General features: G+C 41.6%; 1 protein-coding gene across 1 annotated transcript; it reads right to left on the bottom strand.

Moving 5' to 3' along the window:
- Positions 1–24,466: 24,466 nt before the first annotated feature.
- Positions 24,467–57,857, bottom strand: LOC147624355 (uncharacterized). The gene is made up of 2 exons (XM_086819336.1): positions 57,214–57,857; positions 24,467–25,567 (listed from the first exon to the last, which is right to left on the bottom strand). Exons 1-2 carry the CDS (start codon positions 57,802–57,804, stop codon positions 25,193–25,195), a joined length of 966 nt encoding a protein of 321 aa, XP_086675462.1. The 5' UTR covers positions 57,805–57,857; the 3' UTR covers positions 24,467–25,192.
- Positions 57,858–72,089: the final 14,232 nt, after the last annotated feature.

Raw genomic sequence — 72,089 nt, 5'->3', positions numbered from 1 at the left:
CCACTCATGTGTGGATGATGATCCATCTCATCAAAGTGATGTCCACTCATCTATGGCTGATGATCCATCTCATCAAAGTGCTGTCCACTCATGTGTGGACGATTCCAACTTCCATCTCGTCAAAGTGCTGTCCACTCATGTGTGGATGATTCCAACTTCCATCTACTATTGACTCTTCCTCCAAAACAATGCCTTTGCTTTTGTCCATATTTCTCCCTTGCATTGAAGACATCCCATTCATAGGACCATGCATAGGCATCCCATAACCATCTTGTTGCATCAGCATTCCAAACGTGATTGTTCCACCTTGGTAAAAATTCTAGGAAGTCCATGACTTGATTCAAGTTGATCAGGACTAACTTGATGTAGATGTGTAGCATTTTCATTCAAAGTCCATGACTTGATTCAAGTTGATCAGGACTAACTTGATGTAGATGTGTAGCATTTTCATTCAAAGTGCCCACGGTAGATCCAAGAGGTTGGGGTCCCAATGCTTGAGATCTCAAAATGATTATTCAATGCATGCAAACTCCATGTAAGTTGTGCAATCCATGTGACATGCACAAAACCATGTGATCAAGTGGTTAGCTATTTTCATGTGCCTGCTAACCTATGTGTTCCATAACTGTTTTTAAGGATTTTAAAAATTTTCAATCACCATACACAAATAATTTTTTCTCCAATGAGCTATGCAACACGGTGGGAGAATCCTTACATTCCGTCAAGCACAAACCATGGAGGGTAGCATTCCGGCCCCCAGACTATGTTAGAGAACTCTTGTTTCACATTGAATGCATACAAGGATAAATCTTTTCCGTGTTGACCAAAATTCCAACATATGGTATTAATAGGTGCCATGAATTGCTATGTATATTGTGTAGTGACTAGGACCCCCTTGATAATGGTAGCTTGAAATAATCCAAGTAACATACTCATGCTTAAAATATACTATATAAAATTTGGCATCATGCACATATAAGGCTAAATCCCAGCATAAGGAATTCCATGGAAAGTTATTAAGTTCCTAAATAATAGTTATTACATATAGAGAGTTAATTTCAAGAGGTAATCATGGTACCATGAAGTCAAAATATTTCACATAGACATGCCTTGGCTATATCTAATGCTATAAAGGTCTTCTTTACTAGAATCAAATGTGTGACCTTAGTTAACCTATCGACCACTACAAACATACAATCATAGAGCGAGCACTTAATGGTAGACCAGTAATAAAATCCATACTTATGCATTCCCATTTCAATTATGGAATGTTAAGGGAATTTAACTTTCTAGGCATTTTCACTCTTTCAGCTTTAATCTTTTAACATATAAGGCATTACCATAGACGATTTATTCCTTTTTAATCCAAACAAAACTTAGCGCCCCTTAATCCCATGAATGTCTTGATAGATCTAGGATGTCCAATAATAAGGCTAACATGAGCTTCCACTAAAATCCTTCTTTTAAAATCACCCTTTTGAGGAATACACACACAATTGTTAAAATATAATTAATTGTCTTCAACCTTGTATCCTTGAACTTTCCTTAACTCTTGAGGCGTCTTGATTTCCTGCTTTAGCAAAGTTATAATTGGGGTGAAGAACTCATTTGTACTGATTCCTCTTTCATGTTAGTAAGAAAAGGGTTGCGGAGCATAGTTATTGCTAATAAAGAAACTTTTTGAATAAGAGCATCAGCAACAACTGTTTTATGAGAATATATTTTAAGCTCGCTTAAAATATTATTCTACCCTCTTAGATAATTCGCGGATGCTTGGATTATCTTTGCATCATGCCAAACCATGTTAATATCATGGGTGATGCCATTTTAAATATTAATACATTTGGTATACATTGACGTATCATTAAGGCCTCCAATGTTTGTTACAGTTGGTTTGTATGGAAGGGTGATTCATGGGTTACTTATGCCTGGTGGCAAACAGTGTGTGGTGATGGTTTGTTTATTTATGGAATATTTGTTTATCAATTTATTGTTGGTTATTTTATAGGTGAAGAGGATTCAAAAAATTAAGGAGAATGCGCAAAATATTACTTGTTGGCACACATTTTTGTAAACAAGCTTTGTATATAAATGTGCTAGCTTGTGGACTTTTGATTTATTTTGAAAGCTTTTATTTATCAAGGTTAGACTTGAACTTTAATACTTTTGTAAAGTGTGATATGCTTTAATGCTAGCCTCAATTTATGGACATTCTATTTTGAGTATAAGAGATTACCATGTAAGTAAAAGCACTTTTTTGTATTTTTGGAGGCTATGGCCTATTTAGGAATGAAAGAATTATGTAAATACTCATGTGTGGGGAGAGGCCACACACATCAGGGAGGAAAGATTGCACCTAATGTTGAGTCGTTATCCTGAGGTAAGTATTTTACATGTTATTCTTGAATATGTTGAGCTTGTGGTTTTTGTCGATGAGTTGATTGGGTTGAATAATCTTTTTTCTTGCAAGTCTCTATTTTCTCTATTTTCCTAGAAGTGGATCCATGTCAGTGGTATCGGAGCTATGGGTCTAGAAAGATGGAGGCAAGGTTTAAAAACTTGAAAGCATAAATCAAAATTTTCAAGACTTGCAGGCTTTTATCCAAAGACCAAAAGAAAAAGGAGGTGATAAACCACTCTGCATAAACCACAAAACCATCCTTTTTCTTAAAAATTTTGGTTTTCAGATTTTCTTTACCTCTTGTTGATTAGTATGTATGGATGAAATCGGCATGTATGGGAGGAATTGGCTCCATTCTTAGATTGCTAAACCACTGCCTTTGATTGAATTCCATAATGGATGGTGGATACTTTTCCATACTTCAATTTGATTGACAGTTTATAGTTTGATTAATTTTTGGATTAAGAAGCTTAACCAAGTGGAGAAATTCAAGCTTTTAAAGAGTCAATTAATATTTTTAGATTTTTCCTCTTTCTCTTCCATGCAGGGGTGGCGAAACCATGTGGTATTGGCTTCTCTTTCACAGACGCGCTGTGCCGCGCCGAGAAGGACAAAGTTTGTTCATTTTCATTTTAAAGCTTAGGCTTTAAGCTTTGAGGGCCTTAAAGCTTGTTATAAATATAAGCTTTTTAAAATCTTATAACCTTCTAAAGTTTTGCCTTATAAAAATTTTCAAAGCCTATATTTCTTAAAGCTCAAAAACCCTTCATAGTCAAACGAGAGGGAGCCAAAAAGGGAAATTCTGGCTTGCTGAATATTTGTAGGAAATCACATAAAATTTTATATTTCCTCTCGAAAAATTGGAGGGCCTCTTGTAACCGAAAAATTTGGGCATTACCAACAAGGGGGATCAAAAACCAAAAAAATGGAAGCGTTTTTTTTTTAAAACACCGGTTTCTTCATCACATCAAGCTTTTGGCAAGATTTTTGGATACTCAATGAATTTGAAGTGGCTTTAAAAATCTTGCCAAAGTCAACCGAACTCAAGCTTCTTGCCCCCTCTCAGGATTCATGCAAAATTGGAGTAAAGGACGGTGCTAAAGATCAACCTTTTGACAAATTTCAAACTCGAATTCAACACAGTTCAAGAGCTAGGTTTCTTATTCTTATTTATTTATCCGCATTATAAAGTTGCACTTTATTTATTTATTTATTTGCAATGGCCAATTTACCTCCACAACCCACTATGCAAGGGCAAAGTTTTGCACTTCAAGGGCAAATTGCAAGTGAGCATGAACTCCAACGCAAGATAAAGCGACATATGAAGCGTTCTAAGCGCAAGCATGACTCTTCTGACTATAACGAGGAGGAAAGTGATCATTAGGCACACTGTTAAAGCTACTTTATGTGCTTAGAGTTCTGGGAAAGATTCACGGATTAGCCAAAAGGCATTCACTTTCCAGAACTATGATGGTAAGAAAGACACACGAGTACTCATTGCATGGCTTGATCAACTGTAAAGTTGATTGGTATATCAGTAATAAAATCCATACTTATGCATTCCCATCTCAATTGTGGAATGTCAAGGGGATTTAACTTTCCATGCATTTTCACTCTTTCAACTTTAATCTTTTAACATATAAGGCATTACCATACATGATTTATTCCTTTTCAATCCAAGCCAAAAGTAGCTCCTCTTAGCCCCACGAATGTCTTGATAGATCTAGGATGTCCAACAATAAGGCTAACATGAGCTTCCACTAAAATCCTTCTTTTAAAATCACCCTTTTGAGGAATACACACACGATTGTGAAAATATAATTAATCGTCTTCAACCTTGCATCCTTGAACTTTCCTTACCTCTTGAGGAGTCTTGCTTTCTTGATTTAGCAAAGCTATAATTGGGGTGAAGAGCTCATTTGATCTCCTCTTTTATCTTAGTAAGAAAAGGGTTGCAGAGCATAGTTATTGCCAATAAAGAAACTTTTCGACTAAGAGCATCAGCAACAACTGTTACGAGAATATATTTTAAGCTCTCTTAAAATATTATTCCACCCGCTTAGGTAATTCGAGGATGCTTGGATTATCTTTGCGTCATGCCAAATCATGTTAATATCATGGGTGATGCCATTATAAATATTAATACATTTGATATACATTGACGTATCATTAAGGCCTCCAATGTTTGTACGGAAGGGTGATTCCTGGGTTACTTACGCCTGGCAAATATGTATGTGGTGATGGTTTGTGTATTTATGGAATATTTGTTTATCAATTTATTGTTGGTTATTTTATAGCTGAAGAGGATTTAGAAGATTGAGGAGAATACGCAAAATATTACTTGTTGTTGGCACATGTTTTATAAACAAGCTTTGTATATAAATGTGCTAGCTTGTGTACATTTTGATTTATTTTGAAAGCTTTTATTTATCAAGCTTAGACTTGAACTTTAATATTGTTGTAAAGTGTGATATGATTTAACCCTAGCCTCAATTTCTGGACATTCTATTTTGAGCATAAGAGATTACCATGTAAGTAAAAGCATCTTTTTGTATTTTTGGAGGCTATGGCCTATTTTGGAATGAAAGAATTATGTAAATACTCATGTGTGGGGAGAGGCCACACACATAAAGATTGCACCTAATGTTGAGTCGTTATCTTGAGTTGAGTATTTTACATGTTATTCTTGAATATGTTGAGCTTTTTGATGAGTTGATTGGGTTGAATAATCTTTTTTCTTGCAAGTCTCTATTTTCTCTATTTTCTTAGAACATGTCAGTGGTATCAAAGCTATGGGTCTAGAAAGATGGAGGTAAGTTTTAAAAGCTTGAAAGCATAAATCAAAGGTTTCAAGACTTGGAGGCTTTTATCCAAAGGGCAAAGACCAAAAGACAAAGGAGGTGGTAAACCACTCTGTGTAAACCACAAAACCACCCTTTTTCTTGAAAAGTGGTTTTTAGATTTTCTCTACCTCTTGTTGATCCTTGTGTATAGATGAAATTGGCATATAAGGGAGGAATTGGCTCCATTGTTAGATTACTAAACCATTGCCTTTGATTGAATTCCATAATGGACGGTGGATACTTTTCCATAATTCAATTTATGAAAGAAAGCACTAATTGAAAGTTTATAGTTTGATTTATTTTTAGATTAAGAAGCTTAACCAAGTGGAGAAATTCAAGATTTTAAAGAGTCAATTAAGATTTTTCCTCTTTCTCTTCCATCCATGGGCGGCAAACGGTAGCGAAAACGTGTAGTATTGGCTTCTCTTTCACAAACGCATTGTGTGGAAACTCAGCCAAGAAGGATAACGTTTGTTTATTCGCATTTTAAAGCTTAGGCTTTAAGCTTTGAGGGCCTAAATCTTGTTATAAATATAAGCTTTTTAAAAGCTTATAACCTTCAAAATTTTTGCCTTATAAAAACTTTCAAAACCTATATTTCTTAAAGCTCAAAAACCCTTCATAGTCAAAAGAGAGGGAGCCAAAAAGGGAAATTCTGGCTTGCTGAATATTTGCAGGAAATTACTGAAAAGTCTATATTTCCCCTTCGAAAAATTGGAGGGCCACTTGCAACCAAAAAATTTGAGCATTACTAAAGGGGATCAAAAAGCAAGAAAAAAATTGGAGGGCTTTTTTAAACACTAGTTTCTTCATCACATCAAGCTTTTGGCAAGATTTTTGGATACTCAATGAATTTGAAGTGGCTTAAAAAATCTTGCCAAAGTCAAGCGACTTGCCCCCTCTTGGGATTCATTAAAAATTGGAGTAAATGACGGTGCTAAGATTAACCTTTCGACAAATTTCAAACCCGAATTCAACATGGTTCAAAAGTTAAGTTTCTTATTCTCATTTATTTATCCATATCATAAAGTTACACTTTCTTTATTTCTTTATTTGCAATGGCCAATTTACCTTCACAACCCACTATGCAAGAGCAAATTTTTACACTTTAAGAGCAAATTGCAAGTGAGCGTGAACTCCAACGCAAGCTAGAGAGTCATATGAAGCGGTTTAAGCGCAAGCGTGGCTCTTCTGACTCTGAATGGGAAGAAAGTGATCATGTTAGGCACATTGTTAAAGTTACTTTACGTGCTCAGAGTTCCCAGAAAGATTCACAAATTAGCTGAAAGGCGTTCACTTTCCAGAACTATGATGGTAAGAAAGACACACAAGTACTCATTGCGTGGCTCGATCAACTGGATGACTATTTTTCGGGTGAAATTGTAATCATTTTATTGAAAGTGCTGCTTTATGGTGGTGAAATGTGATCAAGCAGGGTAAATATCGACCTATGACATGGAAGGAGTTTCAGAAACTTTTAAAGAAGCACTTTCTACCTTCTCAATACAAGGCTAAAGCTCCTCAACGATGAGATACTTTACGCCAAGTCGAGAAAGAGAATGTCCAAGCCTACATCGACAAATTATGGGACATTCTATTTCAGGTTCAAGTGATCGAGAAGGTCAAAGAAAGAGAGCAAAGAAGAAAGTTCATTGCTGGTCTTAAGCGTACTATTAGGGCTGATGTTAATATGTTTCATCCTCATAGTCTTAGTTCTGCTATATATCATGCTCTAAATTTTGAATGCAAAACTTATATTTCTAGAGATTCCAGAATACAGGAAAAGTCCTTTATGGAGTCTTATAAGCCATCTTTTTCTTTGAGTAATTTTGATAAATCTAGGATGCGTAAGGATAAAGATGTAGCCAAAGGAGATGTATGGAACAATAAACCCTCAAATGGTCAGCTGAAGAATTGTATCGTCAAGTGTTTCAAATGTCACAAGGAGGGTCATCTTGCACCAGACTATCTAGGGAAGAAAAAGAACTCCACACATGTGGCTCCACTCAACATTATTGAGGAGGAGGATGACAATTCTTTCAAGCAAGAGGGTAATTCCGATCTTGATTATTCAGATGAAGGTAAGATTCCAATTCAAACCAATTTCTATTTTGCATTATGATGGTAGTTCACATGACTTCATTTTTGAAAAGGCATTGAAAGTACTTAGCCTAGATGCATCGTACTCTAGTTATAAAGTGAAAGCTGCATTTCAAGGAACTAAGTACAATTGCACTAAAAAGGTTAAGAACCTAGAACTAGAAATAGATTCATTGAAAGAAAAGAGAAAATTTCTAGTTGCTCCTTTGCAAGGTGTTGATGTTATCTTAAGAATGCCATAGAGACATGAATATAATCTTTAGATTAATTATGACACGCATACAATATGGTTAATGAAACGAGACAAAGAAATTTGTCTCCAAGGTCAGACTAAGGGTTACTTAGGTCCACTTTTAACTCATACCGAAGCTAAAAGAGCTGTAAGGATAAAGGAGAAGACATTTTTTATTCTTGTCAACAACTAGCTTAGTGCTCAAGCTGACTCTAAACCAAACGTGCCTTATAATCCTTTCATTTCTAAGTTCTCTAACTGCTTTATAGATTACCTACCTCTTGGCTTACCCAAATCTCATCTAGAAGATCATAAAATTGAAATAATCCTTGGAATCTCTTTGCCATGTAAAGATCCTCATTAAGTTAACATGCTTGAGCAGAAAGAGATTCAGAGACAAGTTGAAGAATTGTTAGAGAAAGGGTTGATTGGACCCAGCAGTTCTCCATTTGGTGCTCGAGTTCTTCTTATTAAAAATAAGAATGGGACATATCGAATGTGTATCTATTATCGTGCTTCAAACAAGATTATTGTTAAAAACCGATATCCGATACCACGAATGGATGACTTGCTAGACAAGCTCATAGAAGCACAAGTTTTTAGTAAAATAGACCTCAAGTCTGGTTACCATCAAATTCGAATGGATGAAGGAGATATTTTTAAGAATAACAAATAGAATATTCTTGAAATATCAAAATTTTGTTGTAATGTTTTTTTGATGATATTCTAGTTTTCAGTAAGAATCGTCAAGAGTACAAACAACATTTAGAAAAAGTGTTCTCACTTCTTCAAGAGAATCAACTCTATGTCAATTCTAGAAAGAGCAAATTCTTTCCAAAGAAGAAATTGAAAACTTAGGACATCTTGTTTCTATTGTTGATGGTATTTGAGTAGAGCCCAAAAAGATCAAAATTATTGCTAACTGGCCTAAACCGTGTGATATTCATGAACTCTGATCTTTTTTTTGGATTGTGTAGCTATTATAGGAAGTTTGTTAGAAATTTTACATATATTGCACATCCTTTAACCAAACTTCTTAAGAAAGCTAGACATTTTGATAGGACTATAAGGCCATTCCTTCTCTGAGCTTAAGAAAGCACTGACTTATGCACCAGTACTTACACTACCACATTTTCAACGACCATTCTTTGTTGTAGCTACTAATGCAAATGGACATGGTTTTGGTGTTGTTCTCATGCAAGATGGTTATCCCATTGCTTATGAAAGTCATTTAAGCAAGTGGACATGGTTTTGGTCTTGTTCTTATGCACGATGGGCATCCTATGTCTTATGAAAGTCTTAAGCTTAAACTATCAGAAAGAAATTATAGTATATATGACAAGGAATTAGCTGTTGTTGTACATGCCTTTAGACTTTGGAAACATTATTTAATGGGATCTGAATTTTTAATCAAGATAAATAAAAAGAGCATTCGTCATTTGTTGACCCAACCATTGATTTTTGACCCGGCATATCATACGGGCTCCATTTATCCAGAGTTTCCAACCCACAATTCAATATCAACTAGGCAAAGAAAACATTGTGGGCAAATGCTTTAAGTAGATGTCCTAGTGTTTACAACATTTCTGTCATTCAGAAGTGAACCTTTGAGTCCTATGAGAGAATTTTATGAGAATGATTAGAATTTCTTTGAAGTTTGGACTAGGATTAAATACAATAATTGGAACCCTATTGGTGACTACTCATGCCATGATGGTTACCTTTTCTTTCAAAAGAGATTATGTATTATATAACCTCTTAGAAAATTTATTTGGAGTTAATGCATCGACCGCTGCTATACATGGGTCATCAAGCTGTTTTTGCTACTTTAAAATTAGTCTCTAGAGAATTCTTTGGGATTATCTTAAACAAGATGTGGCAAAATTTGTGGTGGCTGAATGTTCTATTTTAAAAGCTACAAAGGTAAGACCCAAGGACTTCTTACACCTCTACCAATCCCTAACGATACTTGGAAACAAATATCAATGGACTTCATTATAGGTTTGCCTACTACATCCGGTCATAATGACATGATTTGGACTATACTGGACTATTTAAGCAAGCTTATTTCTTATCTTGTAAGAAAACATTAATTTCTCAACAAGTTGTAACTATGTTTATCAACGCAAATCTTTGTACATCACGGATTGCTAAAAGTCGTTGTTTCTGACAGAGAGTATAGATTCTATAGTAACTTTTGGATCACTCCTTTCTCCAACTTAGGCACTAAGATAGATTTTTCCATAGCTGTCCATCCGAAAATGAATGGACAAATTGAGGTTACTAAAGCACTATCTTGGATCTACTCATAGCCCATTTTTCCCAACAACCTAATTCATGAGATAAGTACATTCATCTTCTCCAATTTGCTTACAATAATACTCCTCATTCAGCTACTGCTTGAGCATCTTTCAAAATTGTGTACGGACAACCTTTGCCTATTTCGACTACTAGACTTTCCCATAAAATCAAAGCTACTAATCAATTCACTATTGATTTTAGTAGCATTTTGAATGATGTAAAACATTTTATTGCACATGCTCAAGAGCAATATATTAAGAAAGCAAACTGTAAATGTAAATCTATCTCTTTTGAAATTGAGGATCATGTACTCTTGAGAACTAAGAAACACAGACTTAAGGGTGTTGAAAATTCCCAGCTGTTATGCTCGCCCCAAGATTTTATGGACCTTTGCAAAATTAATGATGTTGCTTATAGACTTGAATTACCTTCTCATTGGTAGATTCGTAACTCATTTCATGTGAGTTTGTTAAAACCTTTCATGGATCACTTCCCACTCATCTTGTGTATGAGGAAACACCTCTTATTGAGGGTGAGTAAGAAGTTTTGATTCTAGAAACTATCATCATTGATCATGAGATTACATCAACTCATACTGAGAAATACTTTTGTGCCTTGAAAATATTTTAAGCTCTTAAAAATATTATTCTACCATCTTAGATAATTCGGGATGCCTGGATTATCTTTGTGTCATACCAAATCATGTTAATATCATGGGTGATGCCATTATAAATATTAATATGTCTGGTATACATTGACGTATGATTAGGGTCGCCAATGTTTGTTATAGTTGGATTGTATGAAAGGGTGATTCCTACGTTACTTACACATGGCAAACATGAGTGTGGTCATGGTTTGTATACTTATGGAATATTTGTTTGTTGGTTATTTTATAGGTGAAGAGGATTTAGAAGATTGAGGAGAATGCACACAATATTACTTGTTGGCGCACATTTTTGTAAACAAGCTTTGTATACAAATGTGCTAGCTTGTGCACATTTAAATTTATTTTAAAAGTATGATATGCTTTAACCTTAGCCTCAATTTATGGACACTCTATTTTAAGAATAAGAGAGTGCCGTGCCAGTAAATACACCTTTTTGTATTTTTGAAGGCTATGGCCTGTTTTGGAATAGAATTACATAAATACTCATGTGGGGAGAGGCCACACACATGAGGGGGGTAAGATTGTACCCAATGTTGAGTCGTTATCTTGAGCTAAGTATTTTACATGTTATTTATTAAATTCTTGAATATGTTGAACTTGTTTGACGGGTTGAATAATCTATTTTCTTGCAAGTCTCTATTTTCTCTATTTTCCTAGGCGTGGATCTGTGTCAGCAATTATATTCTCCATCCTAGATTTATACTTTATCTCAAAGTCAAACTCTTACAAATTTTGCATCCATCTTCTTTGACGTAGGTTGAGATCCTTGTGGGTAAATATCCATTTTAGACTTTTTATGGTTACCATAGTGAATCTTTGACCAAGTAAGTAATCCCTCCATAATTTCAATGAATAAGTAATAGTTAGAAGTTCCAGGTCATGTACTACATAATGTCTCGCATGAGCCTTCAACTTTTGAGACTCATAAGAGCTATAAGTTGACTGTCTTAGATAAGAATTCCCCCAATTGCAAATCCACTTTCATCTATAAACAACCTCAAAGGGTTTGCCAAACTCAGGCAATTTTAGTGTGGGGTTAGTTATTACTACAAAGGTAACCTTGAGCTTTTCAAAAGCACTTTGACACATTGAATTCCATTTAAAGGGCACATCCTTCTTGAGAAGTGATGTTAGAGGAGAAGCGATCTTGGTATAAATATGTAGTATTAACCTAACAAATAAAGAAATCCATGAACTTTCTTCATAGACTTAAAATTTGGCCAATCAATGACATAGCTTTTACTTGAGCTAAATCAATTGAGATTCCATCCTTTGAAACAATGAATCCCAGATATTTATGCAACCAGTAAAGAAAGTGTATTTGCTTTAGCTAGATCAATTGAGATTCTATCCTTTGAAATAATGAATCCCAAATATTTAATGTAATTAGTAAAGAAAGTGCATTTGCTCTTTTTGTCAAAGAGTTTATGCCTTCTCATGATCCCCCAAAAATTTATGAACATGCTTCTCATGTTTGGCTACATTCTTCAAATAAACCAAAATGTCAACAAAGAACATAAGAACAAAATCCTCTAAATTCTCCCTAAAGATTTCTTGCATCAGTTGATTAAAAGTTGCAAGAACATTAGTAAGACTAAAGGGAATTACTATGAATTCATAATGTTCATATCTTGTATTGAGCACGGTCTTTGGAATATCTTGCTCCTTAATTTTGATTTGATAATATCTAGATCAATCTTTGTGAATATCTAGATCAATCTTTGTGAATATCTGAGCACCATAAAGACATTCCAAAAGCTCCTTGGGATCGAATATTTATTTTTGATTGTTAGCTGATTCAATAATCAATGCATAATCTTTATGAATATCTAAGCACCATAAAGACAGTCCAAAAGCTCCTTGGGATCGAATATTTATTTTTTATTGTTCTTATTCAATAATCAATGCATAATCTTAAGGTACCGTCTTTCTTCTTCTGAAAAAGCAAATAAGCACCCTAAGGAGATACACTGGGATGGATAAACTTTTATTCTAAGAGATGTCTTAATTGTTGCTACTCGAGCTCAACGGCTTCGAGAACAGGCATCTTATAGGCCCTCTTTGCAGTAGGTTGCGTACCTAGTATCAACTCAATTTTGTGATCCACTTCATAAACTAGAGCATCTATGTTAGATTCACTGGAAATATATCAACATATTCACTCAACCACTCAGGTTCTTTAGAATTTAATTGCTTTTGCCAACTAGATTATGTTGAAAATGTAAATTGCTCTTTCTTAAGCCCTTAAGCATTCTAGATGCCTTCACAAGTTATAAGGTAGGAGTTCTTATCACTTTGTTCCCTTATACCTTGTTTCGATGAATGTCCATAAAGGTCATGGTCCCTTTGTGATAATGAATATCGGCATTATTTTGGGTGAGCCAATACATTCCTAGAATATTATCATATAATCCAAGAGGCAAGACTTTGAATCTATATTTGGCTGTATTTCCACCTAAAGAAAATTGAATATCATCTCATGGTGGATGAGAAGCATCTTCCCCACTAGCCAATTCAACTTGCATTGGTTTACCACTTCTCTAATCTAGATTCAACCTTTGTAAACATCGAGGTGATATTAACAAAGAAGTACTACCAGAATAAGTAAGAAGCTTAAATTATTTATGTTGGTAGTCTACTGGTGCTTGGATAATGGAGAGTTATTGCTTTCGACCCTGATGCTCAATAGCTACATGAATTCTTCATACTTCTTCATCTTCCAAGTCTGTAAACAGTTAACGACTTTATACATAGTAGACTAAGTTTGGAAGTTCCTTATGTGGTTTCCCTAGTTTAGGGGCGAGGGTTCTTTGATTACTTTGTGCTAAGCTGATGGTCTCTGGAAGTAGGATCCTATGGTATTTTGAGTAGGATGGGCTAAAACTGGTGCATTAGGACACTTACTCATAATATGTCTAGGCTACTCGCTGTTAACCCATTCCTAGGGTTAACAAAAGAACTACCACCTTTATCTTACATCAAGGAGTCAAGGTAGACACATCAAAGGATCTTACATTCAAGATATAAAGCAATGGTGTCCAAAGCTACAACTTGGCCCGTAATGGTGTGATGGAGTATTTATGGCAATTCCAGCTTTAAGAGCATGTGGTAGCATGTAGGATTAAGTTCCAAGTGATGTGCTTCATGGATATATTATGAGAGTAGTCATTGTAATAGCATTAGGCCTCTTATGAGCCTAAAGTGCATGGCCAGCCACCACAGTTTAAGTGAGTGTGAACACTTATGGCCATGTATATAATTGAATATCTCTCATAATAGTGATGTGAGGTGAGGTGAGGTGAGAGGAGGGACGAGTACCCATAGTGCAACGCGCGATGTGACAACGCTCGTGGGAGGCACGGTGGAATTGCTTCACAAGGAGTTGTAGAACTTGGAGACCTTAAGGGTTACGAGCTCGGCCATTGGAAAGATCCTCACGACAGTTACGGTTCACCAGGTAATCTCTTGTTGGATGTGTTTCAAGGGCGGTTAGGGTGAGCCATAACATTTTTGGCACCACTATCGGGGAGCCATCCCTTGGCTTTTTCCATCGTTGTTCCTCTAATCTATGTATTACCCATTGCCCATTATCTTGATCAATGGTTTCCCATAAAAAAGATGTGGATTTGATGGTGATTTGTGTGTGATTTGGTGTAGAATAGCTCTTTGTTTTTGTTTTTGTAAAGATTGCTTTTTGCTTAATTTATTATTTTTGTTATTCTTATTATGGTTTTTCATGTTCTTAGGGCTTGCACATAGTTTGTATTAGGCTTAGTTTGCCAGTGCATCAAACAATGCAATAGAATATAATTTTTAGTGAATGTTAGCTCTCTTTAGTATTAAACATAGAACTAAAATCATTAATTTTAGCTTAATTATATGTTTGTTGTTGAAATTGTTTGCATTAGAGTGTTAGCAAGCATTAGGAGTAGCTTAATCCTTCAAAAAATTTATTAAAATTTCTTAAAACCATCAAATTTCTTAATAGAATGGTTTTTATCATTAAGGGTAATTAATCTTGTTCAAGGAGGTAAAAAATTTAGAAAATGTGTTGATTGGGGTCTAAATATTGATCATGTGAGTAATAGAAATTAGTATTTTTGAGTGTTTGAGAGCATCGAGATACATCAAAACACCTAATTACATCAATTTCTTCATCAATTGGAGGAATTTGACTCTCTTTGCTTAATTTTATCTTAAAAGAGAAGACCAAAATTAAGAGTTTAATTATATCTCCTATTTTAGATTAATTTACACATTTGTTGATGCACATAGATTAGCATTTCCCTGCTCTATCCAATGATGTTCTCAATTATGTGAATTAATTAGGGACTAGTGGTGGTTAATTAGAGTCCTTGATTAGAGTAAAAGAGGAAAAGATTAGTGAAAGAATTAATCTTTGATTAATTATTAATCACTTTTTTTACATAACTCATTATGGCTAAATGAGCATTCAATGAGTACATGCTCATGAGTTGTCAGATTGTGCATTTTGGGGATCATTTATGAAGGGTGTAAGGGGTGCATAAAAAGGTTGACTTTTTAATTCCCACTTACCTTTTTAGAAAAATGCCCATATCTCCTTAATTTTAAATTGAAAAAATATTCCCCCAAACAAGGAAATTCGTATTTTCCACCAAAATAAGAAAAATCAAATTTAATTTTCTATGAAGTCCGATTCACGGCGTGAAACAAGGTTCACACCAAAAAAAAAATCAAATTTCATTTTTCTGTGAAGTCCGGTTCACAGCGTGAAATAAGGTTCACAAAAAAAAAACAAATTTAATTTTTTTGTGAAGTCCGGTTCACGGCGTGAAACAAGCTTCACGCCAAAAAAAAAAAATCAAATTTGATTTTTCTGTGAAATCGGTTCATAGCGTAAAACCCTTAGTGTTTCATGGCGTAAAACAAGGTTCACGAATTCAAATTTAATTTTTCGTGAACTCTCGGAGTTCATAGCGTGAAAGAATAAATAAATAAATAAAATTAATAAAATTTGTGAAGTCCGCTTCACTCTGTGAACTGCACCCTGCTAGTTCATGATGTGAAAGGGGGTCCGTTGGTTTTTTAAAAAAAAATCTCTGTTTGGAGGGTCGTATCTCCTAAATCGTAAATCCGATGAAGGCGCTCTAGGGCTCATCGAAAAGCTGACATCAAGCTCTTGAACTTGGCCTCTGACAAGCAGCCTCAAAATTTGACCTGAAAATCGAGGCAAAAAACATCACGAAAACGACGTCGAACCATATTCGGGCTACTTTTTGAGGGTCTACACGACAAAATCATAAACGACTCAGGGAGACAAAGTTGTAGTACTCCAAAAATGCTACAACTCTCTCATACAAAGTTTTTCAAAATTCCTTTTGGAATATCCTCAAAAACGTGCTGCGAAACATGGAAAAATTTCTTGAAACTTTTTTTCATCTTGATACAATGATGCAAAATAGGTTTTAGGACCTCCTCTTCCATATAGGAAGTTACTAGCATGCACTTTTTCTAGAAAAATATCTAAGGTCGTTCACGTGCGTAGAGCGTCTGCTAATTAGGGTGAACGGACACTGGTTTGACCCAACAAAGAGAACGCCAGGTCTCTTGAGGCTGCAATGGGATGTGAGAATATATAAAAAGCAAAAAAAAAAAAATTGTGCTTGCTCATTAAGGAGCATTCATGCAATCAAACATGGCAACAACGATAGAGTGATTGCTAGGGATCACACAAGGACTGAACCCACTGGCTGAGATCTTCGAGCCATCAAGATCTATGCCCTAAATGTACCTCCGAATACCATTGGCCATGCATATAACAAGCCTGTCATCGGGTTTTACATCCCCTGGTCACTTCGACCCCACCGGGTTTTGGTCTCTTACCTAACATTCCCACCAATCTTATAGGTACCAACCCTTTTCAACCTTGGATGCCCACACCTTATATATATTGACTAGTCTAGGAAGGGGGGCTGCCCACACCTTATATATATTGACTAGTCTAGGAAGGGGGGTTGCCCAAGGACTCAGTGAGTCTCTCCCAACAACAAGAGCACTCACATACGGCCTTAGTGACTCATGCAAAAATACGGCCGTACAGATTTTCACAATTATGGGCAAATACGACAGCACAACAGATCCTGTTCAATTTATTTAAATGTTTGAACAGAGATGTGAAGCCTTTGGAAATCCCAACTGCCCACCAAGGTACATGCGTTAAACTTATGCTTAGAGGGAAAGGCTAGTCAATGGTTCATCACATTGATGCCGGCAATCAAGTCCAACTTCATAACCTTGAAAACAGCCTTTATCCATGGCTTTTCGAGATAAGGTGATCGATGGAGGAGTGCAGCAAAAGAACTCTATTCAATTGAACGTAAACCAAATGAATCCATTAGAGACTTTATCCTTCGAATAAAACTCTTGGACTCGCGATGTGAGCCATGGGAGAAATTAAACGATTCTCAATTGAAGAGATGTTTCATAATGGGCTTGAAGAAAAACAGCTTACACAACTTGATCATTGTATCCAACCCGAAAACATTCGATCAATGTTGTAAAGAAGCAGTATGTTTAGATGACAACATGCTAGAAGATGATCATGCTACGAGGTGTCCCTCATCTAAACAACCAAGTGAAGCAATGGCAAAAGAAAGATTTATGTCGGAATTGTCATTCCCCAAATTCTATGATGCAGCTTTTCTTAAAAGCTTTCAATCGATATCTCTACTTCAAAACCAACCATCCTTAATGCCTCTACAAGTGAGGAGCAAAATGCCTTGTGTTCATTGCAATCACTACTACGATCATCCCAATCCCCATTATGCATGCAAGGCACCTATTTTTTTGTACTACATATATTGTAAATCCTTTGATCATGATACTAAAAAGTGTCCCAATTCATCAACAATTGACTCAAAACCCCCATCTCACGTGCACCAAACAGAAAAAGTCCAAAGAGTAGAAACCACTCAGGAAGCAGTTAATTGAATACTTCAGTGTTTCTATTGTTGTGGATCTTACAAAGTGGTAGACTGCAGAGTTTGGAATACTTCCATGCCCAAAGTCATTGACAATTTGCAACCCGTGTGAACGATGTAGCATTGATCACATGTTTCAAGATTGCCAAAGACGAGTTGCTTCGATGCAACTTGTCTCACAAAATACAACTCTTAATATCTTAAGTATACAAAACGAGTAATTGTCCACGGTACCCTTGAATGTGCTTACACGCTTACCAGCCAAGGCATGAGAAACGGTAAAAAAGAACACAAAAGGCAATACCTCAACATGGGTAGAAGAACATGCTTTAAAGCAGAACCCAAAAGAGAAAACAAAACCTTCTAAACCTAAGAAAAACAAGGGACAACAAACTATCGAAACCAAGGTTGAAAAAAAGGACAAGGAAAAGGAACTTGTGGAGGACATAAACCCAAAAGGGGCATAAACCCAAAAGAGCCAAAAGCTACACATGATGCAGAAGCATTCACCTCAAAAGCCACGACACAAACCACAAAACCCACATGTGCGACACAGGATACAAAAGCCCAAAAGATAATTCAATCTCATTGCATAGGCAAACGTAATAAAAACCTAACAATCCAAATAAAGTCAAAAGATGAAACAAGTTCTAGTACGTCACTTAGTGAGGATGAAACAAGTTCTGATTCGTCACTCAGTGCACTTAATAGATCAATGAAGAAACTAGAATCCACCCAACCACCCCAAATTGAAAATCATGATCATATGCAGAACGTAAAAGGCAAGATCAGGAGAGCATGCTTAGCTTGGCTGAGTGTCTTACAGGATCACCGGTTGTGATTGAGCCTAATAATGCCAAACCTAAAAAAGCAACCAAAATTCAAAGCCCAAAGGAATAACGCTTCGCCTTTAAAGAGGAAGACATACTCTCTACAGAAGATTCATTCGAGACAGATTGCACGAATTATGCAATTGAGAAAGCACATGAGGAATTCAATAATTCCCTTACAAAATTAAAGCAGTCTCTCAAAACCTCATTTGGAGGAATGCTCTTCTCTCATGGTGAAGCCAGGCATAACATCAGTACTTGCACCTTTAAGGGCTCAACATGGGTTATACCAAGACATAAAGAGCTCCATAGAACAAGACTGTGAGGATTCACAAGCTTCTAAACAGATCTCATTTAGAATTATTAGAGGACCAAGTGTGCCAGTGTACACATTGGGTACTCTTGAAAAAGCTAAGAGCCAAAAAGAGGATGAAAGTGAATGGGAATATGAAACCGAAACGGGATCTGAAGCTGAAACAAATACTAGAACATCCATGGTTTCTCTTGAAGATTCTATGGTTAGATTTCCCTACAAGCAATGACGTTAAGCGCAAACGCGCATTGATTAGCCCTCGAGCTAGTCATAACATCATGACAATAGACACTTGGGTGTCATTGGGACAACCTAAACTCATCCCTATTGACAATGGTCTTGCAAGAGGAGCCAATGGACAAAACATTGAAGTTCCCGGTTTTACATTGGTGGAGATGTGGAATTTACATTCCATGTTACCCTAGATTCCCTTGAGTATGATGTCATCCTTGGTGGAACTTGGATATGTGACTCGTTGTATTCAATAGATGAATCCATGCAAACACTCACCTTGAACACTCATGTAGGCAATGTACAATTGCTATTATGGGAGAAAGAGACCTTGGTGGAGGAGCTGGAACCTCCAACATATCTTACTAAAAATATCCCTAGGATTTTGGTTGGATTGAAACTTTCAAATAAAATCACCACAGCTCAAGCACAACTTTATCCAACACACGAGAACACAATCTCATGACCCTCGAGTTATGGGATTTGTTAGGTCAACCAACACTCACGGCTCATCCTTACTTTGCATATACAATGTATATTGAAACTAACCCCCTTACTTGCAAGTTTTTTGTGGTTGATTATGTGTTGGGAAGCAGATTTGATCTTGGGGCATAAATGGACTATTGCTGGCCAAGCACCAATGTGCTGTGCTAGTGATAGAGTCATCATGATGGTCAACAACAAAAAGTTAACAATACCATACTATAAAAGGAAGGGGATCCAACTTTAATAGATTCCTATGATACTGAACACGCAAAAGGTTGCAAGCCTCTTCCACGATGCAAAGCTTCCTGAATATTATTGTCTACTAATTCCAATAACATGCACCACATTATGTGCACATTTCCCTGATCGACTCTCTGAAGAAAAACTTAAATTTTTCTCAAAATTTTTGCAACCATTTTAAAGCTTTTGAAAATTTAACAACTTAATGATGGAAATTACATGTTTATTTCATTTAAAAAAAATTTATTACATTATTGAGGTATTTCTCAACCTCTAAACAAACTAAAATATCTAGTTGATCCCACAATTACAAAGTACATACTCAGATGATTCAACCTAGATAAAGGTATAATGGCTTCTACCAAGAATCTTATATTCCCTTATTAAATTTATCCTTTCCATGATCATGGCTAGATATAGGTTCAAAGCATAATAGGGTAAATAATCAATATCAATTTCTATACTGAACTTCGCTTCACTTTGAGCCCAACTATACCTCCACATGAAAAGACGTAGATATATGGTCGGCCAAAATAATGCTCTCTATAGCTATAATAAAAAGCCTATGGAGCCAGTGTAAACTCACACACCAGTAGTTGGAATCCCCTTTTTTCTTTACATGCACACACTTAAGCAAAAAATAGAGCTCATAATGTACTCCACGGCAATATTTATTTTCAACATAAAAATTAATGGAAAGACTTATCACGTGTCTAGCCTTCACGACTCAGGTTTCTAGGCTCACGTCTATAAGCTCATTTGTTTATACTCATGTCTATTTATGAGAGATTGTGTGCTTATATTCCCTACACAAGAGCTGGTTTGGCCTGATTTTTTAGATTTTTTAGACTTGATGCGATGTGATTAATGGTCCAAATCTTAATTAAATATTTTTTATTAGATTTTTTAGACTTGATGCGATGTGATTAATGGTCCAAATCTTAATTAAGATCCGATGGGTTAGCCTACCACCCTCCACTAGGCCTATGGAATCAGTGTGAACTCTTACACCCGTAATTGAAATTACCTTTTTTTATTACGCACACACACTCAAACAAAAAATAGAGTTCACACATGCCTCCAGGATAAAAATTTATTTTTGAGATAAAATTACTGGAAAAACTCAACGTGAGGCTGAAAAATACGTCCAATACATCATCATAAAATATTGCAGCACTCTATAAAATATCCATCATCATCTCCACACACCAAAACCATGATCCTCAAACTAGGAAGGCGTGTACTTACTGAGCCTGATCACTCCACGACCATTATGCTGACCACTCCAGGACCATTATGCTAACCAGAAGAGCCCCATATGTCCCACATACAAATCAAACAATTGTGCCACAATCCATGGTGTGACAACCATGCCACTCCCAATGTAAGAATACTCCAGCTAACCAGTCTCATAAGAGCCACATGAGATTGACGTGCATGTCTAGCAACCTCCAGACCTGCCTTACTGCCCAGTACAACTGGACTTGCTTCTTGTCCATCACACCAATTGTGTCGGGAGTACCCCCACGTCCGACCAAGACGGTTCTTATCCTTTATTTTCCACTTGTCATTTGACTTTATCTCTCCTAATCCTTCACCTAAGAAAGGGATTCCAAGACTTCTTTATAAATCTATTCAAGTAGAGATTCTAAGAACTTGAGCCACAATCCTTGTACATTCATACCCTACGATCTCCTAATTTCGGTTTCAAAATCAAGATTAAAGTTTACCCTTTTTAATCCTAATCTTTTTAGAGAAATAATGAGGTACTAAGGGTCTTCTCTCTCTAAAACCCTATAGAGAATCTAATCATTAATTATTAATTAATCTTTAACTCTAATCCAAGGAATTTTTAAGGATTAGACATATGACACTAATCTATATTTTGGCTCATCTTTCTAGAGAGATAAGAGAACATTAAATTCTTCTCTCTCTAGATTCCTTTCACTTGGACTTAAATTCTTAAGGGTCAATCCTTTGGAATCTACATGTTCTATGGAATAAGATGGGAGTTCTAAAAGCTTAACAACGTCATCCTTGAGTACACTGTTCTATGCACCTAAAATTTGCACATTTTGTGCACTCTAGAGGGGGGTACACATGTTCTTTTGGAAATTATCCTTTTTTAATTCTAATATTTTAAATTATTACTCAAGGATATCCTATGGTAAAAATCTCACACATTCATATGAAATCATTACTTCAAAATAACTCCTCAATTTACCATCATATACAAGGGGGTGCACCTTAGAGGTAATAATTATATACATTAATCCCTCCCAACAAATCATGATAATTTATCGTAATAGAATAATTATACAAATTAACACCAAGGGATTGGGCCAAAAAGGCATAGGCCCAATTCTTCTAGACTATGCCCCAACAATTTGTGTAACCTTTTATCCTATGCTAGCTCTAATTTAATTAATTGCAACATAAAAATATAAAGGCCTAAGGTAAATTGAATGAAATTGACTAAGGCATACATTCTTAATCCTATTTTCCAATTTATGAATGGTCAAATGATAAAAATCAATATTAAATGAATGATTCTACCTTACTAGTTAATTTACATAAAATTAATGAGTAGCAATAAATCCATATCTATCATTAAATTGAAAAGTATTGAATTAAAATCAAGAAAAGTATTTATTATTCTTTCAACAAATATTTAAATTTGAATTAACATAAATGAACTTACATGTAAGAGGGGTTGAGAGAGATATCTGGGTACAACCAAGATGAAGAAAGCTCCCTCATGTGAAGTCCGTGAGTTTTTTGGCTAGGAGTTTGTGCCCACAATTGTCTACTTTGTGAAGTACTATGATAATTCCATAAGAGTTGTGCTTCACTTTGTAGACCCACTTACATCCAATACACTTTTTACCCTCAGGCAAAGATAAGGGGATATTATGACACTGTAAGAGTTGATTGGTACTGTTGTAAGGTAGTTAATGAAAATTTACAAGTATTTAGGCTTCCAATAAGAAGGCATGGGAACTTGTTTCCACTCATCTTAGCTCTCCTAAGTCCTAATTGTTGAATGTTGCATAAAGTTGTGCTTTTAAGTTTACATTCTCTTCTTCATCATTTCCTATCAAAATAATATCATCCATATAAAGTACCAAAATTATAATATTTCTTCCTTTTATCTTCACAAAGAGTGAAGGATCTACATAGCTATTGTCAGATCTCGTCTAATTGACTGCCTAAAAATTAGGGCTTTTTTACATTGAGCCCATTTTTGGAGCATTCACCCAATTTACTTTTTATTTTGCCAAGATTTGCACACTTGCAGCTTTTACAAGTGTCAGCTGATTGTGTTTTTCACGGCACATGTATACATTTGTGGTTTGTTGCGGTATATGTATACCATTGTGGACACTTTGACGGATTTGCATCATCGTGCAACACACTTACAGATTTGGGACATGCATATGTATTTCTTTTGGTGAAGGAGTTTCCTTTCAGTCCATTGGTTATCCTGCTATTTATCTATTTGTTGTTCTATCATGACCTACAGTAATAATGACCTCTTTGAAATGCTATCTCAAGTGTAGCTAATATTTCTCAAATAATTTGAGAATCTTTCAAATCATGCCAAGGTGCTTACTTTAATCCATATAAAGCTTTCTTTAACTTGCAACATGTGTTGGATAATGAGAGAGGGAGAGTGTGTGTGTGTGTGTGTGCATGCGCACGTGTGTGAGATAGAGAGAGAGAGATGTATAATTTCTAAATGTGAGACAGTGTTTATACAACGGTTGTTCTATCACGCAGGGAATGTTATGACCCCTCTTTTTGTTAAGTAGTGCATGCAACCCCTATCTACAAAGAAGACACGCTAATAAGCTCAAGCAATTCAATGTTTGTTCTTTACCCACCATCCCACCACCTAGAGCGTAATAGCTTCCTTTTGTGTGCTTTTTTGCACTCTTGCTTTCTATGCTTTCCGAGGTGGCTTTTCTCAAGATAGATTATGAAGTTTAAGTATTACCCCTCTTTGCATACAAAGGACATCAATGGAAAGACTCCATGACTCAAGGAGGAGAGTAAGGGGTTTGTTGTTAACTCTAAGAAATTTACAAAAGCTTGGTTGCTGTGGGCATGTTTTTTTTGCAAATGAAAGTTGAGTACCATGGTCTCTAAATGTAAGTCCGGAAAAACCACTATGTGGAAGAGGACAGTTTTGTATCACTCCAATGCCACTACTAAGCATCTTTGAAACACTCTGAGTTTAAACAAAACATTCAAAGATGAGTTTAGACAGCACTAGGAGTTAAGGCATCCATCTCCAATTGCTACCTATTGGCACCATGTCAATTGGTTTCTTGAAGTCTACAATATAATTGTATAACCCATTGTCTTTAATCTCCTCCATGAGCACTCTCAAGGCTACCAAAATGATCAATAGCACTCTCGAGCATACTAAACCAAGCAAGGTTGGCTTGTTAAGTGTGTGTGCATGTGTGAATACACACACACACACCACATACTGTACATGCACACACACACACATGTACAATAATCTTTGTTTGCTATTTGTTGCACCAAAACCACCATAACCTGTGAATACAAGAGAAAATCTCACTAACACACGGAAATGGTTAATTGACATGCGAAAGGACAGATAACATGAGAAATAAGTTGATGCCATGCCATAGCTGCCGCCTCAACGAAGGTCGCTCCACAGTCCCCTTTGACTGGCACAGAGCCCACTCATGCTCCTTCCATGACTGCACATACAGATATTTAACTACACTCAACCTACCTTTTGCAGAAGAAGGCCAAAAAAGAGAGACTTTTGTCCAGCTAAGTTCACCAGCTCTTCTACTAGTTGTTTGTAAAAGCATTGGAAACTTTTGAGGCAATTATAACATACTTTTCATTGCAGAAAATTCATATACATGATAACAAACTAGACATACCTATCATACATCAACGAAAAGTGATTAAGGTCCAAGTCCAGTAGCATGATGCAAAACCAATTCAAGTAACTCCAGGTGGAGAACAACTCCACCTGAAAAAAAACTCATTCAAACCATGTATTGGGCAAGGTGTGGTAAAGGGCATGCTTTCTGCTAGTCTTGCCTGTGGGCACATATATATTCACACGTACTTTGAATGAAGCATTACTAACAGAACATGTCAAATATTGAACATGTCAGATTAAGTTGAAGTTAGCTTTAGATGAAACAATCAGGAAGTAACCTGTCCCTCAAAAGGGAATTGTCTGAGGTTAGACTGGTTGAGCTGCAGGACTAGACAGGGTTGCCATTGGTGAAGCTACCCTTGGTGAGTCCTCCTAGCATATTGAGAGGTCAAGCAATCAACGGCTGCCTTTTATTGATAATAATTGGTAGAAATAAATCATCAAATAATCAATATTAGACATGGGTGCTGTTTGACCACCATATCCTGTTTAAAGACCTTGGGGCCACCAAGGTGCATACTGGAATATATATATATAGAGGGTAAATAACTGGCCTTTCTAGCCAACACACCACCATTCCACATGGACCTAAACCTCCACATTTCATTCGCCTGAATTGCGTCCTCTCTTTTTTGAGCTGTAGATTTTATTAGCTAGGATTCCTGGCGCAGTGTTAATGCCACCGCATGAGCCCACAACTTCAGATGCTCTTTCATGTCCACCTGTTCATTGGGTGCTGAAACCCGCAGATTTGGAAGGGCAGACAATATTGACCAGGCCTCTGTGTGAAATGGTGCACATGAAAGTGTCAAGCTTTTATGACATCCATCATCCTTAGACACATCTAACATATTAGCAACACGAGGTTTCGTTTCTACAGTATCAAACTCTCTCAAGCCCTTGACTTTGCTGGAGTTCAATTTTGTGTTGATATTTTGGCTCTCTTGTCTATCTTCTCTAAGCTCCCTTCTTGACATGGGCTGAAGCTCCAGTGTAGCACTTAGCCCACCTTGTCTTCTTATAAGGTGCTGCTTGACACAATCACAAGAACACAAAATTAGCTTTAACAATAAGCATTTGTAAATATCAGATCTGCTGAAAGCAATTTTTATAAAAAACATGTATTTTATCAAGTGTATTGATATCCAAGCTTACAAACTGAAAGAATCTTGAACTCAGTATTGACCCCTCTTTGGGTATGCAACCACTTGTGAATGAGAGGGATTCATCGAACAAATAAAACATCTAGAAGCAACTGCTAAGTTGGTTTGGACAACATTGCACCTAAAGAAGTGCCATGTAATGCCAGCATCATATACACCATTCAATTACGTAGCAATATGCAAACACCAGGACACACATTCAAGGTCTGCCTACAATAATTCTATCAACCATACAAAGCATCTCAACTTGATTACCGAAAACAACAAGAGAAGTGTTCTCGTTAGGTCTGTGCTAAAGAAAACGACCACTTTTTTTTAACAGCATTATTAAAAAAATGCAATTAGTATCATTCTTTTTAAAACTAAAACAAAATAGGCCCACCCTCTCTGTACATGCACGTGCGTGCGTGTGTGTGTGTATGTGTGTGTGTGTGTGTGTGTGTGAGAGAGAGAGAGAGAGAGAGAGAGAGGGAGAAAAAGAGAGATATACCTAGATGAATCCAAGAACATGCCCAAATTTACCTTATAAGAAAGTGCAATTTATAACCTCATGGTAGTCATCCACAACAATAAACCATCAACTCCATCATGCATAGTATGGACTAGATACTACGACATCCCCACTAACGTTGTCAAGTAAAAATCTGAGAAGTGTTTTGAGTCTGTGTACATATGGGATGCATGGTTTGCGAATAAACTTTGCCCTGAATGCCCTGGCAAATGTACAGAGTAGGTGGTTTTATGTTTTTTTTTATGAGCTCTTGATGATGCCTGCACGTGAAAGTATTACGGGAACCCCGAATGTGATGATGGTTGGTCAATATGGGCTGATTCTCGACGCAGAGATGGTACTCTATTTTTAGCATGCATGTGATGATGATCGGCGGAGCATGGGGCTCTCTGGTGGTTCTGCTGACAGGCACGAAGAGAGGGCTGTAGAGGACGTCGACGACGTCAACGAAGAGTGAAGCCGTTTTAGCGTGGAGTGGAGCCGCCTCTGAAGGATGGCGCCGACCATGGGGTGAAAGTGCAGGCGCAAGGACAGGGAGGCCCTCTGGCGAGCGTGGAGAGCAAACGGGAAGTGTGGAGTTGCCGTCTGTGTGAAGAGACAGGCTGGGGTTGTTTGAGGTCGCGGGTAGTGGCCGCTTTGTTAGAGCCGGGCGGGTATTGTTGCAGCAGAACAGAGGCGAGGAAAGGAAGTTGGCCGCTTTTTGCAAGAGGGCTCTCGGGGGTGTGAGAGAGAGAGGCCCGCTGCATGTAGCTGCCTTGTGCAAAAAGGCTTTGGGTGCGCAGGTGTGGCTGGCGACAGAGAAGAGTCACCCTCTGGGAGAAGAGGCTCTCAGGTGAGAGTGGCTGAAGCGTAGTCGTAGGTGCAGAGAGAAGAGCTGCAGCAAGTGGAGTTGCCGCCTGGTGCTGGGGGTCACGCTGGAGTCATCGTGCAGAGGCTGGTGAGCAAGAAGAGTTGCAGGCGAAGGAAGTGGCCGCCTTGCAGGAAAGAGACTTCTTGGAAAAAGGCGCTGCAGAGAGATGACAGCGACCAGAGAAGAGCTAGATGTGAGAGTAGCAGGGACAACTGGCTGGCGAAGGACTGTGAGGAAGCCGTCTCAAGTGTCAATGGCACGTAAAGCAGTTGCAGCGGTGGCTGGTAGTGCTGAAGACAGGTGCGAAGGGCTGGTGAGGACTGTCGTCGGATGCAAGGTCCCTGGTGTTGAGTTGGTGTATGGTTGCTGTTTCTGAGAAGCAGAGAGTGGAGGGTTGCTGGTGGGGCGCCCTCTAAAGAGAAGCAGAGACTGGGAGACAGAGGCTTGGTTGTCAGACGCAAGGGTGAATTCCCTTGGTAGTAAATCTTGGCCAGAGTCCTGGTTTTTGGTGTAACTGCTGAGTTTGTTTGAAGTGTAGTGAAGATGGGACTGAATTTCCCAAAGTTGTATGGTGTGGATGGTGCTGTGTATGTTTTCGCTGGATAATCATTTATCTATCGTGGTTTTGAGCTGTCTTTCTGGTGTGGGTGGTGTGGTGAACTGAGAGAAGTGTTCCAACCGATGGCTGGTGGTGCCCCCGTTCGTGTTAGTATTTCAAAGTTTGGGAGGTGAAGGGCTATAGAGGCGTGGTCTTTTTTTCTTTTTTTCACCTCACATGCTTTCTGGCGCCCCCACTGAGGAGAGCTCAAGTATATTTCTCTTGCCTACGAGGGTGTATGCCCCAGAGTAAGAGATTGAAGGAAGGTGTTTCCAGTTTTTTTCTTTGGTTTGAAGGTGAAGCTTGGGGATAAAAATGATGTCGTATCCAGAGTTTTTTGGTGGTCCTAATGAAGTTGTAGCAGATTTTCTTGAAAGCATGGAGGTTGCATGCATAAGCAATCACATCAATGAGCCAGCACAGGTATTGCGGTTGCTGGATATATGTTTGAAGGGGGATGCGAGAGCATGGTCCAGAACTTTTGAAGAGTCGTTAAAGGATGCTGAGCCACGCATTCCAATGACTGAGGATGGATTGAAGACTGCACTTTTGAACAGGTTTAAGAAGATTGAGGATCCGGATAGAGTTTGGCATGAAGTGCAAGGGTTGATACAGGGTGAATTGGAGCCAATTGATGATTATGTGAAGAAATTCTCTTTGTTGTGGGAGACTTTGTGCAGGGCTTTGGGGGAAGATCAAGTACCTCCGGACATGATGAAGAAGGATCGTTTTATTGCAGGATTGAAGGAGGCATTCGCTGGAAGGTGGAATTAAAGAAGCCCAGATCTTATGAGGATGCGGTGGAGATTGCCAAATCAAAGGATTGGAAATTGCAACGGATGAACCAGCTGGGGATGGTTCCAGTGGCAATGAGGCCTGAAATGGGAAGGGTAGAAGCAGTACCGATGAGAACCGTGCTAGAAAGAGTGCAACCGACAAAAGTTCAGGTGAATAATGCCATACCACAGGGGACAAAGGTAGCACCCACAGCTGTTACAGCTTCTGATGAAAGGCTTCAACAGGACATGAGGCAAATGGTGGATTGTATGAAGAATCTGAGTTTGAAAATGATGGAGAACACAGGTGGTGGACGTGGCCGAGGCAGAGGCTATAATCAAGAAGGGGTTGAAGGTCAGACAGCAGGCTATGGAAGTGGCCGTGGTTTTGGCAGGGATAGACGGTTTATTCCTACATGCTGGAATTGTGGTGAACTTGGACATCTAAGTACAGATTGTGATAAGCCTCAGCGAATGGGGGGTGATATGTATCCCTTACCCTCTCAGATTCCCAATAGGGCAAATGATTATGGAATTGAAATTAGAGGTGAAGCAGGGACTAGTGGGTTGACAAATGAGGAGAAAGGTAAAACTAAGGTAATAGATGTGGTCACCCTTGAGAAGACGAAGGAGACAGAAGCTGATGTGATGCCTTTGGGAAAACGGATGCCACAGGGAAGGGAAAGCAGGGATGCTGCAGGGCCTAGCAAGAAGAAAGGTAAAGTGAGGGAAGGAGGGGATGTAAAGGTCAAGCAGAAGAGAAAGTCTCGTAGGAAGTTTCACGTGACTGATTTTCCACTGGGGGTTGGACAGAAAAGCTACAATTTACAGGAGGACATGGCTGAAAGGATTGATGACACGACTAGTAGCACCACTACTAGTGAAGGAACAGAAGACACTTCATCCAGTGAGGAGGATGCAGACATGGATGCCCTGGTTATTGATAAGGAAGTGCTTGGTGATGAGGTTGCCCAACAAGAAGAAGCCATACAGGAAGAATGCGAGGAGGTACAAGTGAATCATGAGCAAAGGTATGCATGTGATGTGAAAGAGTTTGTTTTTGAGTCTTTGGATGATAAACCTTTGTGGGATGAATGGGATATAGAAAGTCTACAGGATGATGAACCAGAGTTGGAATTGGATGATCAGATGTGCATTAATGTTAAGAAAGCCACAAGCAGAATTGATGCTATGAAGGAAGAGAAACACCAGCAGACTATGAATGATGTTGATGCTATGGATGAGACTATGGATGCTGTGATAGATGAATTTCTTATTGGCCTTGATAAAGATGAGCATACAGGAACTGAGGTGGATGCTTTGGGAATGGTGCCTATTGAAGAGGAGTTTGTTTTGCCTGTAGTGGTTAGCTTTGATGGTGATGTTTCTTATGTTGATGAACAAGAAAATGTTATGGCACAGCAGGTTTTTCTTGATGAAGCTTTCATCAGTTTTTATCCTCAGCAGGAATTGCTTCACTGGTTCTGCAATAATGGTGTTGACTGCATCAATGATTTTGGAATTGAAATGAGGCAGGATGGTATGTATGTCAAGAGCTTTGTTTCCATGAGTTCTTATGCTATGTGGTGGGATGTGGGATGGTAAATTATGTCTGGGAAAGATGACAATGTTTCTTTGATCACATGGAATAGAGATGTTTTGGTTACCTTGTATGATGCTCAAAGGATTGATGGAGGGAAACGAGTAATATGCTTTTTGCTGCTGATCATGAATGATTCAGCAGGCTAGGGGTTGGGCAAAGTATGTCAGGTAAAAATCTGAGAAGTGTTTTGAGTCTGTGTACATATGGGATGCATGGTTTGCGAATAAACTTTGCCCTGAATGCCCTGGCAAATGTACAGAGTAGGTGGTTTTATGTTTTTTTTTACGAGCTCTTGGTGATGCCTGCACGTGAAAGTATTACGGGAACCCCGAATGTGATGATGGTTGGTCAATATGGGCTGATTCTGGACGCAGAGATGGCACTCTATTTTTAGCATGCATGTGATGATGATCGGCGGAGCATGGGGCTCTCTGGTGGTTCTGCTGACAGGCGCAAAGAGAGGGCTGTAGAGGACGTCGATGACGTCGACGAAGAGTGAAGCCGTTTTAGCGTGGAGTGGAGCCACCTCTGAAGGATGGCGCCGACCATGGGGTGAAAGTGCGGGCGCAAGGACAGGGAGGGCCTCTGGCGAGCGTTGAGAGCAAACGGGAAGTGTGGAGTTGCCGTCTGTGTGAAGAGACGGGCTGGGGTTGTTTGAGGTCGCGGGTAGTGGCCGCTTTGTTAGAGCCGGGCTGGTATTGTTGCAGCAGAACAGAGGCGAGGAAATGAAGTTGGCCGCTTTTTGCAAGAGGGATCTCGGGGGTGTGAGAGAGAGAGGCCCGCTGCATGTAGCTGCCTTGTGCAAAAAGGCTCTGGGTGCGCAGGTGTGGCTGGCGACAGAGAAGAGTCTCCCTCTGGGAGAAGAGGCTCTCAGGTGAGAGTGGCAGGAGCGCAGCCGTAGGTGCAGAGAGAAGAGCTGCAGCAAGTGGAGTTGCCGCCTGGTGCTGGGGGTCACGCTGGAGTCATCGTGCAGAGGCTGGTGAGCGAGAAGAGTTGCAGGCGAAGGAAGTGGCCGCCTTGCAGGAAAGAGACTTCTTGGAAAAAGGCGCTGCAGAGAGGAGAGGACAGCGGCCAGAGAAGAGCTGGATGTGAGAGTAGCAGGGACAACTGGCTGGCGAAGGACTGTGAGGAAGCCGTCTCAAGTGTCAATGGCACGTAAAGCAGCTGCAGAGGTGGCTGGTAGTGCTGAAGACAAGTGCGAAGGGCTGGTGAGGACTGTCGTCGGATGCAAGGTCCCTGGTGTTGAGTTGGTGTATGGTTGCCGTTTCTGAGAAGCAGAGAGCGGAGGGTTGCTGGTGGGGTGCCCTCTAAAGAGAAGCAGAGACTAGGAGACAAAGGCTTGGTTGTCAGACGCAAGGGTGAATTCCCTTGGCAGTAAATCCTGGCCAGAGTCCTGGTTTTTGGTGTAACTGCTGAGTTTGTTTGAAGTGTAGTGAAGATGGGACTGAATTTCCCAACGTTGTATGGTGTGGATGGTGTTGTGTATGTTTTCGCTGGATAATCATTTGTCTATCGTGGTTTTGAGCTGTCTTTCTGGTGTGGGTGGTGTGGTGAACTGAGAGAAGTGTTCCAGCCGGTGGCTGGTGGAACCCCCGTTCGTGTTAGTATTTCAAAGTTTGGGAGGTGAAGGGCTATAGAGGCGTGGTCTTTTTTTCTTTTTTTCACCTCACAACGTCATCAATGCCCAATAGTGGGTGTAGAACTTGGTATCAATATATGCTCCCACACACACACACACCCCACGCGCGCACACATAAGAGCATACATTCATACAAAGGTCTATGTACGGAGATACAGAGGAGACTCAGCCATAATGAAGCCTAGCACTAAGGATCATAACAAATAGAAAGAATTATTACAACAAAAAGGTAGTTGATAGAGCATATGCACCACGAAAGATAGAAAGAATTAACACTATCAACGGTCTCTCTTCTTTACCTTAATCAACCTAAATGTGCTGGCTAATCAAGGATTAGATGGGATTAGCCATGTTCACGACTGTGCATGTGACATCCAAAGTACTCATGTGTAGGGACTGGTCATAGGCTGAACCATGGTGATGCTTGTGCACCAGCTTCTTCTTCCTATCTGAGCCTGCGAGTGCCCTATGTCAAAAATGTGGATCTAAGGAGGCTCAAAGCAAGTGATTGAAGACATGATTAAGGAGACTAATAAGGTGATTAAGAAAGTAAACAAGATGTTAACAAAATGGTATGCTCACAAAATGTCACATAACCTCATGCATTACAATGATCCAAGTACATCCTTTTATAGCTCTCACGGAGATCTCGTCTCACAAGATGTGTGCACCCTAGTGCCAACCATGTGTCCATAAATGCTCACACAACATGAGACTCCTTGCACTTTCCATATGCTACTTTTTTGACCTTTGACTTCCTCTTTACAAATGCCCTCACACACTTACTCCACACGTGCTCATTTGGCCGCGTTTTATCAAGGGTTACATTATTTTTCAACTCTTGGTCATGAATTTGCCTGCTCATATTGGCGACATTTTCATAGATTACATATTTTTGGTGAAAACATTTTGTCAATGACAAATTTGATCTTGATGAAGATCTCACATGCTGATGAACTCCATTATGCATAGTATGGACTAGATACTACGACATCCCCACTAACGTTATCAGTGCCCAATAGTGGGTGTAGAACTCTGTATCAAGATATGCTCTCTCTCTCTCTCTCTCTCACACACACACACAAGCATATATTCACACAAAGCCCTTCGTACTGAGTCTACAAATAATGTGTTGCACCCTCACACATTGCATTTCTCAACACCTAAATCTACCCTAAGACTGCTGCATAATCAAGGATTAGCTATGTGACCTGATGCATATAATGTCATGACTCCTTATGTCATGTCATGTGAAACATGTAGCTCCTGGAGTAACTGAGAAGTCATGATCTGCAGACTGAGTTAAGATTTCCAGAAGTACCAATCAAAGGTTCCCTCCTAAAGCTTACCAGGTGCTTGGCAACTTGTCCCTAGACAAGGGCCTACAAAATGCACAATGCCCATCAGACATCCAAGAACAAGTCCTTGGTGTACTGATTAGCCATGTGACACCCTAGTACAACATGTGTGCATGTGACAAGCAAACTTCCACATAGTTAACATGTTACATTGGTATCAAAGCTTACGCTTTGACAAAAAACGTTTTTTATGTGAATGAGTTCTGAGCAAGCCACCCACGTTCTAATGGATAGTTTGTACACGCTTTGGTAAACTCATTGAACCGCCCACTAGAAGCTATGGAAGAGCGGTCTATCATGGAGGAGGAAAACCAAGTTACCACCTTGAGTACTTCACAACAGAATCTAGCACACAACCCTACCACGTATACTTTATTGATGACGTTGGAAGCTTTTATGCAAAACTACACCACAACAACCACGCAAAATCTGGAGAAGACTCAACACAAAAGAACCATGGAGCTTGAAGATGCGGCCTGTAAAAGCCATAGAACCTGAGACCTTGAGGACTAATCTTGTGGCTAATCATAAGCACGAGGCCGAGGTTGCTTACCATGCCAAAGAGGACCATCTACAAGTATAGGAGGGTATGTTTAGGCCAACCACCTTTGAAGACGCACTCTCGCTTGCGCAGAGTGCAAAAATGAAGCATAATGGTGGCAAGCCCAAGACTTCCCAGCTGGCTTCTCCCAAGGCTACCGCCTCGGGGGACAAAGGCCAGAACCAGATGGGGTCTTCCCAAGGACAGAGCCCGGGAGCCTCTGGCTCCAAGAACTCGAACACTGCGTCTAAGCTTACTCCAGACCAGAAAGCGGAGGCAGGCAAGACAAGTGGCAAGTTGAGTGCTGAGGAGCTTTCTCAGTACGAGGAGGGTAGATGTTCTTTTTGTCATACAAAAGGACATACTTCTCGGCATTGTCCTAAGAAGTCTCCACAGCTTCCGTGGTGAGCACAGCTCCCACACAGACCCCAGTGGCTGCCCCTAGTTCTTCAAACCCCGGTGCTTCAGTTGGAGTAATTATTAGCCGGGAGCTCGAAGATAAGCAAAAGGGTGCCCTTGACCAGGAGTATGAGTGCAACGAATTGCTCAAGCCCTTTGGCTACATAGGTGGCCAAAGAGTCATCGTCTTGTTTGACAACGGCAGCACGGAAGATGTGGTCACGGAACAAGCCACTAGGCGTGCCCGTTTCGACCTGACTTTGGTGGACAAACAAGTTGAGGGTTTTAGCACAGGGATGACAACGAGCGTCAAGTATGAAGCTCTAGGTGCTAAGTTATTCAGGGCATAGAATTTGTGCGTGATTTTATGGTTGCCCCTCTTGTAGGAGCAAACATAATTTTGTGTATTCAATGGTTTCACAAGTTTCTTCCTGATGTCAAGTGGGACAAGCACACGTTCCAGATCAATCGGAATGTGTCAAACGCCCCACTGACCATTAAGTGTGAGCCAAGAATTCCAAACTTTCCGTTCATAAGCCACTTGCAGGCTAAGCGAGAAGTCAGGAAAGGCGCACAGTGTGCGATGATATACATCCAGATAGCCCAGACGGTAGCCAGTGCTTCTGAGGAAGTACTCGGCTCTCCATGAAAAGTTCCAGAAGATTTTTCTTCGGGACAGCCTCCCTCCCTAGCTCCCCCCGTCCAGACCAGAGGACCACAAGATTGACCTCCTCCCAAGCTCGGAACCCCCGAGCAAGTTTCCGTATTGCCTTTCCAAGGCAATGGAATCGGAGTTGAACCACCAACTCCAAGAATTGTTGCAATCTGGCTTCATCCGCCCCAGCGTGTCGCCATTTGCAGCCCCGATCTTATTTGTCAAGAAGAAAGTGGGTCTTCCCGTTTGTGTCGATTATCGTGCACTCAATAAGCTGACTATCAAGAGTAGATTCCCGATGCCTCGAATTGATTATATTCTCGAGAGGCTGAATGGAGCAAAGGTGTTCTCGAAACTTGATTTAAAGAGTGGGTACCACCAGGTGCGGATTGTGGAGGGGGACATCCCCAAGACAACCTTCCGTACAGAACGGACCCACTATGAATTTGTGGTCATGCCATTTGGCTTGACGAATGCCCCAGCTACATTTAACCGCATGATGATGCGTGTTTTCCCGGATTTGATTGGAAAGTGTGTGTTCATATTTCTGGACGACATATTGGAAAGTGTGTGTTCATATTTCTGGACGACATATTGGTATTTTCAGCTACGATTGAGTAGCATGACATTGATGTGGATGTTGGGTTTTATGCTATGTATGCACCCAGGGGAGTGCTAGTGATCATCAGTAGGTTACTCGGACACTTTTTACTTCAGTTAGTGGAGGTATCTCGACACTTAGGTGTGTCATTGCATTGGCTGCACATCGTGGTTGGGTTGTTCATCAGTTGGACATCAAGACTGCTTTCCTACATGGGGACCTCGAGGAGGAAGTTTATGTACATCAGCCCATAGGTTTTGCAGAACATGGTCATGAAGGGAAAGTATGCAGGCTGAAAAAGGCCTTGTATATTTTGAAACAAGCTCCACGAGCTTGGTATGCAAAGATAGATGCTTTCCTACTCACTCAAGGCTTTGTGAACAGTCCATCAGAAGCCACTTTGTATGTAAAGAAAGAAGAGAAAGATCTGCTGGTCATCAGTCTTTATGTAGATGATCTTTTGCTCATGGGATCAAATGATGACAAAATTGCAGCTTTTAAAGAGATACTGCAACAGACATTTGACATGTCTTATATGGGGCTCGTACACTACTATTTGGGCATACAGTTTGTGCAGGATAACAGAGGCATTGGGTTGTTGCAATCTCGGTATGTTGCCAAACTTCTGGAGAAGTTTAAATTTCAGGATTGCAAACCTATCAGCAGTCCTATGGAGCCTGGGATGAAACTGTCACTACAAGATGACAGTATTTTATTTGATGCCACTACATATGCTCAAGCTGTTGGGTGCCTTATTTACTTGTGTACTACACGGCCAGATATTCAGTATGCTGAATCTCAGTTGAGCAGATTCATGCACAGCCCGCGATTGTCACATTGGCAAGCTGTGAAGCGTGTATTTCGGTATTTGCAGGGTACCTTGTCTCTTGGATTGCTTTATCCTGAGGGAGGTGACATGCAGTTATATGCTTACAGCGATTCAGATTGGGCTGGTGATTTTGAACCAGACATTCCACTAGTGGAAATTGTTTCTTTCTTGGCTCTTCATGTATTTCTTGGCTAAGCAAGAAACAGACCACAGTGGCCACTTCGTCTTGTGAGGCAGAGTACAGAGCAGCCTACACTACTACCGTTGAGTGTGTTTGGCTGCGTCGTCTCATGACTGATATGGATATTTCAGTGGAGGAGCCTACACCTATCTATACTGATAGTCAGAGTGCCATTGCCGTGGCCAGGAATCCTGTGTTTCATGCTCGCATGAAACACATTGAGATTCACTATCATTTTGTTCGGGAGAGACTCCAGGCAGGTGATATCAGTCTGATTTACTGCCCTACAGATCAGAATGTGGCAGACATTTTCACCAAGGCATTACCATGTCCGAAATTCGAAGCATTCCGCACTGCTTTAAATTTGTTTCCTTTTGGTGGATGATGTACAGTGATCACATATCACTCTAGGGAGGTTTGTTGGGTTTTATGCTGTGTATGCACCCAGGGGAGTGCTAGTGATCATCAGTAGGTTACTGGGGCACTTTTTACTTCAGTTAGTGGAGGTTTTTTCCCCAGTTTTAGCTTAGTTTCACTTATAATGGTTTATAAGTGATTTGGTCCATCTGGCACACTTTATGGCCGGACCATGTGAACAATGTGGCTATTGTACTTATTTTATCAACACTCAATACATGAGCAGTCGTGTTCCTCTCTCTGACTCTCACGCCTCTTGCTGAAGTGCCTTCTAAACCCTAACCCTAACAGCTCAAACCCTACAGTGGAGAAAGTCCTTAAGTTGCTGGAAAGCAACGAGCTCTACGTCAATGAAAAGAAGTCGGAATTTTATCTGTTCCAGGTGCATTACTTGGGATACATAATTAGTGCCGAAGGCATTCGACTTGATCCGACTAAAGTGGCCGAGATTGTCAATTGGGAAATACCTCAGATAGCCTATGACATCAGATCCTTTGTGGGTATATGCCAGGCATACTCCACCCACATAGACAAGTTTTCTGATCTCTCGGCGGATCTCACCGATTTGCTAAAGGGTGTGAAGACAAGAAGGCAAAAGATTCGAATGACTCCACGAGCGTTGGAGGCATTCAAGAACCTCAAGGTGGCTTTATCAGAAGCGCCTTGTTTAGCACTTGCCTCGTGGGACGAGCCATTTCAGGTGATCACTGATGCGAGTAACATCGCAATTGGAGGTGTATTGCAACAGAATGGTCATCCAGTAGCTTACATGTCTCGTAAGTAACTGCCCGTAAAGAAAAACTACTCAGTCTATGATCGTGAACTCCTAGCAGTTATACAAGCCTTGAAACATTGGAAACATTTTCTGTATGGCCGTGACTTTGAGGTTCCCACTGACCATCAGGCATTACGCTAGATTCAGACAATGCCAAGTGCACAGTGGAGTGATCGACAACACCGCTGGAGTCAGATATTCCAGCAATTCGGTGGTATGATTGAGTACCTTCTAGGAAAGGCCAATCCAGTGGCCGATGCTTTGAGCAGGAAGGAACAAGTGACTACGATTCAAACCACTAGACTCGATCTTGTTGGTACAGGACTAGATGACATGAAGCACACATACGCGGATTCCGAGGAATTCGGTACACAGTGGGAACAGGTATTGAATGCCACAGGACCATGATACGCGATGGTTGGCTTTTCTACAAAGGCTGACTGTGTGTCATGAAGTCGTTCAAGGTAGCTCTTCTCCATGATGCCCATGACGCCATTACTGGTGGTCATAGAGACATGAATTCGACTCTGGAGAAATTGGAACGGCAATATTATTGGCCAACGATGAGGCGAGATGTGTTTACATATGTACAACGCTGTGATATTTATCAAAAGGTGAAAGCTCCTCGTGGAAAGAAGATAGGGTTGTTTCAGCCCTTGCCAATTCCTGAGGGTCCTTCCAAGATATTTCCATGGACTTTGTCACAAATCTGCCTCCCAGTCCGAGTAAGTGTAATACGCAGTGCTTAACTATTGTTGATAGATTTAGCAAATTTGTTATGCTTATTCCTTGCAGGGCCAATGTGACTGCCGAGGATGTTGCCCAATTGTTCATTCGGCATTGGTACCCGATTGGCGGGATTCCTAGGACCATAGTGTCAGATCAAGATGCCAAGTTTACCAATCATTTTTGGAGGGCATTGTTTGATTACTTTGGTACTAAATTGAATTTTTCCAGTGCATTCCACCCACAAACGGACGGTCAGACAGAGATATACAACCAATTGGCCTTTGATGTGCTGAAGTATTATGTCCACGATCAGCAAGGTAAGTGGGAATCTTATTTGCCTTTAGTTCAAGCTGTTTTGAACGATTCTTTTTCTTCAGCTATTGGCAGGCAGCATTTGGAAGACCTATCCAGTCATTTGTTGATCAAGACCTCGTCTTCAGTACCTGAAGCGAACAGAGTGACGAAGTTTTACCATGAGATTTTAGAGTCAATTAAAGACAGGTTGGCTAAAGCGCAAGAGGCCTACACTCGACAGGCCAATAAAGACCGAAGGGATATGAAGTTTTTTGGAGGGGATTGGGTTTATCTTCGGATTATGAAGCAAAGGTTGAAGCAGGTGGGTAAGCGATGCCCAAAGTTGTCTTTCAGGAGCTTCGGATCTTTTCCCATCAGGAAAAAGATTAATGAGGTGACTATGCAGTTAAAGCTACCTCTGAGTTGGACTATGCACGATGTGTTTCACGTCAGTTGGTTAAAGCCATATACAAGTCCTATCCCTTCAAAAGTCAAAGACGAAGCGGAACCAGATATTGTTGATGAAGCAGAAGTAATGGTTCCAGAACAGATCCTTCTGCACCGTTTCAAGCATGGCTCAGGCCAAAGACTAAGACAGTTCCTGTCACCAGGAGGTGAAACTTTTTGCACTTGTTTTCTTTATTTACATTTCTTTATAAATATATATTTTTCTTTTCTTTCTCTTTGGTTGCTGTTGTTTTCCCCCGGGATCTCTTGGAAGGGCTTGGGCCATTGCAATGTCAAAATGGGTCAGCCAGTGGGACTTTGGACCAGTGGTTGGCTAAGCTTGAGAACTGCACTGAAAGATGAATGACAGTGTCCAGGACATGGCCACTGAATGAGGGCATAGGCAGGTTTACACTAGTAAGTGGCCGCCACCGAAATGTGAATGTATCTTGAATTTTAAGCAAATTCTGAAGCGACCATAGTGGTCAAAGACGGTCAGGAGACCAGAAGGAATGCAGATGACATCATCCCTAAAATCTAGGGAACTGCTATTTTGGGCAGTGTCGGAATTGAAAAGTGTTCGCGTCAGTTTGTGCAGAATGTCAAGGGGACCAAAAGCTAGCAAAAGACTTTTTAGCTTGGAAGATTGCATGTCGAAAAGGCTTAAAAATGTGCCAAGTGTCAAATTTATGTGCATTTTTCACACTGGGAAGAGGGAAGCGTGGGATTTTGGGCTGAATAAGGCTCATTTGCAGCCATTATGGTGGGTTGTTGCAGGTTAAGAGCTATTGTGGTGCACTCCCTTGCCCTGCAACTTATGTATTGAGGGTTGAGCTTGCTCCCCACAGCCTCTCTCTCTCTCTCTTGCAGACTATGGTAATGCTCTCATCAGATAAAATCAGGTACAGTTGTGTGAATTTCATGCTTATATGCAGAGGCTAGTTGCCTCCTTGAATAGGAACCGGTGTATAGTTAGTTCCTACACCAAAGCAGGGACGGAAGAGGGTAATAACCTCTTCAATACAACGTTGTTTCAGCACTGTTTAGGTGCTGTTTTTGGGCTGTTATGTTGCCCGGTTGATGCCAGAATGCAATAGGACTTTGCTAAAGTCCTATTGCATTAGGACTTTGCTAAAGTCCTCCAGGACAGTACAAGGGTTAATTTGGGCTGAAAACAGGTCTGTGCAAAAAATTACAGCAAGCTGAATTGTGATGTTTTGGACTCTATTGGGTAGTCTGATGTCTATGGAAGTGAGCCTGTCAGCTGGGACTCATTCTGAGATGTTATGGAACAGTTTGTGCTGTTATGCTGGCAAATTTCTCCCAGAATTTGTAAAACTCAGTGCTTTGTAATTTTCCAACTTTTTAACAATAAAGAAATACCGCAAGGGGCGCCGGACTTCGGGGCCAATGTGTTGTTGAGCGAGGGAGCGAGGATTCTGTGATTGTGTGTCTGAGTAAGTCCAGGTTATTTGTGAATGAATTACCGCTTTATGTGTCCATAGACCGGTTACATGGTTCCATTGCCGGGATAGGGTCCTCTTTTCTGCAAGAGCCCGGACACGGATTGGATTGGGTGAACAGGAGACACACATAGTGAGGTACAACTGATTACAGGTGAGAAAGAGTACGGTCTCTTTCTTTGGATACAGGTTCCCTTAAACTTTCAGTTGACAGTATGACAGACAAAGGGAAAGGCAAGCTCCCTACCGAAGAGGGTTCCTCTTCTACTCGCAGACAACGTATAGAGGTGACAGGTGCCCAGGTGTCAACCTCTGCTCGGACGGAACCAGTAGTACAGCCAGCCTTGTTAGAAGAACAGAAACAAGAGGATTTATTTCATGCGCATCTCCTGAGCATCGTTGGTACCTTTGAACAGTTGGTGAAGAATCCCAGGAGGAAGAGATTTTTGCAGTCAAGGACAGGGGATTCCCTGTTGGGTGTTGGACTCACACACTCACACACACAAACCTGCACATTAGGGTTAGGTGCAAGGTAGAGAAGCTCACACACAGAAATGAGAGAGAGAGAGAGAGAGCCAAAAGTGTGGTATCCACAAAATGCAAGTCAACCCTTGCATGTGTGCCACATCCATATAATATAGAAGTACAAAATATTATTGTCCTTTCACACTTGATGTCCAAGGGGAAAAACCACATGGGAAAAAGTGCCCTTGGTTAAGCCCTGTTCACACATAGCACTACCATAAGTGAGCATATGCCTACAAATCCCCCCTATAGTGGAAGTGTGAACCTGTACAAGGTAGCAGATCACTCTCTGTATGAGAGTAAGCCCAAAGCTTTGCGGAAAGCTTCAAACTTTTCTCGAGGTAAAGCCTTTGTGAATAGATCTGCAACATTATCCTATGTAGGGCAATAAGTTAAACTGATCTCTCCTGCATGTAGCCTCTCTCTGACAGTGTGATAATGAATCTCTATGTGCTTGGTACGTGCATGAAATACTGGATTTCGTGCCACGGCCATAGCACTCTGGCTATCAGTGAGAATGGTGGTGGGTGTCTGCTGACACTCACGAAGATCAGCCAATAGTCTCCTCAACCATACACAATCTACTGTAGCTGTAAAGACTGCCCTGTACTCAGCCTCACAAGTAGATGTAGCAACAGTGGGTTGCTTTTTACTCAACCAAGATATGCATGAGCTGCCAAGAAAAAACAATTCCCACTGGTGGATTGCCTGGTATCATAATCACCAACCCAATCTGAATCACTGTATGCATAAAGCTGCAAGCTACCCCCCCTGGGATAGAACAAACCAAGATCCAGGGTACCCTTAAGATAACGAAAGATGCGTTTGACTGCTTGCCAATGCTTAGTGCCTGGGCTGTGCATGAATTTGCTCAACAAAGACACTCCAAAAGATATGTCTGGCCTCGTGTTACACAAGTAAATGAGGCATCCCACTGCCTGGCTGTAAATGCCGGCCTCAAAAGGTTCTCCAATATCATGCATAGTAAGCCGTACACCTGGTTCTACCGGAGTAGAAATGGGCTTACATTCATCCATGTGAAACCTTTTTAGCAAACTTTTAATTCAGCTTTCAAATCAGCTTTGAAATCTGAAATTTGTGCTTTGCTTGTACCTGTAATGAGCATGTCATCTACATACAAGATGACTATGAGAATATCGGCATTGGTTTTCTTCACATATAATGTGCTTTTAGCTGGACTATTCTCATAACCTTGGCTGGTTAGATGAGCATGTATCTTATCATACCAAGCTCTTGGAGCTTGCTTTAATCCATACAATGCTTTGTGTAACCTGCATACTTTATGTTCCTCACCAGGAACTACAAAACCAATGGGCTGATTTACATATACTTCCTCCTGTAAATCCCCATTTAAGAATGCAGTTTTGATGTCCAATTGATGCACTTTCCATCCTTTATGGGCAGCCAATGCAATCACAGATCTTATTGTGGTTATTCTCGAAGTAGGAGCAAAAGTCTCTTCATAATCTATTCCCTTTTTCTGGGAGTAGCCTTTAGCCACAAGTCTTGCTTTGTACCTGTCAATAGTACCATCAGACTTTCTTTTGACTTTGTACACCCACTTTGTTCCAATTACATGCTTGCCTTTAGGCAATTCCACAAGATCCCATGTATTATTCTTCATGATAGAAGAAATTTCAGCTTGCATAGCTTGCAACCAATGCTCATTCTCATGTGCTTCTTCATAAGAAGAAGGCTCTTCTGAATCAAAGAGACCACCCATTGCGAATGCAGACTCCCCACGATGTACATTCAAAGCATGGCTGGAACTAGCCCTTGTTCTACCTGTGAGTGGAGCTGCAAGTTTGCTTTCTTGCAAAGTTTTCAGCAACCATCTTGGCACTGACTTGGCTGTGTCTATGGCTGTTTGCTCTTCCCTGACAAGATCTCTGAATCCCCCCTAATTGCAATGGGTAAAAGTCCATCAAACATGTCCTGTATGCCTGTATCATTGCTTTTATACAAGCTGACCATGGGCTGTTCTGAATTTTCAGCAAATACCACATCTCTACTCACAAAAATCCTTCGTGTAGTTGGATTATAAAGACGGTATCCTTTGCTTTCATTGCTGTAGCCCACAAAAATGCATTTAATTGCTTTGTCATCAAGCTTTGTTCGGAGTTGTTCTGGCACATGTGCATATGCCAAACACCCAAATGTACGCATATAATCCACTGTTGGCTTTCGGCTATACCAAGCCTCAAATGGTGTTATGGTTTTCAAAGCTTTTGTTGGACACCTGTTCAACACATGAGTTGCACACATTATAGCTTCCATCCAAAATTTGTGAGGCAACTTTTGTGCTTTCACCATGCATCTTGCCATTTCCATGAGAGATCTATTTTTCCTTTCAGCTACACCATTCTGCTGCGGTGTATAAGGCACAGTACATTGGTGTTTGATGCCCTTTTGAAGCATATAATCCTTGAATGCATTTGACATGTATTCTCCACCTCTATCTGAGCGGAGTGTTTGGACTTTACATACACACATATTTTCAGCCATTGCTACAAAGTGTCGAAAGCATGTAAACACATCTGCTTTTGCTTTCAAAGGGTAAGCCCAAGCAAACCTAGAGTAGTCATCAATGAATGTGACAAAGTAAAGATGCCCCCCTATGGATGGTGTCCGCATTGGACCACATACATCACTATGTATGAGCTCTAACTTACTTTCAGCTCTAACAGCTCCATCTTTGGGGAATGGTTTCCATTGCATCTTTCCCAAAATACACCCCTCACATACATGTCTTGGCGGAGACTCAAGAGGCGGCATATTATCAACCATATGATGCTTCTGCAAAAGCATCAAACTCTGAAAATTTACATGCCCAAAACGAGCATGCCATAGCTCTGCATCATGCATAGCAGGAGTGTGGGCAGCCACTGTATTTACATCATAAGTGCGCTTGTCATAGCTGTTCAGCTTATACAACCCTTTGTATCGTGTTCCAGAAGTGACTATTTCATAACCCTTTTATGGGTCTTTTACCAAACACTTCCCATCTTCAAATTCAACCTTTAAACCTTGGTCGTTTATGGCTGAGACGGAGAGCAGATTTTTCTTTATTCCTGGAACATACAATACATTTTTCATACATATATTGGCACCATTGGCTGCAATAAGTATGACATTACCAATTCCCTTTACTGGATATGTGGTATGATCTGCACATGATACAGTGCGGCCATTTGAAGCATAAACCAAGTGCTGAAATACATCTTTGCATGAAGTGATGTGGCTCAAAGCACCACTATCAAAATACCATGATGCATTCTGTCTGTCAGATGCAATGCAAGACATATCAGTGTCTGAAGCACTTGGTGTGTCACTAGTGCATGTGACCAAAAAAGTGTACGATTACATTAGCTGATTGCTGTGCTTTGTCATCCGAAGAGTCTGCTTCTTTCTTTTTCTCTTTTGCAATCCTTTTCCTACATTCACTGATGTAGTGTCCAGGCTTATGGTAGTAGTGACATTTTCCCTTCTTTTTGGGCTTGTTTGCATCCCCTTTGTCAGACTTTTCACCACTAGAAGAGGGCTGTCCATGACCAGTCTTGCTAGACTGTTGTCCCCCATGCCTAAAGCTCTTTGCTTTACCCTTATCCTTGGCTGTAAATGCCTTTTCTCCACCACGGTTGTTCGATAAGTTTGCTCTTGTTTGCTCTTCCTGCAAGAGTAAACCCACGTGCTCTTCAAAGGTAACGGGATCACCACCTCCTCTCATTGAGAGGTTGAGAGAGAGGTGAAAGCCCAAGTAGGAAGGCGGTAAAGAATGAAGAGTGTTGGTAACCATCTGTCTGTCTGGGATAACCTCATCAATGTTTAGCAATTGTTCCTGCAAATCTTTCACTTTGGTGAGATGATCTGCCATGGAGTCACCCTCATCCATAGAAAGAAGATCCAATTGCCTCTTCAAGTAGGCAACTCTTGCCTCGTTGCGTACCTGATACATTGCTTCCAATGTGTCCCATGCAAGCTTCGATGTCTTGCATGAACGAATGTGCGGAATAATAGTCCTTTTCATTGAAAGGGCTATCAATGACATGGCCTGTGCATCTCTAGAGTCCCATCTCTTCTGCTCTTGTGTGGGAGCAGGATCTACATCAGGAGCTCTTTGAGCACCTCCCCTTTGAGGCGTGGCTGGCTGTATGGTAAGTGGGCGTGTGTCATCACCACACACGATGCCCCAAAGCCCTTTGGCTACAAGCAAATTACGGATCATGAAACTCCAGAGGGAGTAGTTAGATCCATCCAGCTTGTCCTCCCGGGTGAGCACACCAAATACATCTGTAGCATTCTGTGCCATGTCAACAAAATATATCTGCAAGCAAACCAAGCAGCACCAATGTGCACTGCCAGGCAACCAAATGTCCTGTGCAAATGTATGCCTGCAAACCAAAGCACGTGTAAACCTGCACCAAATTGTCCAATTACACACAATGTGTATACATACGCGACAAATCGCAGCTGTAATGCCCAATTACATGCTCCAATCACAAAATCCCCAATTTGTATGCACTCCAATCGCTTCAATGTGCATCTAATTGGCCAATTTTCACAAAAGCCCCAAATTTCTGCAAATGTAAGAGGTTCAATTTGCCAATGTTGACCTCAATTTTGAAAACCCCCAAATTTCTGCAAATGAGAGAGGTTCAATTTGCTGATTTTAACCTCAATTTCAAAAACCCCCAAATTGCAGGCAAAGCAACATGCCCAATTTTATCAATTTTTCCTGAAATTGAGAAATCCGCTGAATTTGCCTGAATCCTGTGCCACCTGCAAGCTTTCAAATCTTCCTTTGTTTTCTTTGTTTATTTTTTTTTTCTGTTTGCTGAAACAAAGATACCTTATGAAGTACGGAAGCATAGTCGGTAAGTACGGAAGCGCAGTAGGTGGAGACGTTGCAGGTGGAGCCTCAACGAGCTGCAGGTGGGTGTGTGAACGGGCAGCAAGACGGAGGTGTGCAGAGCTGCAGATGTCAGACGGGTGCACACAGGTGACGAGGCGTGCAGAGGACAGCAAGGCGGAGGCGTGCTCTGGGCGGTGGCGGACCAACAGAGGTGGGCTTTGGGCATTGGAGTCGGACAAGCCAGAGGCCAGTGCTGGAGTCGCTAGCGAAGAGGCAGGCGCAGGCGGCAGCGGTGGGCTTGCACAGAGGGCGCTAAGCGGAGGTTGGACGCGCCGGCTCGAACGGAGCAGGATTACGGGGGCGCCGTGGGAACGGAACAGCAACGGGCGACTGGAACGGAACCGATGGGCGACGCCGTGGAAATGGAACTGAACGGCGAGGGCAGGTGGTCGGCCGGAACTGAACGGCGACGGCGGGTGGGTCAGGACGGCCCGTCTGTGAGCGGCCGGACACGAGCGACATGTGGATTGTTGACGGCCCAGGCCAGGCCGCGACGTAGGTGACGGAGCTCCGAAGAACCGACGGACAGGCGGGAGGTGCAGCTGGGACGCCGGCTGGAGGAGTGGTGCCGCCCGCGAGGCTAGGCGGAGGTGGTGGGCTCCCCACTAGTGCCGCCCGTATTTGGCGGCCGGACAATGGAGCAGTTGGACGGACGTCGACGGAAAAACGCAGGCGACTGACGGAACGTCAGATTTCGACGGAATTTCGACGATGGAATTCCAGAGTCAGCAGCAGTTTTTTTATGGGGCAAAAATCCACAGGCAGCTCCCTGCTCTGATACCAAATGTTGGGTGTTGGACTCACACACTCACACACACAAACCTGCACATTAGGGTTAGGTGCAGGGTAGAGAAGCTCACACAGAGAAATGAGAGAGAGAGAGAGAGAGAGAGAGAGAGAGCCAAAAGTGTGGTATCCACAAAATGCAAGTCAACCCTTGCATGTGTACCACATCCATATAATATAGAAGTACAAAATATTATATGTTAAGAGTGTCCTTTCACACTTGATGTCCAAGGGGAAAAACCACATGGGAAAAAGTGCCCTTGGTTAAGCCCTGTTCACACATAGCACTACCATAAGTGAGCATATGCCTACATTCCCAGGCTGAATCATCTCAGCATGCAGTTGAGAGAGCACAGGAACAAGTGCCAAGGATGCCACAGCATGTAGAGCAGACACCAGCAGTGGCAGCTGATCCAGTGCAGCATGTTACACAGGTACAGGATCAGGCAGTTAAAGGTCAGGGCAGTAATGCACAAATGGTTCTGCCGACCATTCCTCCTTTGGTTGCTGCCCAACCTGGTTATTTTGGTGGTGGGTCTATTTTCTAGGCCATGGCTAGACCGCCCACAGCTTTGCCAGGTTTGATGCCAAGAGGGTCACCAGGACTGATGCCTACAGAATTTGTGAACCCTCTTTATGCCAACATAGGTGTGCAGCCTGGATTTCAGACACATTTCAGTCCAGTTTTGATGCCTGCAGTACCTGTTAGTGTGGCTGAATTTTCTCAGCCAAGTGGACAGAGGCCAGCAAGGACTGATGTAGAGAAAGTGCAGAAGGATTTACCATTCTTACAGCCGCCAGTCTATGATTACTTGACCCCCAAGAGCAGTAAGCAAAAGGATTACAAAGAAGGTGGTCAAGCAGTGAAGTTTGAGACTTTCAGTGGCATACAGGCTGAAATTGCCAGACACGTGGAAGATCCACAATGCATTCCATGTGAGCCTGTTGAGGCCTTTTGTTGGAGATGTGCCAGAGGATTTGATGCCTAAGGAACAGCCTGAAGTTGAGGAATTAGATGAAATTCTGATTCCTGAACAGATTCTAGTACATAAGGACAGGAAAGTGAAAGGGAAAGTTGTCAGAAGATATTTGGTGAAGTTCAAGAACTATTCACCAATGGATGCTAAATGGATGGATGAGGTTGAACTAGCTGATTCACCTCAATTGCTGCAACTTTACAAGGAAGCTTTCCTGTTAGACACTACAGTGACATGATCTGCTTCTTGAAGCTGAATTTTGAATGACCTGTACACTTGTATCATATGTTTGGCAATGTACAGTTTTGACATTTGTTGTCAATGACTTAATCAATGAATGAACTTGCAGTGCTTTGAAGTTGTATCTGTTACGCTTCAAATGAATGATTTACATGTTGTGACACTAATAGTACAAGATATATGCTATCGCCCTGTGTTGCATCCGAAACATGTATTTGAAAGGCTTGAACCTGCGATGGCACAAATGGTAGCGGGGAATTCCTATCATCGCCCCGTGTCATCCGTTGGCAGGAGATACATGCGATGACACTAATCACCTGGGGAATCTTGTGATCGTCCTGTGTCATCCGTTTGCATGTGGACTTGCAATCGAGGTCGCTTGCTTCTTTCAAGAGGGGGGTATGTCACCAAGAGGTGAAACTTTTTGCACTTGTTTTCTTTATTTACATTTCTTTATAAATATATATTTTTCTTTTCTTTCTCTTTGGTTGCTGTTGTTTTCCCCCGGGATCTCTTGGAAGGGCTTGGGCCATTGCAATGTCAAAATGGGTCAGCCAGTGGAACTTTGGACCAGTGGTTGGCTAAGCCTGAGAACTGCACTGAAAGATGAATGACAGTGTCCAGGACATGGCCACTGAATGAGGGCATAGGCCGGTTTACACTAGTAAGTGGCCGCCACCGAAATGTGAATGTATCTTGAATTCTAAGCAAATTCTGAAGCGACCATAGTGGTCAAAGATGGTCAGGAGACCAGAAGGAATGCAGATGACATCATCCCTAAAATCTAGGGAACTGCTATTTTGGGCAGTGTCGGAATTGAAAAGTGTTCGCGTCAGTTTGTGCAGAATGTCAAGGGGACCAAAAGCTGGCAAAGGACTTTTTAGCTTGGAAGATTGCATGAAAAAAAGGCTTAAAAATGTGCCAAGTGTCAAATTTATGTGCATTTTCCACACTGGGAAGAGGGAAGCATGGGATTTTGGGCTGAATGAGGCTCATTTGCAGCCATTATGGTGGGTTGTTGCAGGTTAAGAGCTATTGTGGTGCACTCCCTTGCCCTGCAACTTATGTATTGAGGGTTGAGCTTGCTCCCCACAGCCTCTCTCTCTCTCTTGCAGACTATGGTAATGCTCTCATCAGATAAAATCAGGTACAGTTGTGTGAATTTCATGCTTATATGCAGAGGCTAGTTGCCTCCTTGAACAGGAACCGGTGTATAGTTAGTTCCTACACCAAAGCAGGGACGGAAGAGGGTAATAACCTCTTCAATACAACGTTGTTTCAGCACTGTTTAGGTGCTGTTTTTGGGCTGTTATGTTGCCCGGTTGATGCCAGAATGCAGTAGGACTTTGCTAAAGTCCTCCAAGACAGTACAAGGGTTAATTTGGGCTGAAAACAGAGCTGAAAACAGGTCTGTGCAGAAAATTACAGCAAGCTGAATTGTGATGTTTTGGACTCCATTGGGTAGTCTGATGTCTATGGAAGTGAGCCTGTCAGTTGGGACTCATTCTGAGATGTTATGGAACAGTTTTAGTGCTGTTATGCTGGCAAATTTCTCCCAGAATTTGTAAAACTCAGCTGGTGCAAGTAGAGTGCTCTGTTGCACTCGTGCTTTGTAATTTTCCAACTTTTTAACAATAAAGAAATACCGCAAGGGGCGCCGGACTTCGGGGCCAATGTGTTGTTGAGCGAGGGAGCGAGGATTCTGTGATTGTGTGTCTGAGTAAGTCCAGGTTATTTGTGAATGAATTACCGCTTTATGTGTCCATAGACCAGTTACAGTTCCTCACAAAGTTTCAGGACCGAGGAACCCACGAAGCGATATGGCTCGACAAAGAGTTTTTCGAAGACTATCCGGCGTTATTGACGGATTATTTGGAGGCTATGCACCTTCCGTCAAGTTAAGCAGAAGGGGATGTCACGTGCATCCCGCACTTGGATGCCACATAGACACATCTGTACAAAAGGTGCAGGACTTGGGATGGTAAACTGGTCCCATGTGAGCCCAGTCCGGGGGACGAGTCAACCAGGGATCCATCTCAGTCGTCCGAGGTCAAGTGTGCATTGTCCTGCACAGGAGTCCAAGGTCAGGTGTGCACTATCCTGCACATGAAGCAGTGCCAGTCCGCGTTGTGAGTCTCCCTCTGGAATGATGTCAGTGATTCTGTGTATCTGGTATGGTACCGGATGCCAGACCACTGTGTAGTTAGTTAGGGTTTGCTTTTAGAAGAAGGGGCCAGCCCATAGGGCTACCCCAAGTCTTAGTGTGGGCATGGGGATGATGTGAAACCACCCCCATGAGGGCCACAAAGGCCCTGGCTGAACCCACCAACCATGGAGGGCATAGTCACAGGGGACGTGGGGGACGGACCCCTGGGACGGGGGAACGCCGTCCCATAACGCGCGGGAACGGAACCGGACAGGGGACGGCCACGGGACGTGTGAGCCCTCGCTTTAACAAGGGGACGGCGATTCCGAGACGGCGGGACGGCGGTTCGTGTGGGACGGAGCTGGACGGGACGGTCAGCGGACCGTTGCGCAGTGTGCCGTTGCGCCCTGTAGCCGTTGGGCGCCTAGCCGTTGAGCAGCCCTCCCCACTTGGCCCATGACTATAAGAAGAGCCCCCATTGGCAAGGCTCAAGCAACTTGCAAGGCTCCTGGCTCAAGCTCAAGCCTCAACGCTCCTCAACTTTCAAGGCTCAAGTGGAAAGCTCATTGGCAATTTGGCTCAACACTCCTCAACTTTCAAGGCTCGAGACTCAAGTGGGCATTGGGCAACCCGGCAAGGCTCTAGCTCTCCTCAACCCTCAACTTTCAAGGCTCAAGTGGCATTGGGACCTTGGGTAAGTTGTAATTTCAAGTTCACTTGTAGTCTTGTTGCTCTCCTACACTCACCTCTTGCTCTAGCCTCTCCATTGGCAAGCCTCTCCTACATCTCTCTCCTACTCTCGAGTCTCACCTCCATTGCTCAAGGCTCAAGTGACAAGCCTCTCCTACATCTCTCTCCTACACTCACCTCCATTGCTCGAGCCTCCTTGGCACTTGCCTCCATGGCATCTTCATTGCGACCATCCCCCGCGCACCTCGTTCCGGCGGCGCCAATACGAATAGAGGAAGGAAGACCGAAGGTTGGTCTTGGTGGGAAGAGGTCAACTCCGATCATCCCAGAAGTGGAGGAGGCTCTCGCCCATGGTCCTGCAAGCTATGTCCATATAGGTGAATGGGTGGGGCGGATAAAGTGAGAGCTCACCTCTTGCATGAGCCCAGTCATGAGGTCCGATTTTGTGATCAGGTCACACCGGAGACAAGAAGGAGGCTTCTTGAACGTGTTGCCGCACATGAGGCCTTGCTTTCAAGGAGGAGAGTGCCGCATGTGGCCATGGATCCCGCAACACTAGTGAGGCCATCCCAAGGTTCGGCATCCCCATGTGCATCCACTTCATCGGCACCCGCCGCATGCGCATCACCCGCCCCACAAGTACGGGCCCCAACACCATCCTTCTCCATGCCGACCGCATCCACACACTCACGCCGGCAAAGTACTCTTGAGGGTAGTTGGGACCCCAAGAAGAAGGAAGAGGTGGATACGGCCATAGCCCGCTTCTTCTTTCATGACCACATTGCTTTCCATGTTGCCAGGTAATCAAGAATTAAGATGTCTAGCTTAAGACCTATCATTTTACAATGTTCCTCTTACAAGTTACTTGAACTTTGAACTTTGAACTTTGAAGTTGATTGGTTATTAAATTATTCATTTTTTGTGGATAGATCGGACTACTTCAAGGTCATGGTGAAGAAGATAGGGGAGTATGGTCCAAACTATATGCCCCCATCATCGGAGTCCTTGCGCACCACATTGCTAGAGAAGGAGAAGAGGCTTGTGGAGCAAGCAATAGAAAACACGGAGCGACAATGGGCAAGGAATGGAGTGTCCCTGATAGCCAAAGAGGAACGAGGTTGTTGTCAACAGGGATGTGGTCTTTGATGAGCATGTCCCGGTTTCCACTGTTGATGAGCCGCCACTTCTTGGAGACCCAGAGGATTCTGATGATGATTCCCAGTCTATTGTTCCAGCTGGACAACCTCAGTCAGTTCCAGAGGTTGAGCCCGCAACTGGAGTTGAGCCCCCGCAGCAGCAGGAGGCTCCGCGTTCTGTTCGAGTACCCAGGTGGTTAGTGGACAGCATTCGGGAGTCCGGTGTCACGGAGCTTCCCTCCGAACGGACCATAGAGGACGGACCTTGAAGATCACACGGAGTCCGTGATAAAAGTCATTCAATGGAGCTTTTACAAGTGAACTATGCCTTGATGTCTCGTATCATGCGAGACAAAGAGCCCACTTCCATCAATGAAGCCCTTGCACATAATACTTGCAGGAAAGCCATGCAGGTGGAACTGGATGCCATTGTGAAGAACAACACTTTGGAGTTGGTACCGAGGCCGTCGAAACGGTCAATCATTAGTGTCAAGTGGGTCTTTAAGACCAAATATGCGTCAAATGGGTCGGTGGACAAACACAAAGCCAGACTTGTGGCTAAGGGTTATGCTCAGCGTCCAAGCATCGACTATGAGAATACCTTTGCACCGACAGCGAGGATGACCACGATTCGGACCGTTCTTGCCCTTGCTTCTTCTCAGCTCTGCGTGTATGTTGAGCAGCCTCCATGCTTTGTGGTTCCAAGATCAAAAGGGATGGTTTACAGGTTAAGGAAGGCCTTGTATGGTCTTGAACAGGCTCCCAGGGCTTGGAATTAGAAGATTGATTCTTCCTTTCTCTGGACTGGATTTCAAGATCGGTTGCAAATCCCAACCTGAATCTCTTTCGGGAACGCGGCATGGTTACGTTAATAATCATCCTTTATGTGGAATTTGGATGATCTCATTCTCACCGGCGGTCATGTGGAGCACATAAGAGTGACGAAGGCTGCCTTATCAAAAGAGCTTGAGATGACCGACTTAGGCTTACTCCACTTCTTCCTTGGATTGGAGATCTGGAAAACCTAGAGGGGATTTTTTGTCTCTTAGCAGCGGTATGTTCATGAGTTGCTGCTCGAGGCCTTTGGGATGGAGAACTGCAAGCCTATTACGTCGCCGATGGACCCGAACACGAAGCTGACAGTGAATGATCCTTGTGAGCCAGTTGATGCCTCTCTGTACCGAAAGCTGGTTGGTTCATTGATCTGGTTGCTCAACACCAGATTGAACTTGAGCTTTTCGGTGGGGCTTTTGAGCTCATTCCTGCAGACGCCGTTGAAGTCTCATTGGGACGCAGGATTGCCGCTCTTGCGGTATCTGCAGGGTACGAAGGATCTTGGACTCTTTTACACATGAGGGGGATTGATGGATGGAGTCGGACTCCAAGGATGGAGCAACTCAGATTGGGGAGGAGATCCAGACACAAGGAGATCCACATCAGGATACACTTTTTCCCTCGGCTCAGGAGCGGTTTCATGGAGCAGTAAGAGGCAGCCAACTATTGCCTTGTCATCGACAAAGGCAAAGTACCGAGCTGCTTGTGGTGCTGCTTGCGAGGTTGTGTGGTTGCGGAGGTTGCTTAGCAAGATTGGGTTTCCACAGAAGGAGTGCACAGTCATCCAGTGCGATAACCAGAGTTGTACAGCTATTGCTATGAACGCGGTCTTCCTGTTCGAAGTCATCTCTTGTCTATATTGATACACCAGGGCCTCTGTTGTGGGTGTGCCCGCCCTGTATAAGGTGTTTTATCATTTTTCCACACTCCCCATATTTTTCCCTATTTTTTCCCATTTTTCCTAGTGGTGGGAGAGTTGCCAAAGGGTGCCAGGAGCACTCCAGTGCTGGCCGACTGCATACACATTAGTCGTGGGCTACTGGACTGCTGGCCGACTGTACTTTTTCAATCGTGGGCACTTATCTGCTGGCCGACTGCATTTATGCAGTCGTGGGACCATTTTCAGCAGTCGTGGGCACCTTTTATGCTGGCCGACTGCTCTCCCAGGGGTGTATAGATAGGCCCCTTGGCCCCACCACTCAGTCATTCAGTTTTCTCGGGATCTTGTGTATAGAGAAGAGTTTACACACCTATCTCTCAGTGTTTCTTGTGCTGTTTATTTTCTACAGTCTACTTGTTCTTGTCTACCCAAGTTTGGTTATCATTTCCGCTGCATATTCTGACATGGTATCAGAGCCATAGGCTCTAGACAGATCTTGGGCATTTTTCTGAGCAAGAGGGGGAGCGTTAGGCTGCTGATTGGTGGACTGTTTTGGGCTGAACGGGAAGAGAAGGTGCAAGAGGAAGGCGGGCAAAGGTGCTGGACAGTCACTTGCAGGTTTTCAGATTTTTTTTTTCCCCACCCACCCACCCTTTCAGGTTACTCTCCGCGATGGCAGATTTACTAGAGAAGGCTGAGAAGCACGTGAAGATTCCGACTCTCCCCACGTTCCAAGTGGATCGTCAGTTGGACGGGTCCAATTACGGCATCTGGAAGGTCATGATGGAGTCGGTTCTGGAGTCATGTGACCTTGCTGATTTTATTATCATCGGGGTGCCACGGCCGGAAGCTGAGGAAGGGAGTTATTATCGACGAGGAAGGACAGCGAGGCACAGGCACACATGTGGGACCGTGTCAACGCCAGGGTCCGGTCGTTTATTTTCCTCAATTGCACACCACAAGTGATCAATCATGTGAAGCACATGGATATGATGCTTTCATGGATAAAGTCCACCTCTACTCCAAGGTGTGTGGTTAGCACGGAGTATGTGATAAGAGTTATGGTATATAGGTCCATGGATTCCTGGACTTCTTTTCTAGGGATTTGGATCCATCCTTAGGTTTATGGATTATGTTTATGACTCCCTTTTACTAGGATGGATTATTCTTTTTGGCTCCCTTTATTTGGGATGCATTGGACTTATGAAACTCATTGTTCACATACCCTGTGTAGTGTTCTCTTGTCCTACGTGCTCTCTTGAAGATTGTTTCTACCATATCTGGGTGGAACAATAGAGAGCATATGGAAGGAAACATGGGCACTTGAGAGGGTAGTGTGAGTTGGTGGCCGAAATGTCTATAAACTATGTGTAGCAGAAATGCTTATGGAACACCAGGTTATCTATGCCTGCGAGTGATTGTTTTATCTTATTACTTGAGCCCACCTCTCATCCAAGGTGTGTGGTTAGAGTACCAACACGGAGTGCAAGTGGTAAAGTGGACATGACAGCTGGTTGGCACGGGACTTATGTCTATGCCAAGGGTCATGTGGACCGATGCCTTGTTGGCATGAGACTTATTTTGTCTCGCCCATTTACTTGGGACATGGATTATGATATCTGGACTTATGGGACTGATTTGTCTCACCCATTTACTTAGAACATGATTATGGTATCTCGACTTATGGGATTGTTTTGTCTCGCCCATTTACTTGGGACATGGGTTTATTAATCTTTATGCCATATTAGCTTCCCATACAGAGGCCAAGAGATTCATTGTTCATCTCACCATGCATGTGGATTCATGTTGGGATTGTGAGAGGGCAATTCAATGAACACTCCACCATACATATGGATTCGTGTTGCGATTGTGGAGTGAGTGTTTCATTGTTTCCACACCATGCTTGTTGACCAGAGTTGGGATTGTATGGGAGAACATGGGAACTATTGGGATTGGGAGAAAGGATTGCCAAAACTATGGAGAACCAACTTTTCTGTCACCATGGTTTGTGCTCTTGAATGGCACCAGTTTGTGTGCATAGCACATGTTTCTGTGCGAGGCACTAGTTTCTTGTGCATGGCACTTATTTAAGTGTCTTAGCACCTGGTTGGTGATTTTCATTGGCATATGATTATCTCATTGATATTGGTGATTGAGACACAATTGGCTCTTGTGCCTGTGTCTAGCATATCTTCCATGGAATTCTCGCCCATTTTTTGGAACATCATTTTGATATTGGTATTATGGAGACTTATTTAGTCTCACCCATTTCTTTGGGACATGGATTCTTCAGATATATTGGATTTTTGAGACTGTCTCGTCTCGCCCACTTGATGGGACATGATTATATCTTGAATATATGGCTTGAAGCTTAAAGTTGCAGACAACTTTTAAGAAGTTGGGGAGGATGTCACCAGCCCGGACATTTCCCAGTATGAAAGGAGTCTGGTGGACTCCAGGATGTCTAAATATTTGGAAAGTATAAGCTTTGGGAATGGAAGATTATCCTAGAATACAAAGGACCACACTCCTAAAATTTAGGAGAGTTGCTATTTTTGGCCCGACTCCGATGGAAATTCTGTTCGTGTCATTACATCTGGAATTAAGCAGATACCAAGAGTTGGCAAAGTGCCTATGACATAATGTCTACTAGTTAGGATATTTTTAGAGGTAAAGATTATGGAAGGACCCATCTTTTAGATTGGGACATGTGGCAAGAAAGTGGACCAAAGTGAGACAAGTGGCCTGACACATGGCTCTGCTCATAACCTATATCTTTTCGGCTTCACATGCACAATCCAAGCTCATGCAAAAGAAGAATCTCTCTCTCTCTCTCTCTCTCTCTCTCTCTCTCTCTGTGCACGTGCGTGGGCAAACTGTGAACTCATAGATATATGCCTGGATATAGCCTCTAAAATCTTCTCGACAAAACTCCAATCCAAATTCCCAAAGTTGATATTGACAACTCCACTTCTGTGGCAGAAGTTACTGAAAACTCAGCTGTTCTTGCAAATGTTTGAGCTCCTGACCCTCTAGAGAGCCTTGGATGGTAGTTTTCCTTATAAATTTAAAAGGAAGTTGTGTTCTCTTTAGCATTCCTCAAGGCAGAAATTCATTCTACACAGGAATTGACCACTTTATTTGTCATGATTGCAGGTCAGCAGCACGTGGATTAAGGCCGTTCAAACAGCAATCGTTAACTATTTCCTGACAAACTGCCGATCTGTCAGATAAAGGACAGCCCAGCTATCGCCATCTTCTGTCATTCTACATCGTACTGAGGTGCCCACTTGTTGCTGCCTCCCATGGTGTCATGGAATGTCCTTGGGTCAGCCATTCCACCTAGGAAAACAGGCTGCTGCTGACACAGCTCTCCATTTTCCAAGGGTTATGGCCTTGGGGAGTCCATTTAAAATCAGTAACATCAGCAGGTTAGGAATTCTGCGAGGGCATTGCAGGAATCCTGAGCAAAAATACGTTCTCAGGAGCTTCTGGAGCTGAGATGCTGTTCAATAATGCATGTTGCTGCATTACGGAGATGATGATGGCAGACTGCAGTTGAGAGTCCTCCCGTTCTGATTACGCAATGGATTGGCCTCTAGTTACTGCCACATATATGAAGGCACTGAAGTGCGCGATGGGCCATATACATGATCTATATGATGCAAAAACTCTGGTGTTAAAGCCTGGGGGCATACCTGATCTTTCAGGAGGACACCGACGTCATAGATTCCAGAGAGGGCGTCTTCTGCATCAAGATGAGCATGGAGATTGAAAGGGTCTGCTGGCTCCTCTTCTTTTTCGTCATCATCTTCTTCTTCTTCCACATTTCCTTCGTCTCCGCCATCGCTGGGCGGCAAGTAAGCATGATAAGAAGGGAAGGTCCGTGGGGCGTACTGAAGCTGCTGGTTCTGCAACAGAAGCTGATCTTCCTGCTGTTGCAAAGGGGGCGATGGCGAGGAAGAGGATGAAGAAGATAGGGGAAGCGGAGGCGCTGTCGATAGAGTTAGGGCTGTATAATGATTAGGGTTTGAGCACATGAGCTGGGAGAGCAGGGTGCTAGAGTCCGGGGAGGAAGAAGAAAAAAAAGGGGAGGGCAAGCAGGGGAAGGTGAGGGAAGGGAAGGGAAGCACGGAGCGGAAGAACCACAGCTCATCGACGAGGTCCACAAGAGAGGGCTTGACAGTGGGGAGGGGTAGAGGGGAAGAAGAGGATGTGAAGGACAGTGAAGAGTGGTGGTTGGGAAGGGATGAAGAGGAGGTTGGCCTTAGTTGAGGCCAGGCCTCCATATCTTCCCCTCTCCCTCCTCCCTCTTCCTTCTCTCCTTTAAAGTGGCACCATTCAAGTAACCCCACCTGCCATGTGTGGGTCAACTCTTAGCTAGCTTCAAGACAAGCTCACTCACACACACTTCTCTCATGTGTCAACTCTAGCTAGCTTTAAGACATGCTCCTTGGGGGACTTCACACACACTTCTCTTATGGGCCATGAAAATGCATAATTTATAGCAGCCCACTTCTTTGATTGGCCATGGAAATGCATCATAGCAACATGTGCAATGTGTACGTCTAGAAGACATGCACTAGAGCATACATATTGTGTAAGCACCCTAAATTCAGACACGCATCTATAATGATTGGTTGAAACGGTTGCTTGACAATGAACATGGTGCCGAATGAGATGATTGTCATGGATAGCAATGGAAATAAGTGGGGTAGGGGTTTTGAGTCAAACAAGGAGATGTTTAATAATGAAACAAGTTAAGAACATGTCCTCTAGGGGTTGTTTTGTGAGGAGGCCGCGGGAGGGGAGTGGGGGACACACGTATCAAGAAAGAGGGAGGGAATATGCTCCATGGTCCTCTACCATACCGATAAGCATGCCTATTCTCAACCTCACAATCTCTTCTCAAGCTTAGAAATAGTTTTATGTTAGTCTTTCAACATAACAACAACTTCTTTACCATAATTGTAAACTTGGACTTTACCAAGCTCCCGTCATACAAAAGCCAAAATGTGAGAGCTTAACGACAAGTTTATTGTCTTCCAAGCAAGATGAAACCTGAAAAAAATTAAATCAATAGTAAGAGGTAATTAAATATTGAAAGACTCAAATTGTAGGGTGCAAAATTAATAGTGAGTGCCTTAAGGTATAGATACATTATCTTTTATACAAAATAAATTTATTACTTAATTACTTTGCACGTATAACCCCAATAAACCTTTGTCTTCTCCACATTCTATTCTTTTTCTATGGACTTATTCTATTCTATAAGGGCTTGGCATAGGTAGGTACATTTGCCAGCATTACCATTGTGTCATTCTTCTCCACATTATATTCTTCTTCTATGGACTTACACTACAACACTACAACATGGCTGTATTACCGATTTGTTGAAATTGGAAGCAGTGCAAACTACATTTTATGTTCTGCATGTGATTCTAAAAACAAAGTTAGGTGCATCATACTCTCCTTGTGTGTGTGTGTGTGTGTGTGTGTGTGTGTGTGTGTGAGAGAGAGAGAGAGAGAGAGAGAGAGAGAGAGAGAGAGGAGCTGTTTTTCCTTTTACAAAGAGAGTAGAAGGGAGGGGGAAGAGACAGAAGTCTTGAAAGACAATGAAAGGTATTAAATTGAAAGGTAGGAGAATGAACCTTTTAAACAAAATTGAGTTTGAGTTGCTTTGTGAGCAAATGAGCAAATAATACATGTCGATTACATTTTACAAATTCAAGCCAAACATAGTTTCTTGCATATATCTACAAGGAGATCTTTGCTAAGATCTTTTTATCAATAATAAGAATACTCAAGGAAGTGATTTCCTCTTACTTGAGGAACCATGAGAAGGAGAGATTCATATTAAGAAGGATTGATTAGACTACAAGAGGTAGTATGTAACATGTTACTTGCTTTTGAATTTGGTTTATAAGGGGTTGAATTTGAATTTTGGTGATTGATTAAACTATAAGAGGTGTTTAAAATATTATTATTGATATTAATTCTCCATCCTCATATTCTATTATCCAGGCATCATGCAACTAGCTCATGTTTGTACGTCTAGAAATAGCGGATTAGATTTTACATGCTACATTGGATCGTTATCTCATAACGGTCCACATATGGAGTAGGTAGACTCTACTCTTGGGCACTCTCTCCATGACGATCCACGCATGGAGTAGGTAGACTTTACTCTTGGACACCCTCTCCATGATGGCCCACACATGCAGTAGGTAGACTTTACTCTTGGACACCCTCTCCATGATGGCCCACACATGTAATAGGTAGACTTTACTCTTGGACACCCTATCCTGACATTACAAGGCCTGAATGAGGCCAAATATGAGCCCGGATATACATCTTTATGAACCAAGTTTACACCGCAGGACGATGGCACTGTCTATGACCATGGATCTATGCAGTCATGCCATGGCCACCTAGCATATATAGGCCTATAAAGATCCACTACTAGCTCCTTCTCCACACAATCAATCATTACTGTGAGTTTACTCCCTAACTTCTACTAGCATATAGGCTATGTCTTAGTAGTTCCAAATCAGCATCGAAGCTCCCTTCAGAGGTGAACACAAGTGTGAGTTTACTCCCTAACTTCTACTAGCATATAGGCTATGTCTTAGTAGTTCCAAATCAGCATCGAAGCTCCCTTCAGAGGAGAACACGAGTGTGGGGCTTTGCCATCTATTGTATCAATTTTCTCTATCTTTGTTATTATATAATTTGAGTTTTAAAGTTTTGTGTGGTGAAAGACCCTACTTCTTGTGAGTGTTCTCTTATATACACGGCAAATTGTAAAGTCTTACATGGTATCAGAGGGGCTCGGTATAAAATTTCTTAGCTAATTACTTTCTAGCAGTCCCATAGAGAAATGGCATCTTTTATAAGACCCTGCCCTCCACCATTTGGTGTTGATAAAAAGCTTAATGACACTAATTATCCTCTCTCGAAGTTCAAGATTAAGGTTATTCTTTCCACCATCATTAGTGTTGATGTTCACCCGCCCACCAACAAGGAATGTAGCCGATAACCTTACACCTGCCACCACCAACCTTGGATAAGCTTGGATATGAGCTCTCAATGCCATCCTCACATACATGGAAGATAGCGTGCTGACCATGGTTTAACATGTCTCCGCAACTGCAAAAGCATGAGCTTGTTATAGAGCCAATATAAGACCATAAATCCCTCAAGGATTTAGAATCTCGAAAATCAATTTTAAAAAGAGAAGTCGAATGAAGGTGAAATGGTGGATGTGTTTCCCCCCATAATCTTATTGTAGCAAGGTTTTTTCTTCCACTCCCTTAGCTCATTTATAATGTTATTTACTTGCCATACATGAGCTTTCCAAGTTCCCACCATGTATGTTAAACTTTCTCAAATGTTGTTTTTCCAAAAAAAATGAATGCCATAGCTTGCTTATCGTAGGTCAAATCTAGGTATAAAACACATCCTGTGCTTTTAGGTTTTTACATGGTACAAACCACATTGCTTCTAAATAAAAAATCTGCTTGCTTTGGCCTCTTTTAATGCCAAATTCACAATATGATACATTGGTGTTTTCAATGCAATGAGAGTCATATAAATGCACAATAGAGTTTAGACATGGCTAAATAGCAAAGAGGAAAGAGAGATTGACTCCATAATGAGAAATTAAAAATCAAGTCGTCATTTAAAAAGTAGAAAGTTTAATGTACATACAAAATGAGGGAAAAGCTTAAGGGCATCTTTACATATAGACTTTATCCCTTGGTCACTAAATTTTCATTATTCCTCTCAATAATCTTTATTTATGCATCAACTAATACTAGGAAATATTTGCAAGTGATCCCTTGTGCCATCTCACCTATTTCAATGATCCACTCCCAGTGTTCATGTTGGCATGCTACAACGTTCCCAATAAGAGGTGATTAGACACCCTTTTGTAATTTTTAGAGAGCCATTGATATTGGAAATCCACTTGAATTTTCCAACACTTTGTAACAAATTGAGTTAGAGTCAAATTTGGTCAACACCATTTACTAGTGCAACAACATTGATCTCTTGAATACAATAAAGAATTGATTTTAACAATATCACTCTTGAGGAGCTCTATGTCACGAGGCAAGGTGCATTTCTAAACAAGGATTGATATTTTTGGACAAGAGCTATGGGTAGCCACACAATGTGGGAAAATAAAATGACAAATCGATTAAGACAAGTGTGCTGATGCTACAGCTCACTTTAATATGCTTTTTGACTTTAATTGATTGAGACATAGTAACTAAGGTTAAAAATCCACAATTTATCATAAACATTTTAATGCTCCCCCTAATACGTGAATTCTCTTTAATTTATATAACAAGAGTGTGAATTCCTCTTGTTTTATTTTACTAAGAGGTTTGGTTATGATATTTTTCAATTAACAATACACAAGTTTTATTTCATTATTCTCATGATTTTCACAAATAATATGATGTTCATATAGCATAAGCATGATGAAATCTTTAGTTTTATCCTATGGCCTCTATTACTAGTCTCTCTCACAAAAGGCAATGAAAGGGAATCTAATATAAGAAGATAACCTACAACCAAACCTATCTAACATCCATCCATTAAGCAAGCAAGATTCAATGGCATACAAGCAAGAAAGAAGAGGAAAGATGAGAGCTCAAAAGTAAACTATTGCAAGGGAATGATTTTGTATTGCTTATTTTAAAAAATGACTTTTATACAAATGAGTAGTTTTCACACTAGGCCAACCAAACTAAAAAATGGTCAGGGCTCTATTCCTAGTCTTCAGCAGCTAGTAAAAGGAGATCGTAGACTTTTTGTATTTGACATTAAGCATAGGGTAACTGCTTTATATTCTCCAATGCCATCTGAGAAAGGATAAGATGGTAAAGCGCCTTATGGTAGGTCAGGCAAGTTAAACCATGTTAACCTACGGAGTGGTTATTAACAGACAATAAGAGGATTACTTTGGATGGTATCTCATAAAGTTTATAGTTTGTAGATTAGGTAGGTGGCTTTTTCTTGCTTTAAGCCATGGTTTTACAAGCTATGTGTATCTCCCTAAGGAAGTAATCCACCCACCTAGGGGTTTTGTATCTTTGTCTCTACTGGTGAGTTTTATAAGTTTTATCTTCAAATGAATGTTTACTTGTGCCTTGCCTGTAGTAGTAGTCAGATGACCTATCATGGGGGTGGAATCATCTATGGACACATACTCCATAACTTAAATTTGGTACCCCATGGCATGGTTCTAATCATGTTGTCTACCTCCACCTCTGTCTTGTACACAAAGAAATACTATGTAGTGTGGTGGGCTACAATGAAAGTATGGCATTTGGATGTGATCAACCATAGTCCATAGATGCATAAGGCATAATAGTTTAGTTTTTTCGGGATTTCTCTTCTTGCAAGAGCATTACAACCAACTCATCAAACGTAATGGGCAGTGGGGTTACCCTTAGCGTGGATGCAAAACCTTGTTATTATGAATCTAGAAAAGTTGCGAGAATACTCGACACACCAATGAATTGTTCGAATAGGCCTCATTAATACATGCAAGCTTCTCTCCGAGATCTTTGATCCTTATGAGAAACTCATCCATAATCCAAAGTGTGGATGCAAAAACCTAGTATGAATCCAGCAAAGCTATGAGAATAGTAGACAACAATGAACTGTATGGGTAGGCCTCATCAATACATGCAAGCTGCTCTCTATGACCCTTGTGAGAAACTCATCCATCGAGTTTTCCTCACTCATATGCTTAGACTCTAATTACTTAAATAAGTAGGCCCCATGTGTCTTGTTATTGTTACTACCCACCACCCCTTAGCCATCTTTGGGCTACTCACAAGCCCATAAGAGAAAGGAGACCATCTACATCCTTGGCCTAATATAACTTATCCTTTAGGAGTACTTGCTAGGGCTTTCTGACCAAGTGATCATTATACACAAAGGTTCAAACATCCACAAATCTAGCCACATTAGAAATAATTAACTTAGGCTTGCCTAACAACTCCCACATATGATGCACAAGAATATTTTAAATAGCACGCATATCAATCAAAGCACAATAGTGCGTTAATTTTCTATCAGCAGGAAATCCTATCGATAATCTTGATGGTACAACATCATTATCTATGAGATTAGCCATAAGTGTGTCAGCTTATCTCTTTGACCATTGTTAGTTAAGCCTTTGTCTCTTGTTGAGTGGACCTAATCTTTTCCATCCCTTGTTATTTATCAAATTTCTTCTGATGTGTAAGCATATCGTCACTTCCAGCGGGCCGGTATACTTTTTTGCCTTTGTCTCTTATTGAGTGGACCTAATATTTTCCATCCCTTGTTATTTATTAAATTTCTTTGATGTATGTGAGCATAAGCATATCGTCACTTCCAGCGGGCCGTTATAATTTTTAGCTTGACTGCCACTGAAATGTCCCAATATTTCTACACCATCTAAAGTTTCAATCTAGCACGCACGCACGCACACACACAAACACTCACACATGCAAGTTAGCAACCCAACAAGACTCTATAGCTAATGACATGGAAGCATACAAGAATTAGGAAAGGAACAAGATATGCAATCAAGAAGGAAGGAGCTCCCAAGGTTGAGCTCAATAGTAGATTATATTATGAAAAGTGACCTTACACACCCTCATAAGTCACTTATATGCAAGTGAGCTTTGCTAGGTTGTTCACACTTTTGGGGCTCCCAAGACATGTTCTCATTACATATTTAAGCCTTATATGGCTGGATTTTGTTCCAATGGTGGGCCTTTGGCCATATATAATATGAAACATCTAAGCTAGGGTAGGGATTACAAAGAGAGTGTACGAAAAAGGAGTAACAACCCCCGTGCCTAGTCTAGCTTCCGTCCTCAAAAGCGCTCTTGTATAGCGAGGGGCATGAGTGAGAAGTTACAGATGGCATCATGTCAAAGTAGAGGATTGATAGAAAATGGTTGAAAAACCTTTTCGACACTCAAAAAAAAATGTCTTAAAGCATTCCTTGAACATCCTTTGGTGATGAGATAGGAGGTATCTAACTTGCTCATAATATCCCTAAATTTACCTCAAAGTCGGACGACCGATAGTAGCGAAGTTGAAGGCTAATTTCCACACTTCACTTTTGTGATATATGTGACATCCCCTAGAGCTCTTTACCTTATTGAAACCTTCAAGAAGATGGCAAGTGTGTGGAAGATTTTGCAAGTTAGTTGGACATGTAGGCCTTTAGACTCTTTGTGTTCTCCCATGAACATGGTCACATCATTTCCAGCATCCATTGCTTGATGATGGCTTCACCCGGTGTGGCAGAGAGGGTAGCTTTGGAAAGTTGATAAAAAATGGATTTATTGCCTATATCTCAAAGTAAGTCCACTCGCAAATAGATCCTTTTGATTGGCATATATCGTGGATCTGTTCATTTTGCTAAGTTGTGCTAGCAATACGTGTTTTTGTATTGTTGGCATCTGGCAAACCGTATGAGTCTCCACATTGGTTGGTTTTCCTGGAGCCTTTGGTGAAGAAGTTTTCCTTCAGTGGTTTGTGGTAGCCCGCCCCCTCATATTGTATGTGATTCCTATTCCATTGTCTCCATCGGGACTCTAGGTACTCCTTTAGCAGAGGCAGGTCCATTTTGTATATGTATGGCATTGGCATAGATGAAATTGTTATATCTTTGAATCTCTTTATTGTTGCAGAGAAGGCTGACCTCTAAGTTTCTAAGTATCTCCCCTCCTCATCTAAGCTTTCTTCCCCTACACATTCTTCATGTTCCAGTAATAGTGTATTCCAATGGATTGAGGCCTTCGGTCATCCGTAGAAAGAAAAGCCATGGGGATCTTCAATGTGGTTTGGTTAGGGTAGTGTCGAGGCTTATACTACTTCCTTTATGGGCTTGTTGAAGAAGGTAGATCTGTAAACTCAAAGTGTTGAGGCTGTACAAGTTGTTCCCCTTCCCTTGGTTGCTCCTTCTGTTCTCCTGACTTGTGTTGTTCCTGTTAGATCTATACGTCTGGTGGCCTTGATTTCCTTTGGGCTGATTTCCCTTATCTAGGTGGCTCTCGAAATCTTTCTTTATCCCTAGCTCTTGTGGATTTGTCCTCTATAGGCTATTTTCCCCCTTTCTTAGCTTCTTTGTCATCCTCTCCTTCTCCCTTTTGGAGTAATCTGAATCTTTTGGTCCTTTATGCTTGTCCAAATGTTCTGGTTTCTCAAGGAGATCTTTAACTTCTCTGTTCTTGTCGAGGATACGCCACGTGCTCTGTTCCAAAGAAACACACATTTTCTTCTATTTGTAATGCAAATTCATATGTTGAGCACACCATATCTACTAGCTTTTTGTAAGTTTTTGCAATCAAATTCCTTCCAGTGCTCTCTAACCGTTTTAAATTTTCTCTACATATGGCCATATCCATTAACACACTCTCGTCGTCATCTCGTCGTCATGTACTCTTTGGCTATCAGCTCAATGCATTCTTTAGCTAAGTCGAGGGGTACCTTTTCACACCCATGCAATGAAGTTTGTGACCATGGGGTGCATCTGAGCTTGATATAAGTGCAAAATTATGCAAGGCCACGGTTGCTTGAAAAAACATCAGAGTTACATGAGCCTCTAGAGCCTGGGAGACCTGCCTACATAATCTGGAAAACTGTAATAAGGAGAGTGGCTTATCTAGCGTCATCCCTTGACAAATGAAACTAAGTCCCAAGCAATATGTGATTAGCATCATTCTATTGTTAGGGCTCTTGCAAGTTGCAAAGGAGATTATGGAGCATTACTACTACATCTTTTAGAGTGGCATCCCTCTCGTGGACTGTTGTTTGGTGTGGTAGGAGTGCAAGGCGTGGAAGGAAATTGGTATGGTGATTAATTTTAAACAAGTGCTCAAGGTGGCTCAAAGTATAGTGGAGGCATATCTACTTCTAAGCATCTTTGAGGATCTGCAACTTCTCCTCCAATGCCTTTATGTGGTTATCCTTGACCTGTAACTGTATTAGCATATCTTTAGTGTTTTGCTTTAGGGCTCTTTGCATCCTATCAACTTTAGCCTACGTTTCACCAACCTTGGAGCATGCTTCTACCAGATTAGTACTGCATTTGTTGATAGTTTTTACTTTCTATTGGATTATTTTGTTAGATCTAGATAGGTGGTTATCTAGCATAGCTACCTTATGAGTGAGCTCATAGGACTCCTTCTCTTTTAGTTCCTGTTATGGGCTACCACACCTCCAAGAGGAAACTCTACACATTCACCTAAAGGATGAGCAATAGATCACAACTATCATAGGGCACTTACCAATGCTTCGAACTTGAGTCCCTTGAGGCCTCCAAGCTTGCTTGTTAAGCTCTAACCTCCAAGCTCCACCTCCACGTTGTCACCGTAGAGTTGCTTGTACCATAGCATAAGGCAATCACACTCTCTCACACAAGCATAAATCACACTCTCTCACACAAGCATGAATCACACAAGCATAAAAGAGGCACAATGCTCTCTCTCCTTCAATCTCTCTCAAGACACAAGGGAGAGCTCTCTATAGCACAAAGGGGATTGTGTTTTTCATTATGAGAAAATGCCTTATATACATTTGGCCCTTATTCACACTTGGGTGCCCAAAACTTACTTACTAGGCCTTGGGTGGCCAATATCTCATCATGTACAACTTTAATAGTGCCATTGCATGACACTTATTAATGTCCTCAATTGGAGGATCATGTTTGTTAATCCAAAATGGGAGTAGCATCCCCCCCTTCCTGATGTAGGTTTTGTCCGCAGAACCTGTTATTACCGAGGTCTTAAGACATGGTCACCAAACTCATGTCGATAGAAGTTCCTCCTGGATTGGAACTTCTTGAGTGTACGTCGAAATGCTGAATGTGATCTCCAGAATCCTGTATCCACCATGTCTTCGAAAGTAATATGCATGTAGCCTCGAAGACATTAAGTCGGTAGTAAATAAAGCATGATTCCCCTATCTGATGGCCCTTGGTTCATGTCGAACTTCAGGTGTTCTGCTTCATAGCCATCATAAGGCTCCTTTGGTTGGTTAGTTTATCAACATCACCACTAATTTCAAAAATCTAACACTAGCTACAATAGCGGGGTCTGGAATTCTACGCCATGCCATGATCCATGTAAGTATCTGTTGTCTTTGTTCCTGAGTGTGTGCAAATGTTGCTGGTATAAAGATGGGGAAGTTGTAGCACACATGCAAGTCGCGCCTTTTGGCTTCTTGAAATCCCAGCAGTGTCCATCTTCTTTTAATTGGCAGTATAATGGATTGACCCGCAGTGTTGGTGGCGCACTCATGTACACTTGGCTGTATTCTAGAATGGCCAGGTACTTTCTCCAGTCGAGCTAAATTCCAAAATCTTCCAGTTGTGGGTGCTCTTCATTGGTGATTATGGTGGCGTAGCCACCTCTCGTGTGCACAGGGTTTGCTTTCCTCCACCTGCGAAAATAGTAGCTGATCATAAATGTAACTATCTGTATCTCCAGCAAATCAGCTAACTGAGGATTGGCCAGCTTTGTGTGCTTTGCCACATTCATCCATAATGTGCCCTCTCCATCCAATGGAAGTAGTTATTTTAAGTCAGGTTGTGGGGCATGGAGAGGGTATGGTACATTATGCTGTTTTGTTGGAGTGACTTCTAAATATGCGTCTAGCATGATCCAACGTGTGGGCTCAAATGAAATAATCTACATGAGTACCTTAAACATTAACTTTGGCTTCAAAAGAGGATTGCCTGCACGTATGAGCCCCTCGTACTGTGTAGCTGACAAAGAATCCAAGATGGTATCATCAGTAAATGGTTCAAGATTATCTTGCGGGATGGTGTGTCGTACCTCTTGAGAGTGCCGTGTTGGAGATGGGTGAGGTGCCAGTACCTCCTCGGGGGCGAGAGTGTTAGTGGGAAAATCTATCTCGGGAGGAGAAAAAGATGAGAAAATGCAGTCAGCCTGAGAGGTGTTAGTAGGTTGCGTGTTAGGATATGGGTTAAGTAGCTTACTAGCGACATTAGAATAGACAGGATAAGTTGATTTTGAGAACAAAGAAGAAGATTCTTCTTGACCCTGACCTGTGCTAGGGGGTGGGTGTCTAGGCTTATGAGACTTAATAAACTCCCGTACGTTTAGAATTTCTTCTTCATTTATAGTGGGATACTCTATATGGGTAGCATCAAAATTGTATTGTACATTTGTCAGCATGGCTTCTAAATGTTTGTAGATATTAGTGTAGAGTTTTAGAATGCCAAAAGGATGATAGAGAGTGGACTCACATAGATTTGGATGTTGGTGAGTGTTATATATCTCTAGCCAGCCATGACTTATGACTCATTGGTAAATATGTGCTACTACTTCGTAGTTGGCGGGCATCTCTGGAATGTCATCTAGGACAAACACGTCTAATTTCTCAACACTGTTGTCCAGAATTTCTGAGTTTTGGAGAACGCGACACCAACTACGAAGGTTTAGCATGATAGGATGTAGAGGATAGAAAGAGATATCATGGGGATTAGTTAATACTAAGTTGCTCCTCAAAATTTCCATGATTACGGTAGGATCAGCGTCTCTTTCTGTATTTTGTTTGATTAATGTTAGTTCTCCTAGGCCTATATCTTCAGATAGATTTATGTCATATTGAAGTAAAGAGAGGGTTAGTGTAGACAAAAACAAAGAAAGAGTTTGAGGAGGGGCCTGAGGAGTTACTAGCAGTTGTCCCAACTCGAGGGCATGCTCAAGGAGGAGACAAAGATCATCACTAGGTTTCGGCCGTTGACTTCTTTCTTGGATTGCGAGCTGATGCTCTAATTCTTTTAGGCAGGAGTCTGTGTTGTAAGGAGGTTTAAAATTGACGTTTCTCTCACCATCCTTGTAGCATCTAATTCTTCAAATCTTCGTGTTGCATCTTCTTGAGCTCTCCGGGCGGTTGCTTCCCTTGATGCACTTATTGTTTCATTGAGAGATCTGATTTTCTATGCATTAGCCTTGTTGGTGTGTTCCCTTTCATGTTGTAGATGGTTTGCCCTCTCCTCCTCTGCTTTGAGTTGTGCTGTTAGATGCGTGATTTGGTATTGCAATGCTTCTTCCTTGGCCCTGGCATTGGCTTGGAAGTCCTGTACTTGTTGTGCATGGAGTGTTGTGAGTTCCTTTGTGTGGGTGACTTCTTTTTGGAGCTATTCCTTCGCTTGTTCCAATTTGGCGTTGAGATCACCATTCTCCTTGATCCTTTGTACTATTATTTGGCTTAATACCATGTTACTATTCTCAAGGGCGTTTTACCTTTTCTCCTTCTCCTTTGTAGCTTTCAAACTCTTCATAAAAGGACCTCTTTGTGGGTAGTCTTAGTCACTTCCAAGTTTGCCTTTAACCTTTGTACTTGTGTGCATGCATCTTATACTTGCTTCCAGAGGGCAGTGTTACGGTCGTGGAGCATATGTGTTGTCTCAGGAGGTGGCATCAACAAACCTTTTGTTCCTGCTCCCACATTGCATTTGTGCTTGATTCTATCTCCAGCCCAATCTATGGTTGGTTGAACAGCTCGTCAAGTCCTTCCATGGTCTCCTGCAAGAATTGTTGATAGTCGATATTCTACAGGGAGGCCAGCTGGGGTAGTCTTTCTTCATTTTCCAATCTTCTCCTCTTGCTTCTTGGACTTGATGGCTCTGGAGTTCTTTATCTTTTACTTGCTTCCATAGGGGCCTCTAGTTCCTGTACTTTATTTTTTTACTTGCTTCCATAGTGGCCTCTGGTTCCTGTACTTTGGCTGCGATTGTTGTCTTTCCTCCGCTTGTATTAGTGTTGCTGGTTCTGAAGCTGTCTCTGTTGGCATGTCTGCCAGACTTGAGTCTTTGAGAGGAGATAAGTCTGTAAATATGAGTTGTGTTGGGCTTGTTGGAGGAGTGATTTGTTGTCGGGGTTCCTGTGTGGTCTAGCTGAGAATATTCTCTTTAAGTGCCTCTTGGTAATAAGTGTGGATTTCTGTGGCCACTTCCTCCTCTAGTCTTTGTAACTCAGCAACAACATTGATAAGCACTCCCCTCATCTTCTTATTTGTTCTCTTCTTGGCGATCTTTCTTCATCTGCTTTACTATATCCTTGGTCTCCATCAAGATGGCTTGCCCTTCGTGCACATCTTCAGTTGTTAACTTGGGTTGGTCTGGTAGCATTGCCAACTGCATATGTTCCTCTGGTTCAGGCTCCTTGAGAGGTTTTTTTACGACGTGATTGAGAACCTGTGTGAGAACGTATGGGTTACATATTTGAGATTGGTGGGCTTTCAAGTAGTTTTCCATCTCCTTATGTAGATAGTATGCCCAATCTTCTTCTTTCTCTTCATGTACTTTTGCAATTCTATTAAGACCAACTCTGTTGTATCTGTCTACTGGCTTTATTTGCATCATCAAAGACATGGCCTTGCAAGCCTTCTATGTAGCCTCATCTTGGATATTATCGTACTTGGCACCATTCGAATTGTATGGATTCTTTTTGAGCATGGCCTCCAAAGGCATCTTGTAAATGATGTGTTCGTGGACCCTGATTGCGGGCGGCTGGAAGTTGCAGAGCCTCCCTAATTAAGTCCTCTGTGTGATGAGTTCTTTCGTAGTGCCATCTGCCTTGGTGATCTATCCTCTTTTGGTCCCCTTGTCGTAGGTCTTTAGGTACTTTGTGCAGAGTTTTGTGTCGATACTGCGAGGGAGTATCTACGCCATCTTTCTGAGACCTACTTTGTTTAGTTTTGCTTTAACTTCAGCCTCTTCCAGTATTTGTAGACATTCCGGGCTGTGGTACTCTCCATGGGCTGTATGAGCTTCCTTGCTAGTGATGGTCCCATGGAAAGGTTGGGCATAAGGACCCAAGAAGTTCAGCTTCGGTCGCTGTGTTCCTCGTCTTCTCTGGCTAGTTGGGGATCTAGTAGCATTGTTGGCTTGAGTTGTAGCTGGGTTCTCGTGGGCTTCGGACTCCGAGTCTGACATCTCGAAGGGGATAGTTGAGAAGTTCGTAAGGATAAAGCGAGCTTGGGAGATGCAAGTTGAAGCGATTCACAAAATGCACACGATGCAAAATTACGAAAAGAAGAAAGAAAATCGATTTTATAATGTAACAGTTGGATAGGGCGGCTATCTTAATGAAGAAAGCCACGTGGCATTACGTGATTGGTCTGTGAAAAATTATCGTTTCACGGTGTGAAATCTTTTGAACTTTTTCACGGCATGAACCTTTGTAATTTTGTTCATGGTGTGAATAGTTTTGGCCTTGTTCACGGCATGAACGTTTTTCTGCGCTTTTACGTGGAATGCATAAGATTGAATACTTCTTATTTTTTCCTATATATTAAGTAGTCAAACATGCACATGATGAGTGAATGATACTTTGCTTACCTCATACCCCTTTGTGCAATCATTGGATACCTTTTGTTTTATTGCCATGAGAACCAAGGGGTCACCTAGGCACTTTTGGGGATTTGTTGGTGCAGTCGTTTTAGTTCCATGTGGGAGTTTTTTATTGTGCCTTCCACCCAATTGAACAATGTTGACATTGTGCATGGTTGTGGATGGCTTCTA

Source organism: Cibotium barometz, chromosome 25, assembly GCF_041138505.1.
Source record: "Cibotium barometz isolate CiBa-2024 chromosome 25, ASM4113850v1, whole genome shotgun sequence".
In the NCBI taxonomy this organism is placed as follows: domain Eukaryota; kingdom Viridiplantae; phylum Streptophyta; class Polypodiopsida; order Cyatheales; family Cibotiaceae; genus Cibotium; species Cibotium barometz.
The sequence above is the reverse complement of the archived record's forward strand: the minus strand, read 5'-3'. Positions and strand labels throughout refer to the sequence as shown.

What these genes read in the sequence shown, in the direction of transcription:
- LOC147624355 (XM_086819336.1), bottom strand. Translation starts at nt 57,804, where the DNA reads ATGGAGGCCTGGCCTCAACTAAGGCCAACCTCCTCTTCATCCCTTCCC. An exon ending in GTGTCCTCCTGAAAGATCAG is followed by an intron (nt 25,568 to 57,213) that starts GTATGCCCCCAG and finishes TGTGTCAAGCAG; the next exon opens with CACCTTATAAGAAGACAAGG.